This window comes from Martes martes, assembly GCF_963455335.1.
Source record: "Martes martes genome assembly, chromosome: 14".
NCBI classification, from domain to species: domain Eukaryota; kingdom Metazoa; phylum Chordata; class Mammalia; order Carnivora; family Mustelidae; genus Martes; species Martes martes.
In genome coordinates this window covers 12,636,792-12,708,880 of record NC_137902.1, presented here as the reverse complement: position 1 = coordinate 12,708,880, position 72,089 = coordinate 12,636,792, and the positions used below count along the sequence as shown (strand labels likewise).

Genomic DNA, 72,089 nt, shown 5'->3' with positions numbered 1-72,089 from the left:
TTCACTGCCTTTGATGAGTTTTTTGGCTTCATTGGAAAGCAACCAAAGTAATTGCTTTATGGTACCATCTGGAATAAGATGTCTTTGGAGTGATTTTTCAAAATGGGATATTCCCTAGGAAGGTATGGAGCCAAGTCAAACCCTACTGTCAGTTCAAACCACACCTTTTCCCCTTCTCCGTACTGGGAATAGTCAGGTGAGACTCAGCTGCAACAGGAAATGAAGAATGACTTTGAGTAGGGGCTCCCAGGAGGCTCAGAAGGTTGAGTGTCTGCCTTCAGCTCAGGTCATGATCTTGGGGTCCTGGGATCAAGCCCTAAGTCAGGCTTCCTGCTCAGCAGGGAGTCTGCTTCTCCCTCTCCTTCTCTGCCTGCTCATGCTCTCTCTCTCTGTCTTAAATGAATAAATTAAATCTTTTACCTTTTATTTATTTTTTTTCTTCTTTTTTTCCCAGGACCCTGGGATCATGATCTGAGCTGAAGGCAGAAGCTTAACCCACTGAGCCACCCAGGCGTCCCTAAACACCCCCCCCTTTTTTAAAGCATAACTGAGTAACAAAGATAGTTACCAACCTGGCGATTCACAGACCTGTACTCCTGGGGATAAAAATACATTATATGTTTATTAAAAATAATAATAATAAATAAATAAATTTTTTAAAAAAGGTAGTTACCAGGGCAACCTAGGGATCAAATGTAGGGTGTGATCTCCTTTTCTCTGAATGGCTGCCTTCTTGAATCTCCACCAATCATTATGAATCTCCCTTAATCCTACCCAAAGCATTGACTGAAAAGATGTGTCAAACTCTCATCTGCTCTAGGACCTTTGCACAAGCTGTTCCATCTGCCTCTCTCCCATCACTGGACTGAGTCTTCCTGTCTATAGGACTACACATAAAGGTCACCACCACAGGGAAGCCATCTAGACTCCTAGTCTGGAGTAGATTCCCCAACTTTACTGACTCACAGAAGTCCATTCTTTTCCTTCTCAAGCTTAAAACTTGCAATCATGTACTATGTTGTGTGTGTGCTCAACGTCAACCCCCAAATCCCCGGACCTGGAAATCCCACGAGATCAAGGATGGCGTCCTCATCCTCACCAGCAGACTCGCAGAGGCCAGCGGTATGCCTGGTACACATGGTGGGCCTGGCGCTCTTTATCGTATTTATTGATTATTTTTAAATATTCAGAAATAAAACTAGAACATTAGAGATGGCTATAGTCCTGCTGCCCCCCATCTCTTCCCCAGCCCTGCTCTCCTTTGTCCTTCTCAAAAGGCTGTGCCTTATATATTCATAAAAGATACACTGGGTTGTTTTGCATATTCTTTTCAGTAATCATAAATATTCCTTTCAATGGTCATAAATGCTACTATACTATACATTTTATTTTCGAGATGTATTTAATTGACTATTACCTGAGAAAAAAATGTGAAACAATGCAACCTGGGAATTCTCCTAAACTTTCACTTTTTATTCACATGCCCCATCTCAACAGAGATCATTTCTAAATCCCTGTTTCCTTAATTCCCCTCCCCCACTTCTACCCTTGGCTTGAGTGATCACATTCAGTCCCACAACTTCACCCACCACACTCTGGGCAATGACGCCCCACTGGTTATCCTCCAACCTTGACCTCTCCCTGGATGCCCATACTTGCATCACTCTGGTGCTTTGACTCCATCACCCGGTTGTCCAACAATCACGAAGCATCTCACGCCGGAAAGGGAGATTTGTGAATTTCCCCCCAAGCCTGATCCTCGCCCGGGTGTTGCCCATTTCAGCAAAAGGCCCAAATTGGCTAAGTCACTTTACCCAACATTTTAGGAGTTACCCCTGTTCCTCCCTTTCCTTCACTTGGCCTGGGGTAACAAACCTCTGAGACATGGTAGGAGGGGGAGGGAGGGCAGCTGACATCTTCCGGCAGCCCCGTGTCACAGCCTAGGTGGGAGGTAGAACAGAAGTGGTCTGGTTTAGCACACAACACAAAGACAAGCCACCCTCGCCTTCTGTCAGGGATGGGGTGGGCGAGGACGGGGGGGGGCCGATGGGGACGCAGCATTCTTGTTCGGATGGGGCCCTTTCAGGGCACATCTGGGGATTGATGCCATCAACCCAAGCTCGCTAGGTCTTCTAAGAGGAGCTGAAGACCTGCATTTTAAATGTTGCCTATTAATCAAAACCATTTTTATATGCTGCAAGAGCCAAACAAGATATAGCATCTCTATGTACTGATTTGGTCCATGTGTCACCTCCTGGCAATCCCGTGTGTGTGTGTGTGTGTGTGTGTGTGTGGTGTGCATGTGCGCATGTGTGTGTGTGTGTGTGTGTGTGGTGTGCATGTGCATGTGTGTGTGTGTGTGTGTGTGTACGTGCATGCATGTGTATGTACTGTATCTGGGAGAGAGACAGTTCTTGAAGTGTAGAGATACAGGTTCATCAGACTCAGTTCATAGTACGTCATTATTCCATGCACTATTATTCCATGCATAGTCCTCTTTTCTGTATTTTTAATTACATTATTTATTTATTCCTCATGCCCTACTCCCATCACCCATCTCCACTACATGCAACCAGTCTAATGGACTAGTGTCTTTTGTTTGTATGTGTTCTTGCAAAATGCATACTGTTTTCTGTATGCAAGGCAAGTATTGCTGATTTACATAAACGGAGCTGTCATATAGATCTCATTCTGGATCTTGGTGGTTTTTGGGGGGGGAGTGGGGTCAGGACTACGTTTTTTCCAGGCAGTTGTCTTGCTCTGTAGATATCTGTTCTGTTACTTGGAATTACTAGGCAGCGTCTATGAGATATCCCACGATGTGTTACCTGCCCACACTCTCCAGTCCTTTCCAGGATCCCCTATGAAAGATAATACTGCAAGGAAACCATCCTCTACCAGTCCTGTAGGAACCTGGATGAGCATCTGCTTGGGATGTACCTTGAAGGGCAGACTTGCTGAATGATACGGTACATGGGCTCACCTGCACGGCACCCCCAGCAGTGTAGGAATACACTCACATCCCTGCAAACCCACTAACCTCCTTCCCAGCCTCATGGAAAGTGATACCTCATTGCTTGATGGTTCCAAAGAGTATTTCTAGAACTAACACAGCCTTTCTTTCTTTCTTTTACTTTCCCCCTTTTCTTCCCCTTTCTTTCCTTCTTTCTTTTTTTTTTTTGGGGGGGGGGGTTGGGGAACTCAAAAGACTTAAAAAACTCTTCGTGTTCAGGCTCTTGGGTGGCTCAGTTGGTTAGGTGACTGCCTTCGGCTCAGGTCATGATGCTGGGGTCCTGCCTCAGGCTCCCTGATCAGCAGGGAGTCTGCTTCTCTCTCTTTGACCCTCCCCTCTCTCATGCTCTGTCTCTCTCAACTAAATAAATAAAATCTCAAAAAACAAAACAAAACAAAAAAAACCTCTTTGTGTTCATCCTCAAACCTGGAAGGTAGGTGATTCTCCCCCCTTGACGTTGATCCAAGTATGCACCAAAACACTTAGAGCTCATAAATTCTAGCTTCCACCTTGTGGCCAGGAAGGAGGGATGAGTATTGCTTCTCCTGTCATGGATCCCTCCACTGATTCCGCTCTGTATGCTAATCACTCGCATATACTTCTTGGGTGGAAACAATAACACCTACTTCTGAGTAGGATGTTTTGTCAATTGAAAAAAAAAAAATGAATGGTACTTAAAAGAAATCCAAAGCCTAGACTCTTCTTCTAGAAGAAGTCACAGTCCCCATGCGAAATGAAGTGTGCTCTTGATACAGAGAAGCTGCTGTACTTTAAGAACAGGACAATAGGATGATCTGGTCCAGAGTCTTGACTGATGTTGCCTTGTCAGTTCAGAAATTATTTTCTTCTTTCTCTTATGGCATAATGTAATCCCCCAATACTTAGGTGCTTAAAAAATGTTTCCCCTAAAGCTGCAGGAGTGATTATCATGAATGATAAGTAAATTTGTCAGCATTAGCGCACCAAAGTAGCTCCCATCAGTCTACTCGGAGACATGCCCCGAGGCTGGCAGGGCGCTGTGGGCGCCGGCGGTGGCTCCGATAGGGGCTGTTGGGCGCGAGCTGTGTTTTGTTTTTCATTCTGACATCGCAAGAATATTATAAGTAATTTAATGTTTGCTAAAATATTGAAAATCCTTTTAATTGAATAAATTTACTGAAAAGCTTCATAGATTTAAATGGTCTTACGAGTCATTTACTAGAAAAGATTGATTTCTTTAAGAGGATCCAGCTGTAACTTGCCTGGAGCGTTGTACAAATTCTTTAGGGGGAACGGATGCCTCTTTTTTCTTGTCAGTCTCGTTGAAAATGATACTCAATAGTTCTATTTATCAGTGGGGAAAACTTGTTTAAACACATTCAGAATGCTGCTCCTGTTTTTCTCGAATCTAATCCTTCTGTTTCCCTTGTTAAGAAGGTTTAAATATAAACACAATCAAATTTGTTCTGTGTGAGCTGTTAAAACCCAACAGTAATACAAAGAGGACCAAAATAACTCTGCCATAATTCATATTGGAAACATAATGCTGTTTATTTATAGGACAGAATGATAACACCCAAAGAGATCAAAAGAAGAGTGAGGGAGAACACTGTTCACAATTAAAAGTAATAAAATTGAATTTCATCATCCTAGACCGCAGGTTGCTCAGGACAAGGACAAAGCCTTAGCCTTTTTTATAGACTCGGTTCATGGGAATGAGCCTGACTCCTTGTGGGTAAGTGTTCCTTGACTTACTGGAGTTGCAGGGGCCGGAATAAAGAACACTCCTTTCTTCCTACCCTGAGACAGAGGAGGAATGAGACAACAGAGTCAAAAATATGCAGTGTTAAAAAATAAAATTAAAGGCATCGTGCATCCAGAACGGGCTTCTTAATCCTTCATTCTGAGGTTGATAAAATTGGCCACTGGATCACAGTCAGCTCTGGCTAACTAAAGGTTCCCCTGCAGATGGGGGTCTCCCCCAGGAGCTCACAGTTTGGCTGAGATGCTCGAGAATGCATGCCTCCTGGGGGCAGCCCGCCTCAGCGTCAAAGGTGCTCCCCTCCCTTCCCCACGCCCACCGACCAGGTAAGCCACGCCCCTACCTGGCACAGAGAAGCTGAAAGTGTTTCAGATGCTGTTCCTTTCTGGAAGCAGAGCCGGGACTGCTGCTTCTCTATGGAGTCCTACAGCCATGGAAGCGAATGTTTATTAAAATGAGGGGGGGGGGGTCAAATGGTAGGGGTCAAATGGTAGATTTTATTATTCTCTATGGGCTTCACGATGGCTAGAATTCTCAACTTGAGAATTCTAGTTGCGTAACCAGGGTGGTGGTAATCAGGGTATAATTCTTGGCAAACACAGGTGTCTCCCCCTTTTCCAAACTTCACATTTTGCCCCTTTGCTTTTCTGAAAGACCAACATGAGTACCTGTCTTCGCTCACCGAAGTGGGATTTTCACTTTTGCAAAAAGAAAGGGGTGTGGGGAGCGAAAATGGCATCCCTCGCTGTTTGCTGGGGGGACGGGAGGGAGGAGGGGGGAGGCGGTGCGACCCGAGCAGCCGCAGTGGCGCCGCCCAGCTCCTTCCCTGGGAGCGACACGGGGCGTCGCAGCGTCAAGCCCCACAGTCTGGACTGTCCGTGAGCACCTGTGCTTTATCTTGATTTGTTTGGGGCCTCCGATAGCAAGATGTGTCCTAAGGTACCAGAAAAATTTAGGCTGGGTTATTTTGCGGTCTGGAAATACTCAAAAATTTTTTCATATAAATTAATGGCAATTGTTTCTTCTTTTATGCCTTTTCAGCTTATGAAAGTTTTCAGAGGAGCACTCTGCTTTTGGATAGGGGGGAACCTGTGTTCATGTCGTTGCTTAGAGCCACATTTTAGATCTGCCTTCCACTGAGATTAAACTGTGTTGTTGTCAAAGGAATTGCTTGATCATACTTTCATTTCTACGTGTGTATTTTCCCTATGTTCCCTGACATGGTTTGGTGTGCTCTTTCTGTAACTTGTTGCTGGGGAAACTCACTAATTCTAAGCTTGGGCAACTATTTGAATCAGGACGCTGTTCTTTAATGACCTTAATTGGCTGGAAAGAAAAATCCTTGTTATAGTGCTTTCTATTCTGTTTGGGGTTTTAGAATTTCCGGATGTGTGACAAATATTAAACAAACGATCACTTTGATTTGGGGTTTCAGGCTCAGATCAAAGTTACCATCATCAAACACTTGGGGCGAGGTGATGAATCCAGGCACGGCTGGGGGGTGTAGAGTTAACACGGGCAGGCGCGGGCATCCAGTGGTGTTCGCAGAAAGGCTCCTCTGGGACTTGGATCAATGAGGGAGATACCCCGGTGACCATTCACTGCCCTGTCTGCCCCATGCTCCGGTCTCTGCTTGTCACCCAGTTCGTTTGATACCATCCTCACCCTGGGTTCTGATCAGGTTTGGCTGCTCAAAACGGATCTATCAGTATTATGAAATATACAAAGGCCCCTGAGTGTTTAAAAGGCATCTTCTAGAAACTATCTGGGAAGAAAGTAAAACCCCAGACCAACCTCATGGGGTTATGGGGCTTTAGGGCTGGAGGAGGCCATACAGGTCATCAAATCTATTAGCCCTTTGCCCCACTTCCTCAGTTTACAAAAAGGGGGAACAGATGCATAGGAATTTGTTAACTTGAACAAAATTACAAAGCTCATCGCTGACTCAGTAAGGTCAGCATTCACTTTTTCAGATGCTCCAACTATCTTTATCAGTCTCCTTTCTCAAATGTTGGAAATTTGGAGGAAGAATACCCAGAGTCAAGAGAAGGAGGCAGTGTCAATGCTGCCGGGCTACCTGTATTTTGTGTCTAGCGCTGATTTGTTGGAGTAGTTAAGGTTAAATCTACACTGTAGATAGCATGTTCTAGCCTGAAGCATGACTGTCCCTTGGTTCCCACAATTTTCCTGTTCTCATTTCTCTTCTCTGTAGATTTTCATACTATAATCACTGTTCTAATAATCTGACCAATTGGACAGATCACAGCTCAGATCTGGGAAATCCAGGTAAGAAATTATCCATGACTTCTTTCCTTGCTTGGGTTCCATGATTTATCCATGACTTATTTCCATACCCAGTATGAAAATCATTAAATTGGCCTCAACTGTTTAAGATTTATTTGCTTTTGGCATTATTTGGGAGGTCTCAGGGATTCCAGGAGAACGATAGGAAAGGTTTTGGCATTAAGTTTCAAAGTGTGAAAATTAAAAGGTCAAACAAGGGCGAGAAGGGGTGGGAGGGCCCCCAGGAAGAAGCAATGGAAAGTTTCTCACCACACAGGCTACTGGCAAGTGGGAACACGAACCCAGACAGGCCCTAGCTGGATAAAACAGATGCTGATGGTTGAGAACACCTACCGGGGCACCCGTGTTGGGAACCTGTGTCCCGAAAGGCATGGGGCGGTCTCAACTGGGCCTTCCTGGTTTTGGAAATGGCCAACAGCAATTTACATCACAGCTATGAACGGGACACCTGGGGATGCCACAGCCCCAGCAAAGGGGAAGGGAGGGCAGGAAAGGCCAGTGATGCTGACAAGAAATTCATGACAGCCCCAGAGGGGAAAAAGGAAAAAAAGAAAAACCATCCGAAGAGGCCCAGGAAGGAAGACTTTGCCAGGTGACACCACTTCAGTTTAATTAGACAAAGGCTTAAGGGGTGGGGTGAGGTCTGAAAGCAGAGACACCTGGGAGTGAGACAGAAGGCGGGCGGTCAGGGCAAAGGTTGAGAAAAACAGCCACCTGGGACCCTGATGGAAACAGTCCCTCCGGGTGATGTAAGGAGGCAAGTCAAGGAGGCTGGCCGGAATGGAGGCCGCATAGAGGGCACGTGCTGCCCGTGAGCTGGCCTGCTGTTAGTCAAAAGAGGTCAAATGGACCAGGAAGAACGGACAATGCTGATAGGGACCTTACCAAGAGAATGGCCTGCCCTCAGAGGAACCGGGGTATCTGTCAAAGCAGGAGACAGAAAGTAAAGGAGTCTAACCTAAAAACTCTTTGTTCTTTTTTATTATTTTATTTTCATTACTATTTGCTACTACTAGAATTAAATGCTATGATTGCTATTTAATGCCACTTAATACTTCTAAAATAGTAATTTTATTACAATTCAACTACCATAATATTGTTATTTTGGCTGTATTTTTTTATTAATAGTATGATCTTATGAGTCAAATCAGATTTTTTTCCTTTCCATGTTTTCATTTGAAAATTTTAAACTTTCTTGAAAGAGTTGAAAGAAATATACGCTCTCCGCCCATCTAGCCTTCCCCTCCATTTACAAATTGTTGCCGTTTTGCTACATTTGCTTTAGCTTTCTGACTGTACACTTTTTCCTGAGCCTTTTTAAAATAAATTGCAAACACCAAAATGCTTCCATCCTAAACACTTTAGCAAGCCCCTTATCTAATAAGAAGGTCATTCTGTTACATAACCATCCAACATACCTGAGAAAATTAACACTAAGTTTACTTACTTAATAAGAGTTCATATTCAAATTTAAGAGTTCATATTCAATTTTCTCAATTGCCCCCTAAATTTCTTTTCTTCTTTCCTTTTTTGTTTCTAATCCGGATCCATTATTTGAGCAATACATTTGGTGACGTCTCATTAGACTATTTTACTTTGGAGCAACCCATGTTTGTTTATTGTTTTTCATGACATTGAAGATTTAACAGACAACTGAGTAGAATGTAGTACTTCTGGATTTGTCTGATTAATTTCTCATAATTAGATTAAAATTAAATATCTTTGGCAAGAATACTGCATAGGAGGCAACTGTTTTTTTCCTAGAAGGAGAGCATGCCTTAATCACATCTCACCTAGAGGACAGAAAAGGTTCTCATCAGAGTGACAGTAAGCCTGATCATTTCTTTACAGTTTACTCTGCTGGCATGGTTTCCCCCATAAAAATTTACAGTAAGTGTCTTGGTCCCAGACCAGATCCGTAAATAGTCATTAAGCATCCAGTTATGTACTGAATTCTGAATTTGGGGCTAGGATTCCATGCAAAAAAAAAAAAAAAAAAAAAAAAAAAAGGCAGCATTCTGGTAAAGAAGCTGAATTTGAGAACTTCATGGTTTTAAAAAGAAATTCCTGGACTGATTTCTGCTGGAAATTTATCCTAAGAAACATAATGGGCAGCACCTTCCCTATGGTTCTCCAGCAGAGAAGCATCAGTCCTCATGAACAGCCTGGGTCCCAGGGATTTTGTGCTCTAAGGAGAAGGGCCCCACGTGTTCTGGATGCCAGATGTGACAGTGGGAAAGCTGACAGTTTTGAATATGGTGGAGCCTGACTCCTATTCTTGGCCAGATGGTGAACCCTTCACCTTAGCGGGGCAGTGGTTTAACTGAGGTTCTCTGGGTGTTATTTTCCAAATACCCCCAAATTAAATAAAGAGTGGCTTACATCTATCATCAGATAATAGTCAAATATCCCTGAAATGGAGCAAAAGATGTATCTTATTTCATTCTGAAAATGGCACATGGATATGATGAAAAATTAAAACAGGTCAAAAAGGGCTTATGAAAAATTCATCTGTCTCCTATGCATGTACCCAGTCTTATCCTTCATAAATCACCACCATCTCATATATTCTTCCAGGAATGTTCCTGCAAGTACACATAGCTGTACCACACATAGTTTAACAAAAAAATTATTGGGGCTCTGTATTTTTCTGTTGCCTTTTCCTTCTCCCTCTACAACGTACCTTGGATATTTTGCTGTATCAGCTTATAGACAGATGCCCTGCTTTTTAATTGCTGCATAGTACTCCATTAGAGACCAAAAATGTTTGGCTAGTGGCCCATTTCCAGTTTTTCGTTTTCATCAACAATGTTACAGTCAGTATCCTGGCAAGCACATGTTTGTATATGTTCCAGAATATTTGTAAGATAAATTCTTAGAAAAAAAATCTCTGGATCAGTAAGAGATGCATTGAAGATATTAATGGGTCTTGTGAAATTGCCCTTAATAGGTCTTGTGAAATTGCCTTCCAAAGAGCCTGCCTCTAGTTACACTGCAAATGACCTGAGCACCCACATCCCCTTCTCCTGGTCAGCCGGTGTGTTGATACGGCCGAGCAGTCTGCTAGGGGAAACGTGGCATCTTCTTTGTCTTTTCTATTTGTAGGTGTTTATAAGGATCTTGGGGTTTCTTCCGCCTGTTCATCTACTGAATATTTTCCTGCTGGTTTGCCTTTCTCTTACAGGTGTGTGGTGGCAAAAGTGAGACCATGTTTGTCACGTGTGGGGTTGTCTTTCGCCATTTTACCATTTGCCTTTTGACTTTATGGTACTTTGTTGTTCAAATGCTTCAAAAGGTTTATGTAGTCAAATATATCTATGTTTTCCTTCATAGAATTTAGGTTTTGTGACTTGAACAGAAAGGTCTTTTCTGCTCTCACATTATTAAGAAACAAGACAAAAGCAGAACAGAGATTCCCATGCTTTTTTGGTGCTTCTCCTATTGTATGTTCAAATTTTTAAAACAGATAGAATTTATTTTGGTATAAAGAGTGGGGTTTGGATTTGAATTTCTATTTTTTCCAGATGGCATTCAGTTGCCATAAATCTATTTATTGATTGGCCCATCTTTTTCCCATTGCTTTGATGTTCGGTTTTCATCTTTTGAAGGTAATTATTCTCAATAAAAAGACTAAATCAGACATCATTAGATCCTGGGTATGAAAATTTTTCAGTTAGTTCATTCAGTTTAGAAGCTACTGAAAAAAATTCCTTTTATATACAACTCTTAATCCATTCAGCAGTTTGATTCTTATTTTTCTCCAAACCAAATGTGTCCTAAATGTTGATGAAGTTTTTTTCTCTTCTTTTCTTTCTCCTTTCCTTTTCTTTTCTTTTCCTTTCTTCTTTCTTTCTTTTTTTAAGAGAGAGAGAGAGAGAGCATGGGGTGGGAGACAGGGAGGGACAGAGTGAGACAGAGAGAGAATCTTAAGCAGGTTCCTCACCCAGTGTGGAGCCTGATGCAGGGCTGGACCTCACAACCCTGAGATCATGACCTGAGCCAAAATTGAGATTTGGACGCTTAACCAACTGAGCCACCTAGGCAACCATTAATGAAGTTTTCTCAAATAAAATATACTTTCTTCATCTTTTATTTCTAAATGATAGGGTCATAGGAGAATGAGTTTTCTGCAGTGCAGAAAAGGTAACACTTGGGACGCCTGGGTGGCTCTGTCAGTTAAGGATCCGGGTCTTGATTTTGGCTCAGGTCATGGTCTCAGGGTGATGGGATTGAGGCCCACATGGTGCTCTGCACTCAATGGGGAGTCTACTTGTGGACTGTCTTTCTCCCTCTGCCCCTCTCAACGCCTCCCCTGCTCTCTCTCTCTCTCTCAAACAAATAAACACATTTAAAAAAAAAAATGAAACAAAAGGCTCACGAAAGTCCATTTACATCATTACCCTTAATCATTCAAGAATTGTCTCTATACTGGAGACATTTCAGTGTTTCCATTTTCTCTTCAGTCTTATTTGGAAACATCTCTCAGGTTTCAACTAAGTTTCATCAAAATTAAACTTAAGAATTAACTAAGAGAGTCATGGAAGAATTGCATGTGAGCTCATCATTACTTTTTTGTCATCCTGGATACATCTGTCATTAGCTGTTGGCTAGTCCCAGGATCACCAGATGACATAAATGTCTACACTCATAAGAAGATAACACTTAACTGGTAACTCCAACTCGAGTAGACCTTAAAAGACTCAAAAAAAAAAAAAGAATGTCTCTTAAAACATAGGGTGGGGAAGAGAGATCATGAACTTCCTGAGCCCTTGATAGACATCACTGATTCTTATGGCTCTATTTTTATTCGTCCGTCTTGTTCAACTCTGTATCATTCGTGTTTAAGACAGTACTTCACACACAGCAGGTATTTAATTTGTTGAGTGGAAGGAAGGACGGGCGGGGGGCCCTCTGGGGTCCAATCAGTGGTTGGGTGGGAGGCTTTGCCCATATCCACGACATAGCAGTAACTGTTTATTGATCAGTTAACACGGGAGGGGAAATCTATTTATCTTGTTGCACTGAGGTTTTATTCTCGACTTGTTTTTCCTGACTATGCAATGAAAGATAGGTGCATTAAATAAAGCACTTCCGTCAAAAATGCCCACCTAGCTTAGTGTCCTCATCCAGATGACCTGTTTTTGCATCATGATGTAATTATAAATAAACTGTTTTTATATCTAGAATCTCCATAAGACTCCTAAGCAAAAGTGGATCGAAGTACTCTGCGTTTCAGTTAGGGACCACTCAAGGTTTCTTTCTTTCTCATTAATTACAAATAGAAACCATATTAGAATGGGAGCTCCTCCCTTCATCAAGGACAAGGAGTGTCTTTCTAATAACCATGGTTGCAATATTTTAAAGTGCAGATAATTAAAATCTCAGCATGCTGCCATCCAAACCACGTACAATACAAAAAGTAAGACCTTATATCGTATTTCAAAGAACAAGCTACAGAACTCCTCCCTCCCCCTCCTTTCTGCAGCGTGCATCCAGTGAGGGCCTGGAGCGCGATGCGTGGCCCACGAGTGGTGGAGAAGCAAAGGTGAGAAGCTCTTCCATTCTGTTGGGCTTGTGCACAGATGCGCAGAACATGCAGACAAGTGAACAAACACCTACAGCGGGACACGGCAAGCCCTCACTAAAATATGGAGTGAAGAAGTTGATTAAGCGTGCTTATTAAATTTTGATAGGCTGCCTATAATTTGAGATGAATTTATTTCTGCCTGCTCCCGGGTTCCCCTAAGCAATGTTTCGGTAGCTGTCACTCCTCCTCTAGACCCAATTCCAACCACCTATCCCACACCCTTATTCTCATTCATTTCAAAGAGGGCTCCCTTATAAGACAAAATCCCTCTTTATAATACATATTAGTAATAACAATATGGATCTTGGTAAAAATAATTTGATCACTCGTTCAACAAATATTTATTGAGTCCAGCCTATATACAAGGCACTGTGCTCGCTGTCAATGCCGGGGCTCCGGTGACTAGAGGCTCAACTCCTCACCGGGAACTCTTGGTGTATTTTTATAATATTTAAAAAAATAACTACTAGACTCAAAGACAAGGACAAATAAATGTGTAGGTTGGGGGTTTGCTGGAGGTTGGGAGAGATCAGATGTGACAATTTGTGTGGAGAGAAACCAGAGGTATTGGAAGAAATGTACTCAAATGACGTAAATGTGTTCATGATAATTCATTCCATAGAAGAGCTGAGGGGATTTGCAAAGATAACGTACGATTCAAAAATGATGAAACAAACTGAGTTGGGACAAAGAAATAAGGATATAAAAATAATAAAGATTGGAGTAAGTTTACCATTTAAAAATGCATACTGAAATTCATGTAGTTACTAGGAAATGCCAAACACTAGTGATTGCCAATCTGAAGGGTAACTTTGGGGAAGTCTGTTCAACTTGACGATTCCCTACAGATATAAGAAGAACTCAGTGGGGAGATAATGGAGAGGCCTGTATAAAGTGGCTCGTTTGTGGGAACCAACAGACGAGAGAATCCCAAACTATTTTAGGTGCCTAATAATAAATACCTAGGGAGTCTGTAAAAACGTTGAGAGAGTAAGGATCAGACAGAAGATTGAAGCATTCTGCTGGTATCCTAAAACAGAGAGCTATTTGCAATAGCGAATCGGAAATTGCCGTGTGGTCCATTGCTGTGGTCTTAGTCCGGCTTTTGACAGGAGACATGTTTTGGGAGTCTGAGGGATACCCGTGAGTGAGGTCACTCCTGTCGTTGTGAGGCCACTAAATAATAGGCACTAAAAATAGGTTTAATTCCAAGGGAGTCTGGTTTCAGCCACAAAACACAAGAGTCGAACGCAGTCAGAGAAGGCACCGCCGGCAGGTGAATCCCAGGTTGAAGACTTACTACCATTAGCTGGACATTCCCTAGGTCTGGTTGGGGCTAAATTTTGTCTCATGTATATACTATTCTGGCACATTCTTAGAAGGCACATTCTGGCACATTCCTGATAGGTGTCTCTGCCCTAGCTCCTCTAGAGGTGTGACCCCAAAGTCACGAAGAGCCTCCCAGGAATGGGCAAGTCCCCTTTGGAATCCCTTCTGGCTAAAAGGAAAGGTGGGGGGTGTAAGAGGCCAGGGCTCCATGCAGCTGCGTGATATAGGACACCTCTGTTTTCAGTCTTTCACACGAGGTCCCTTGCTCTGCACCCCCGCACCATGGTGCCAACCTGACCCTGCCCAACCCTGTCCTCCGCCATCCAGAGAAAAGAAATAAAGAAAGAGCCTCAACCTGCAACGGGACCAAAGGATCCTACACGACCTAGGGCACCACCTTGCCAGCCCTGTGTTTCCAAGCCCACCCAATTAAACCCAATGCTCCCCGCAAACCCTTCGTCCAGGCACTGGTCCTGCTCCTGGCCCGGCTGCACAAAGCAGTGCGCTTACCACAGATCCCTCCTCTTTCTGCGAGCCCTCCTTGCACCTAATGAAGAGCGCATATAAGCGCCATTCCAATTAGTATGAATTCCAATGTTTTCATTTAAAATCTATTCGCTTAAAGTCAAAATGACATCTTAATGCCACTCAGCAGAGCAATTTGCCCAGAATAAGAAGAGAGCTGCATTTTTGGAAAGACTTACTGCTAGATTTCAGTCCACTTTTTTTTTTTTAATTAAAATACACGGATTGTCTTCACACACTCTTCCTGAATATTTCATGTGTTTTGTGCCTTACTAGCTGCACAGATCTTCACAGCACGCGTATTATTCAAATATTCCCAACAGATGGTTGCAAGTGCTACATATTATATAGCATTAAGTGAATAGCTCGGTAAACAAATGAGTCAAGGATTAAAATATTTTACAGCTTATAAATCATGAAAGATGTTCAATAACAGTACATTAATAAAAAAAATCTTTAAATGTAAACATAAAAACATTAAATACCGCTCTTGGATCAGTCAACTGTTTATGACAAATGAATTTTTTCTTAGAACAGGTGGTCGTCTTGTACGGTCTGAGATCAGAACCTAAATTAATCTGAGGCTGGCAGCGAGCTCACCTGCAGGCCTGGTCTCACCCTCGCCTCCTGCACCCACCTTCCGCGATTTCCTCTGCCATCTTCCCCTCATTAATACCTCCCTCATAACTAGGAAAGGAAAGGAAATGCATGAGCCAATTCTGGTAGTCTTTGGACGAACTTGAGCCGAGTTTTGCTGAAAGAGGTTCAAACTACAAGTTCAAGCTGAGGATTCTGAACTGGCTGTGACTTTCATGCCCTGAGCTCTTGGTTCCGCATCCACAATTGGCTAAGCAGGTGTTTGGCACTGATGTCTCCACGGAGAAAACAAACAAAAACAAAAATTAAAAAAAAAAAAAAAAACAACTCCAACCCTACAACTTTTGCCAGTGTTCAGATGGCTCTGAACCATTTTACGTAGTTACTCCTCCAGCCCTTATTCCACTGAGGAATTAAAAACCAATAAAATGCTCTCCTGCTGGATTCTCTCTGTCCTGCCACCCTTATTTTCGATGATGTTACGTAAACCTAAGGCATCATGGCCTTTTCTAACTCGTTGGCATTTCTGGTAACTGATGCAGGATTTTGTAAGACTTTTAAATTTCATTCTAGATTTCCCTGGAAATGAGAACTCAACCCAGTTTTGACTGTGAAAACAATACAAGCTTTCGTAACTATGGGTGCCTGTTAAATAGATCTTCTCACCTACAGCCATAAGCTGCCTGCATTTGTCCTATTAAGGTGCATTACCTGATTTCATATTACAGAGTCAGACTTGATTCTACTACATTCCATAATGCTGCTGTATTCTCTAGTTCTTTTCTATCTCGTATCTTTGACCTCAGATAAAGGCCTCTGTGAGGAGGAGAATGTTGCCCTCCTTAACCAAACGTGGAATAGCCACGTCACCACAAAAGACAGACACTCTGGCATTTTTGCAGGGAGGCCCGTAGTCTCAATCAGAATCCCAAATCTTACTGCACAAACCAAAATATGGCATCAATAAATTCATGGTATTTATTATGTATCTACCTTGCATAATGCACTATGCTTATCTTACGACATTCTATTATATGACATTTCATTGTACTTGAAGTTTAAAATTCAAAATGTTCATTTCACCAAAAAAAACCCACAAAAAAACAAAAACAAAAACAAGCCAGAAACCAAACTAATAAAAACAAACAAATAAAGAAGAAAACTCTCCCTGATTCATAAATTCAGGACTGGCAAGGAAAGTTACGTTAACTTTAAAAAAAAAAAAAGGGGGGGATTCACTGTGATAAGTTACCCAAAAAAGGCAGGGGCTTTAGCTCAATGGTTCTCAAATTTGAAAGCCCATTTGGGATACCTGGAGGGCTTATTAAAAGAACAGTCTAGTCCTACCCCCAGACTCTGTTTAGTCTGGTCTGGAAAAGGGCCTGAGGACATGCGTTCTAACAAATTCCCAGGTGACAGTGACATTGCAGCTCTAGGGACAACACTGTAAGAACCAGGGATCCATACTATTCACCTTTCCTCATCTGGCCGGAGTAAAATATGGTAGAATTTTTTATTTTATTATTCTTTTTTATTATAGTAGAGATTTAAAAGACTAATGTATAAAATCAAGCAAACTATGGAACTGACAGCCCTTATATTTTCACTGAAATATGTATGTATTTTAGATCCTAAAAAAAACACATGAAAACACATCAACTCAATACAAACTAAGTACTACTGGCAATTGTCATATGCCTTATGACCTTCACACAGCACAATACTAGGTGCGTAACTGATCTTTGGGACAGTGAGCTTTTTGGTTTCTGGGTTTTGTTTGTTTTTCTGGGGGTTGTTGGTTGATTTTTGAAGATAATTTTAAATGCCATATAGTTTTGCTATATTTTTTTAAAGATTTTGTTTATTTGACACAGAGAGAGAGAATATAGTGAGAACGGCAGGTAGAGGGAGAAGCAGGCTCCCAGCTGAGCAAAGCCTAACACGAGGCTCGATCCTAGGACCTTGGGAACATGACCTGAGCTGAAGGCAGATGCCTAACCAACTGAGCCACCCAGGTGTCCCATGTTTTTGTTTTTTTTTTTTTAAAGATTTTTAAAAATTTATTTGAAAGAGAGAGAGAGAGAGAGAGCATGAATAGGGAGAGGGCCAGAGGGAGAGAGAGAAGCAGACTCCCCACTGAGCAGGGTGCCTGACACAGCTTGATCCCAGGACCTTGAGATCAGGAGCTGAGCCAAAGTCGGACATTTAAGTGACTGAGCCACCCCACAGCCCTGTTTTTTGGGGGACACTAAGGGTTTTAATACAATTTTGCCAAAAGCAAGACCATCATATATATTGAAAAATCATCATTGCCACAAGAAGGGCAGAAGATCCTGAGCTAGCGTTCTAAAATGCTCTGAACATAAGAGCAGAGGCCCTTCTACTGTAACTTGGATTTACCTGCACCATTTTCCTTCTTAAAAGCAATGGCAGGTGAGGCTCAGGGACAGGCTAATCAGGGAAAGTCTTTGTTCTTTTGCGTAGTAAGAAAATGTAATGAGACCCAGCCTCTTAACTTTTTAAGTGTACAAAACAGTGCTGTTAGCGACAGACACCAGTTTGTACAGCAAAGCTCTAGAATGTAGTCATCTAGCAGAAGGGAAACTTCTTACCCATTGATTCCTTCTCAACCCCTGCCAGGGTCCTGAGCTGGGACTCTTACATCCCACATAGCCCACACACCCCTTGGCCAACACCGTTTATGATTAAACTGGGATTCATTATTGGGGGAACTAAAACATTAATTGCCAACATTTGGAAATCGTATTTCATATAGAAATCTGTATTTTCATTTTCTCTAGGAAGATCAGGTTTAGCAACTCTGGACTTATCTTCATTTCCATGCGGCCGCACGAGCCTGAGCTGAACAGCTGCTGTCCCCTTTTAGAGGAAGAATTGGGCTCTCCAGATCGCCAGCCCACCCTCCTCCCTGCCCGCATTAAGTCCTACTCTGCTATACCTGGCCTGCCTGGTTATCCATCGTACTTACCTGGCTCTGTTGACTCTGCAGTTTGCAATCCCTGCACTAAGGCTGTTGCACAAATAAGGAGGTTGGCTGGGAACTGCAAAGGACCTGTAGACTTGGTCTCCTGCACTCCCCGTCCCTTGCCAGAGCCTAACACGATGCAAGTAATGCTGTAATGGTGAAATCTTGATTCTGTTCTAATTCGTTAGGAAAAAAAAAAAACTCATTTGTAAACTTCGGTACAAATGTTAGTAACAAACTGGACCACAGCTTCGGTTGGCCACAACACATTATCCCTGAAAACCTCTGATAGAGAAATTTGAGTGTGTGTTTCCCAGCATCAATTCTGGCTTTGGGTATGCCTACCAAATGATGAGACCACTGAATGTCGAACAAATTTTAGGGTGTGAAGAGTAAAATAATAGAATCAAGACTTTCTAGTTCATGTAATTACGAATGTTTCTAAAAATGTTGCTTCTAGGGGCGCCTGGGTGGCTCAGTGGGTTTAAAGCCTCTGCCTTCAGCTCAGGTCATGATCCCAGGGTCCTGGGATCGAGCCCCGCATCGGGCTCTCTGCTCAGCGGGGAGCCTCCTTCCCTCTCTCTCTGCCTGCCTGTCTGCCTACTTGTGATCTCTGTCTGTAAAATAAATAAATAAAATCTTAAAAAAAATGTTGCTTCTAAGTAAAAATGTGAAAGCATGACATTTGCGTTACCATGTAAAATTATCTGGGGAAAAAAATGCAGAATGCTAGGCATCCAGGTCACAAGGCCATTACCCTGAAAACCTGACATTTCTGAGACAGGCATTGCATTACAACAAATCCTACAGGAGAAACGGCCACTTTAATATGCCTCTATTCTCAAATTACCCCAAATATCTTTGTCTCAGTAGACTAAGGAATTACAAACCTGGGGAGAGGCAGAACGGGGAACAACCTAGAGATACACTGGGGGAAGTACAGGGATGTGTTGAATAGGCCAAAACGGAGAGCAGTTCAAAACAGGAAGACGTTCTGGCCTGCTGAGAAAGCCCTTGCTCCAAATGTGTATGATTTGTGTCCAAAAACCTACTGCATCCGGATCGCGTCTCCCAGTCTGCGGTAACACTGCGGCCTGAGACACTGCCGTCCGTGCACAGCCACACCGCCGCGCTCCTGGCCCCTTCCGTGCCTGCCTCCCGCAGCCAACATGGGACGGACAGGTGCGCCCCTGGACTGCTGAGCTGGGAGGGTGGAAGGGGTGTTCGACGAGTCACTTCTGCGTGAACTGGACAATGAGAAGCGGTGAGAAATACTATGGGTTTGCCAACTTGATTCTTGAGTTTCACCAACAGATTTTTCATTTGTTGTCTTACATTTCCTCTGAACCCCTAAATGGTCCTTAGCTTAAAGGGTTGTTGCAAGGAATAAAGGAAATAGTGCATAAATAGGAAGCATTTGGGCTCGGCATTTGGCCTCCCGTCGAAATACTCAAATGTCATTTTCTACCCAAACCACAAGCTCCAGCCCTCTGAAGGAGGGCATCCACGCCTGCAGAGGAATGTCCAGTCTCGGGTGCTTGGAAACCACTCTCTGACTTTCCAGAACTACTTTCACAGTGAAGTGAGTTTGTAGCTCTTACAATACTTTTGCTGATACACCAACCAAGAGGCATCCTAAGTATTTTTCAAAGACAAGCAGGACTCATGTACAAATGCGTGCATTGTACAGTCTTCTCTGCATTAAGAACGTACAACAACTGAATTAAGATTAACACTTTAATCAACTATAATAAATTGATAATTATATATTATATAAAAATTCTGATTCATGCATCCGATTACATAAATTATACAACTGTCACATTATGCAATGCTTACAGACTTTTGGGTTTGTACCTGTAAAAATGTATACAAGTTACCAGAGCATTTTACTTAATAGGACGTAATACTCTTCAGTTATAAATAATGCTTGTGTCTTTCAAGTACCTGCTAAATACATACATTTCTAGATCTGCAGCATTTTTTTTTTTGTACCTCAAAATACAAACCGCCTGGAAGCTTCAAAGATTAATAGGTCCAACGTATCGTTTTTTACAGACCTCAACTCCGTTGTAAGAGTGGAAATTTTCGACACAGAAAATAAATGAAATAAAACGTCAACTCTAGTTTAATGCTTGAAAGCTTCTACGCTTCTTATTAAATACATCAGAAAACCCTTCATATGCAGATTAATTAGTTAAGGTGCTACCTATTGCATATTAAATACTTCCAATGATTGCATCTGGATTATTAAAGTTATAAATCTGTGAAAATGGGGGCTTTCGATGCATGCTGACAGACCCTTACATCTCCGTGAACCAGCGGCACTGTGGTCCTTTACCTCTTACTTCAAAGAGATCGAGTGAATGAACATGCTTTATACTTCACTTACACACACACACACACACACACACACACACACACGACACCCACCATATCTATAAGACATATGAGTACGTGGACATCAAAAAGTTGCAGCTTGAATTACAAATCCAAAGTAGGTTGCTTCTCCTAAAAAGCTACAGGGGAAAATAAAAGCTCTAGTGTAACAACTACTAGATACATTAAAGACAGCAGTTTTTTAAGATTCTCCTTGCTAAAGAATAAGCACCCTTATGGGGGTGGAAGGTTGGGGGGAAGGGGGGTGCGAGGATGGAGAAGTAGGTGAAGGAAGGATGTGAGGAAAGCAAGTCTGTCACTAATGAGCTGAGTTTTACTTAGGTTTCCATTCATGAAATCCTTTTAAATACAAGGCAACATTTTCACAGCTGGAAAATTACAACAAAATCTTCATTTACTGCCAAAAGCAATAGATGTAGTTATGCATAATCTATGGATACTACTATGTTCATGGGGGGCGGGTGGCAAAACGAGGTTCTATGCACAATGTAGCAGCAAAAAGCAATACTTGAACGTTTTTCATGAATGGGTGACACGTCACTTTATGTACAATTCTAAGCTATAACCTTGGGATTCGGTAAATGCAGTTTGAAGCCTAAGTGGTAAGACAGCAGGTTCAATACTGTCAAAGCCAAATTTGAGAACTGGAAGGGGAATTGGTTGGAAAACAATACTGCTTTGAAAATAACAGCAGAAATACTTTAGTCAGTAACAGAAATATGTTAGCTCAAGATAGGTTTAGGACAAATATCGGTTCTGTGATTTAAAAAAAATTCTCTTACGGTGGGAATATTCTTCAGCATGCATTGTTTACGCCTAAAAGCAAAATCTGCCTGTAAGTCTACTGTGCTGTGCATTATTTAACGAGTGCGTATCTTTTATCTCTATGTCTAAACTACTAACAAAATATACCATTAGAATACTTAAAAGTTACATTTTGGAGAAATTAACTGAAGGTGAACTTCTTGGCCTTTTTTCTCCACAATACTAGAAACTAAAACTACTCTGTTTGCTCTTCTGCCCAAACACAGGAAACACTGACATGTTTGCTTGGGAATTCATTTTTACTTTTTTAGTGTTTCATATTGACCAAATTATGAAAACACATAATAAGTCTGACTCCAGGTCACGAGCGGAAGTTCATAAACATTGGGACAGCACATTTTCAGGCAGTGACAAGTGCGGATTCGTTTTCAGCACAATTCTTGTGTCAGGTTGAAAGATAAAAATATTGATTCGGTTATAACCAGATCATTCACGTCTGGTAAGTTTAATCCTAAACAGTTCCATCCTGGCAGAGAACCTCTCCTTAGAAATGAACTTCCTCATAAAAAGAATAGTAGTATTTGAACAATACTTTTTAACGAATTCTATTTACATAAAACAAATCCCCAATACAAAACTGGCATCTTGGTTCATTTTACAAAGAATAAATTTGGCCAAAGCATATTAAAATATCTGCAGATAATCTGGCATAATACTGAAAACGCATGGATTTTAGTATTTTAAAAAGTGTAAGAAGAGGTTCAGTTACACTAACAGAAAAAATGCTAAAAATTTTGTAATATTGAATAAAATGCTAACTAAAAATGGCACTGTGTTAAAAAATAATAAGTACTAAGACCTCAATGAGAAAATAGAATTCTAAACCAGATTTTGAGGTTTAGTACAGAAATTCAGAAGTGGAAAAAAAAAAGTTGGTAAAAGCTACTTTTCCTTCTCCATTTCTCCATTTTAAAAAATTATTTAATTTTTTTGTGTTTAGGAAAACTTCCTAGAATTTCAAAACGTATGTTCCCATAGGAAAACTAAGGAAACTCAGAAAATACAAATGAGCAATTTTAGCTCACAAATATATACTTGGCCAAGATATCTGACTTAGAATATTAAAAGAAGCAAAACTATTCTACCTGCTTTGTACCGAATTTTCAATAAAGTCTTTGTGGAGAGAAATATTCGACAACAGTGCAGTTCATTAAAAGCTTGGAGAATATAGGTCTCCACATATAGGTGAAGTTTTTTCTTTTAAAACCAGAAACACGGATTCAGTGTTTCTTAGTAAATGTATTTCAGATTTTTAAGGGAAAAAATAAGCAGATGACTGGTAATATTTTCATACCATTGTTTTCCACTTTACATTTCAGGCTTATTTTGTACAAATCTATGAAGATAATTCACAGAAGTAATCGATATTTTGGGGGAGAGACTTAAAAGAGCTGATATAGAATTTTGCAATAAACCAATTCTTAAGGGTCCATGTAGAACAGTGTGTACGGTGCCATGCTAGTGAAGGGCGGTTCCAACAACTCACTCCTCCTTTAGTGACTCTTATTTTGGTTCAAGACCCAAATGCAACCATCTGTTCTATTATTTACGTAACTTGAAACCACACAGAATTCTTCATTCCTAGAATTTGCCCATTGCTCTGGGTCATCAGGCATCAGACGATCACCTACTTTTTCCCCCCTCAGAATTCTTTTCAGATCTAACTTCCTAATAATGTCTTTGCTAGTGATTTAAAGGCATTCAGAATCTCAACAGAACAGACTACATTAGCTCCCCTTCTACTTGAACGAAACGCAAATGTTAAAAGATTAACTCAAGAAATTTGTACTATTATGATGTTAGTAAATTTTCCTTAAATATGTCATGCTTAAAAAAAAAACAAAAAAACTTGGAATCATCCTTTTTAGAAAAAGAGCAAACATCTGATGCTGGAATAATATATAGGAGCGGCTCTCACTGTGAAACCAAGATTTGCAAAGTCAAGAGTGATCTGAAGCAGCTTCCCTACAACAAACTACTAGTAGCAATGATGACTTGGTTTTGCATCGATAGAGCACACACGGATTTCCAAATTAAGAAACTGGTATCCTAATTTTAGAGGCAATCAGCTGTTTTTAAATGTTCTAAAAACACATGTATATGTGAGGTATATGCATGTATTTTATATACAAAGATATATGAACATATCTTCATGTACATATATATGCATATAAAATGTGAACTTTTTTTAGTGTTTATAATGAACACTATTCCTGCAGCTAAGTCAGTCTACAAATTGACTTCTAAGAAACCAGCCCCAGCATCGATTCTGCATTATGAGCTCTAGTCCTGAGGAATAAGAAGTCGCCTACTTCTGAAGCGATCCCTAGGCCTACGGCAGGTTAGGAGGCCGGCGCCGGCACCTCGATGAAAATCCTAAGGAACTGCTTATTCATTGAGAATCTGGCCCATTTCACTTTAAATGTTTAAATTACTTAGCTCACTTCAAAGGTCACTCTTGATGGTCCCTGCTAATATTTACAGGTAAAGTAATTTTTCGCAACGAAGTAGAGTATATAATGAAGCCTGATAATGTAGTTGCTTGCAATACCAAGATTTTCTTCTTTTTCTCTTTCTTCTTTCCTTTTTTGCCCCAATCACAAATGCAGCACTCCTGGCTGATTAACTGTTGGCGAATTTGCCAGCTTTCCGGGACGGTTCGTACGGCACTCTGAGGATACTGGGTGTCTCCTCCATGACCCTCACGAGGAGGTTGTCGATGTAGTCCTCGAGTTCCCGGATGTGGGTGTCTTTCCTCCGAAGGAGCTCTTTGTGCTTCACTAGCTCCTGGAGGACCTCCTCGTAGGTCAGACCACGATACCCTGCAGTGGCGTCAAAAGGGTTGCTGTCCTGGAACAGAAAAGATGGATCACTTTAGGAGACAGAACATGGGGGGCAAATTCAGAATTATTTTGAACGACTTTTTTGATTTTTCAAACCCTGATCAAGTTTTTTCTGTGTCCGTGGTTAGAACCAATGCGACCGTTCATACTGCAGCTCCTGAGTCCTGAGGCAAGAACTAGGGCAGATACACCAAACTGTAATTCTAAATCCTGCTAGAACCATTTTTTTAAAACACTGTGGACAATGTCCTAATATATGGAATTGACCATATAATTTAGGATTAAGAGATAAAATGTTCTATACCACATGTAACTAAAATAAATTAAAACTAAAGCTCTCTAAGAGTTTACTTGGAAAAACTCTTAAGAAGTTACTGAGAACTGTTCCTTTGGACAATGGCTTTGTCCTCTTGGAATTGCTTCCAACAAACTGTGGTTTAATGTTATGACTTCGGCTTTTTATTGAAGAGGGCTTCAAGGAGCAGCAGTATCAAGTGTGCTTCTCCGCTTTGCTACGAACTGTTCAAGGCCTCCAGCATTAAATCAATGAGCAGCCTTGGGAGAAGCCCCATGGGGGTAACTTCTGTTTTAATGTAGAGGCAAACGAAGCTTTTTCCCCCTGAGGAACCGTCTATTTCCTCCTCCTAGTGCTAATACCCACATAACTTATTTCCCTTTTTGCCTTGGTTATTGGGAAACTCAGAATTCAACTACAATCATGTGAAGGAACCCTGAGGATCAGTGTATCTGCGTCCCTGCCTTTCACTTACTTATTTTGCAAACCTTATTGCTAACCTATATAACCTTATATATAAAAAGGTATCCCTTTTAATACAAAAATAATATAAACAAACAGAAAAAGATGCTGATTTAATTCATTTTTACTACAAGGCACTCTAATAGTAAAAGAAAAATATTTGCCAGAAATTTCATCAAAACAGCACTGGAACATCATCGACAGTGTCTAGGATTTAGATTTCTTGTCATATAAACACCCAAATACAAAGCAGCCACCTTTATGCCTTTTTATACATAGTTCTAGCCTTAAAACTCAACAGCTTAGAAATGGTTTTTATCACTTTTTTCCAAAACAATTCCATTCAGCTTGAAGGAAAATAAAGTTAACACTGTGGAAACAGGCCTGCTCTTGAGGACTACCTGTTTCTGATCTATTCTGTGGAGGATGGAGAACAGCGACTGGAAGGTAAATGCGAAAAGGCCTTTCTCCCTTTTTTTACTTCACTGGGTTAAATTTGTCTTTACTCATTTTCAGGATCTACTTTAATTTGATGTATGCCTCGTGCTCATTAGGAAAGTAAAAAAGTGTAACTTTTAGCCTCTCCTCCTCCAGACACCCCGACTCCGCCATCCAGAGAAACACCTGAAGAGCAGGTGCCAGTTGGATGCTTCTGTTCCCGAAGTCACTCCCTTCTCAAGCAAAAAGGGAAAAATTCAAAACTGCTCCAACCTCATGGAATCTGTCGCGTTTTATAGAGAAGAGAGAGCTCACGCCAGGCCTTCAGAGACTCGGCCAAGCAGAAATGGTAACAGGAAAGCAGTGGGCTCTGCTTGTTTAAAGGAGGAAACCAGGTTGAAGGCACAGTGGGCTGGACAACAGGTGATCGGGGAGGACGGGCGCCGGAAAACAAGGTTCAGGGCAGGGCATGGAGAGGCTGAGATGGGAGGTTCCGACAGACTGTCAAGGATGCTGCATTCTTGCAATGGAAAACGGGAAGCCACTGAAGGTTTCTCAACAGGGGCAGGATATGACTGAAGCAAAGTTCTAGGAAAATTAAAATGGCAGCAGTGGGGAGGATCATTTGGAGGGGCTGAGATTCACTGTAAAGCCGCTGAAATGTTCAAGACAAGTTAGGAAGAGCCTCCACTAGATTAACAGAATGAACAGAGGGGATGCCAATGGAAAGTGAGCTTCAATTCTATAAGACTGTATTTAAAACAACTTACTTTAGCATTAGAAACTGGGGACAGATAGAACTTTTGCAGCTATATTACCTTTGTCCCTAAAAGACATTTAAAAATATTGCTTTACCACAATTCTGGAAACAAGTGTCGGTTTACTTTTCTTCTCTCTTTCAATCTTTTGTAATAATAAGAGTATACACATGACATACACACACACACACACACACACACTCATGTATTTACTAATTTTTTTAATTGGTCATGAGTTTAGAGATATCAACCTTACAATTTCTTAACCACACTCTTACTAAACATTTATTATATTCAGCAGATTTCTATAGAAAACATAAGACACAGTATTGAGGTAAGTATATATTTTTTTAATTTATTAAAAAATAAACTAACTTTCTTACTGTAATCTAAGTAATTCTGCCTAGATTTGAGAGCGATACCGGCCTAGGCCTCATTTCCCTTATCTGATAAATGAGATGTTCTCCACGGTTCCTTTCAACTCTAAAATTTCCTAGTCTACAGAGTAATTTGTTTTCTGAGCTGCATTTTAGAAAAGTAATAACATCCAACTAATGTGATTTCATTTATCTAATAAAACATATACTGAAAAATAGGTGTTCTTGTGCAAATTGCATGGGTTAATGAAAGCGACTAAATGGGTTTCATTACTGACTAGCTGACTGTTTTATATGTTTTCTTGGTTTAACAAAATAACAGCGTCTCTCTAATCTTAATCAAATTACACATATATGAACTCATTTCTCCAAACTAATTAAGTGATGATATTCAGTTAGAAAATCATTTATATTATTATATTTAACCACATCAGCCTACCAGATAATGTGATTAGAAGTTTTTTTAAACATTTCTCTAAAGACAATGATGAAAGACACGTTGGAAAATTCTCATTCTGACATACATAGTTTACATTAATGCCATGATATGAATCAATCTAACCATTTAATCTCTCAAAATAATGAATCATCATCCCAAGATAACTGTTCAATGCTTTAAAGTCATAATCTAGAGTAGAAAAGCCATTATTTGGCTTATCCCTACCCCCACCATGACCATCTAATACTTATGTACAGACAGATTTCCTGGAAATACATTTCTGACTTTTTTAATATATTTTCCATTTATCCTTTTATGTGAAAATTTTCTCCCAAATTTCTGCATCAAGTTTCTAGGCAGGAAAACATCTTAGAAACACATGTACTATAAACTATATTCTGGAAAAGAATATAAAATAATTAAAAACAGTTTTGTGCTTAGTTCCAGGTTTTATCCCATATTTGAAAAGCATTTAACCCTTCTAATTTTAGGCATAAGATTCTCAAACTGACTGATATACTCAATACATATGTATAGATCTGCGTCTCCTTTTGTTGTTGACATAGTTCCCCCCAAAATAATAAGGATTAATATTAATCCATATAATAGGATATTAAATAATTTTCTGGTCACAAAAATTATTTTGCTTGAAGAGGAAAACTCTCAGGCAAATACAAAAATTGCTTGTTTTTCCAAAAGATAGTTCTAAGACTGTCCTCGGAAAAACTTCTAAAATTGAGAAACCTCCAAACTGGTAGAGACTCAAGTAACCCACAGTGGGACTCCGAACTACTTAATATTTACTCCCGGGGCTCCACACAGATAGCACATGTGTTCTTAAGATGTCTTCTTATATTGCAATTTAATGTAAATTTGTCTTTTCTCTTCCCCTTTCACAACCAATCCTTTTGTCATTCCCACCCAACCTCTGTTCAAAATTTCCATATGCAGATATCAGCAAATAGGGAGTGGGTGAGAGATCAGCAGAATTATTACACGAAGTTTCCCGATCGGAATTTTAAATAGCAGACTTGTACAAAAGACTTCAGAGAATTCCTAGTGATCTATTTTTACTTCACAGAGAGCCTCGCCTTTTAAACTAGGAAATGTATATTTTTTGCAATATTTAAATTTCAACAAAAGCAAATTATCAGGACTCAAAATAACTGGAGATTTAAAGAAAGGTTGTCCTGGTAACCAAATATTGGTGGGGCACTAACTGACATCCAAGGCAGCTCGAGGAGAGAGAGAGAGATAAGAGGAAGGCTTGGCATTCTCTGATCATCTCATTATTGTTCTAATGAGGAACTTTGCTCTGGGAATATCATCTCAGCTACTTTCACATCTTTTGTCCTACTGCCTTCATCTCCCTTTCAGTTCTTAATTAGGCCTTAAAGAGCTCGCACTGCCCTTTCAACTGGCTACTGGTCCTGTTTAAACACTGCGCTTTCACAGACAGGTGTTGGCAACAGCATGGAAGACATACAAACTTAATTACAAAATACTACGTCCAGAAGGGGGAAAAAATAACTTGGTGGATGGCTATTATCGGAGAACTTAATGTAAATTACTTCAAACATCTTATAATCTTCAACACAAAAATCGTTCAAATACTTTCCCTCAAGAACGCTCGCTAGAAGGATGAGCTGTCTCCTCTTAATTGTATCCTGCAGTAAATTAACAACACCTAGTAATCCTTTCACTGTCATTTAGAATAGTTAGTATTCCGGAGAAAAATAATCACACATCAAGGATTCTTTTATCACCTTTAAATCCTTTAACTAAAACAATTTTCACATTTTATTTCTTTAAAGAATTCTAAGGATGCTTTTACAGCAATAAATTACAAGATTGGGAAAAGTACATTTACAAGCACAGAGAAATTGTAATTAAGGTTACTTAATAAACAATAGCTGCACATTCGATCGATTTTTTGATGTTGCATTTTGTTTGAGATTAAGTAACTGCCTGATAGAATTCATTTTACTATCTGATCAAAGGCTGGCTTCATATATTCTGACATTTCTCACCAGACTGCCATATTCTAAAGACTTGAGTATTTATGAAACATCAAAACTTATAAATCATTTACATAAAACAGCAAAAACGCAGTACAAAGTCCTCGGCTTCTACAATGTTTTCTACATTCTAAGTACAAATGACTACATTTAGAATGGTTTATACACTACGCCACACTGTCTTCTAGGCATATCACATCACAGAAAATTGTGATATGTTACTGCTTTAAAAAATTCTTATTATACATCTGGATCACACACATTAAGGACAGATGGTTCAAACAGCAACCACCAGCCTTTTGGAATAAAGACTCTATTTCTGTTATTCAGTGAGAATTCAGTTTTCTACCAAGAACATGTGCCCATATTTTTGTAAAGTAACTTACTCTCTAGGTCTGATGCATTTAGAATTAATTGACTGAAGATGCAGTGGAACTCAGAACAGAGAGTCAAATCTGGACTTCAAATAATAACAAAATGAAGTTAAGATATCTGAACGGTCCTTGCAAAATCTGTGAGTTAATCCGGCTGGTCGCTTCCAAGCCTGTTAATATATTTGGTTTTGTTTGGACTAAGAAAGTAAGTGTCCTAAAGGTCCCTTCAAAGCCTCTCCCAGTTAACTAGACCTCTTGCCAGGATGCTTTCCTTATTGTTAATAAGGCAGTTTTATTCTTTCTTTGATTTTTGCCACAACAACAACAACAAAACTTGTTCATTTTCTCCACGTGCTCTTATTTCCTAACCATAAGGTTGACCTTGACATACAGCCTTCACGTCCATTTTAAAACAATCTGTAAACAAAATATGTGGATTCTAAATTGGCTTCAATGAGAACGATCATATTTGCTTGAATTTCTACAGATCATAAAGTCATACCCTAATCGTATATTAAAGACAAAGCTAGAATTTTGCCTTTCTTCTTTCGCTCCAGATCGCCACATTAAACTATAATCCAAAGGTAACTGGGGGATTGGGGATGAAGGTCTTTTTAAAAATGTGTACCAGACAGGAGGCAGGCTTGTGGCTTCTCTTCCCGTAATGCACTAACCCCTCTATAACTTACCGGGATTTTCCTGAGCTCCTCATTACTTGTCGGATTCATATGAAAACTAAGGAACAAAAGACAAACACAAATGTTAAAAGTGTATTGCACAGTCCACGTGGTTGAGGAAACATAAAACAGAACCTTTCTAACCAACACTGCAACATCCTCAATGATGTGGATGAATGAAACTTAACCCAGGATGCAGAAGAAAAACAGTATTTACTCAACACTGGAAAGCAGCTACAATTTTAAACCTTAAAGGAAAACCCTTCAGTTATTATCAGAACTGAAGAACTGTACCTCTAAATGTATAATTTCTAAAAATCTTTAAACTTGAGTGATTTTATCACTTACTATTCACTTTATACACACACACTCACCTGAGGCGCTTCTGATATAAACTGTGGAGAATTCAATAAATTTTAGTCGGAAAGACTGTAGAATGCCAGAGTTAAAGCCATCTTTAAAAAAAATTATATAGGCATTAGAAATATTAACTTTTAAACATTATCCTATCAATGAGAATGAGTTCAGAGTTGTATGAACTATTTCTGCCATTAATGTGATTTCTAAGTAAATGGTCTTCAAAATTTCAATACCCAAATGGACCAAAACAAGATGGATTTCTTCCAGGTGGAGAGTAAGAGAACATCACAGCTGAATGCTGTAATCACTTTCTTCTTTGAAACGTGTCCATTAGGAAGGGACTGCAACCAAAAAGAGGCTAAACTTCAAAGCCATCTGATGAGTAAATATTTCATCATTGCTATTCAAGTTTAACTTTTACCCAGCACTTAAGAGTATTGGACATTAGAGCCTCTACAAAGCCTTACTGTCCTAGGAACCTTTTTATCCCCCTCCTCCCTCCAAAAATACTTAACTGTAAAATAGACATTTTTTTTCATTATCTGTGTTTTATCAGCCAAATAATTGGGATCCTCTGAAGAAATTCACTCCAACTTCTGGTGGTACACACGGAAAGTCTGAACACTGGCTATAACAGCTGGACAAACTCTATTCCTACAGGCACATGTCCCAAGCTATAAACCCATGGGGCACACTTGTGTTTCTGGCATGAGAGAAGGCCTCATATATCCAACATTTCATTTGTATGACTAAGATTCATAGTATGAGCTTCCCCAACTGATGACTGACCTTTTCTAGCAGAACTCCTGTGGATAAGTTTGAGTACTTCAGTAGAGCTGGGTGACATGGTGGAGAAGATTAAAACGTATTTTAATTACCCACAAATGAACACCCCAGCAACAGGCTAATGCAGCTGATCCACCTTCTCATCCACAGTCTTTATGGTGTTCTGGATGGTTCCAGACGAGCGTCAGTGGACCAGCAAAACCCTCAAGAGCCTGACCAAAGAGTGGCTTAAAAGAAATTAACAAAAATAAAATCCAAAAGCCATGATCATATGGCACACACAGGCCTGGAGAGCTGCGGGAGCGCCTGCTAACACATGGGGTGCCCGTCCTCCCTGCTTTGCAGTCCAAGGCAGTCAATGTCAGGTTAGTCTTGGAGGGCTAAGTCAGAGAAAGGCCGAAGTCAAGGAAAAAGGAGGATTTAAAATTACACAGGTTTGGCAGAGAGAGAGAAAGCAAGCATGCGTGCTCTGCAGATAGATGTGTGGCCTGGGGCTGCGAGACAGCAGGGCCATTGCAGGACATGGAAGAGACCAGAACACAAGGCTGTGCAGAAGCAGCAGCTCTGAGGGCTCTTGATGTAAAAAATGGGGCTCTTGGACCTGATCCCTTAGAGCAGCGGGCAAGTTTTTGACAATTTCAATCTCTCATAAATGCTATTTAGACAGTTCGTGTCCGGTAGCATAACCCATAGCGTTACGGTTGACAACAACGATGACTGTATGAATATCACGAGCAATATTATGAGTGTACAAATATCATCCTGTGTCTCAGGAAGAAAGCATTGAACTGAGAAACGGAACTGCCGGCATTATATTTATTGTAATAAAGGTTTTTTTTTTCAAAAACAGACATGGAGGACACAGATTTTACCCGAATCACAAAACTATCAGTATGTAATATCCAGGAACTTTGGCCTGTGGAGCCAAAGCGAGACTCAGTGGTGGCCGGGAAAATGTCTGCGATTCTTATACATGCTGAAATCACAAAGGTCGCCTCCGGGACGGGGCAAGGGCGTCGTGCGCAGCCAGCCCAGCTGCCCCCCCATGGCTGCCAGCAGTGTGCAGAGCAGAGCCGGGGGACAGGGCCCTCGCCCGGGGCATTGTCTGCAATCCAAAGGCACGGCCCCTCCCTTGTGGTCGGCTTTATTTTCACACACTGACGTGTCAAGCACATGACACACTCAGTCATTCATGGCTGCCTTTTTTGATCTGTCCTTAAGGGGGGGAAAAAGAGTTAACTGAACTGGACTGAATTAGCTTGGTGAAAAATAAAATGTCTCTATTTATCGAAGTGTGGCACCAATTTGTGTTATCTTTCTCTTTGGACTGCGGTCCTCCTGTCAGACAAGATACTGAACAATGCGGTCTGACTGCTCAATGAGTTGCTCGCAGGTTAAGGGAAATGGCGTTTTTAATCAGGTGTGAGAGAGACAGTGCTCCTACCGAAGAAGTCTATACAAATTTCAACTTCATGATTAAAGAAAATTAATTTTCAAAGTCAAAACCGGAAGGAGTTTGGGGGTGACAAAGAACTTCAAAGCAAATTTTAAGCTGACGAAAATATTTTAAATTTGTATTTTCCAAAATATTTTAAGCTAAGAAGGTGTTTTACCTGAACATCTGAAGTTTTTATGTCAAAGTTTATTTTTTACTTCCTGATTATCTCCCAAATTTTAAAGACTTTCCCAAGTAAACTCTATTTTACAAGTTTAAATGAATACTGTTCAAATATATTTCAAGAAATCATTAGGTCTCTTTTATAATGTCACTTATCAGTTTATTGTGAAGTTAAAATACCGAGTAAGGAAATAATTGGTGAGAACTTGAAACTGTCCTAAAATAGCTGCTATGGACCAGCCTTCCACAGAGAGGCCACAAAGGCCAACCAACCTTTACAAAGTGATAAAACTAACCACTACACGAATCACTAAGGCAGCTGGCTGCATTCGTTTTCTTCTTTGTCCTTCCTTTTCTCTACCAAATATATTCTTTGAGAGCAAGAGTACCTAAGAAAGAGTAGAGACTATTGAGAGTGAAAACGTATAAAGTCCTTGTCAAGGAAAAAACCCAAAAGCCCCACCAAAGAACAAAGCTGAGTAACGGTCTTGTTAGCATCAGACAATGCAAACTGTGCAAATTCCTGGCTCTAGGACCTTCGATCTTTCAGCGAGAAGTCACTTAACCACACTTGAAGCTCTTCTGAAGGCATTTAAAAACAAGTGTTATTACATCTTCCATAATATCTCTTTCCAAGCCCCATTATTGCTGAAATTATAAAGCTAAATGCATTTTTTGGCCTATACCTTGGCCCATTTTGTGTTTAATAAGGGAATTCAAGCTATTCACAAAATCCAGGTGACCCGCCTGGCTGAAAGGGGGCGGAGAAGGAAGGGAGGTGTAGCACAGAAGTAACTTTTTCAGACACAATTCAATTCCTTATTGTGTACAGGAAATTAGTATAACTTTGAACTATCACAGAAGAACTTCTAAGATCATCTGCAAAGGACACTATCCTACTGCTCTTGTTTAACTGTGAGAGTAGACACTAGAGACCCAGGGCTTCCTCTGGTGATAAATGTAGTTGGGAGCGGAGAACTCTAATGTAACGGAAAACTTTTAAAGAATCGGAAAAAAGGAAAAGGAAAAACACCGCAGTGACAGTGAAGCAGGGGCAAAGACCGACAGTAAGCCTTGCGACGACTGGTACTTTATTGACTGTAACTGTGCTGACAGACCCCCTTTCAGAGCACCTCACATGCTAACTCACTTAATCCTTGTAACGTGCAGTTTTTGTTTCCATTTATGGCAGCAGAAAGAGGCACAGAGAAGTTAAGAAGCTTACTCAAGGTAACACAGTTATCAAGGGGCAGAGTCAGGATGCCAAGAAACGCAGCCGGATTCCACAGTCCAAGCTCCTTAGCCAGGGGCTGGGCTTCTTGCCCTCACGTGTTCTAAACCCTCAGTCCTGCCCTGAGCTCAGAGAAGGTTTGCTTCGGGGAGCACAGGATCATTTCCTGAGGTTTCTCCCAATCAGAAGTGACTAAAAAAACTCCAAGACGATCTTAAAAGAGGTAGAACACGGGCTGCAAAGCAGCAGGTTTGGAAAGAACTGTGCCCGCCGTCTTCTGTGTGCCCTTGCTGCACCGTCTCTGCCCCTGCCTGTACCCCAGAAGGCTGACGTCCGTCACTGCAGAGTGCAGTCCTCTGGGCCACCTTCCCCAGTGGCTTCCAGTTACTCTCTGGCCCTGGGTGGCACCTGCAAGGCAGTGGAGACAGCAATGGGGGGCAGGGGGCAGGGCATGTATTACCCCCAACGCCCCGTCCAGCCCCCGCCCACTGCTGCCTCAGGCCCTCCCCGCTGTGCTACAGTTTTAAGCGGTAGCTTAGGTCCCTTCGCACCTAACACAGCAGTCCCTTCTAGACACTGCTGGCTCCTGGGGCTATACTTCCCATCCTCTTTCCCTTAATCCCAGGCACCCCTCTGTAAATGGCCTCTTACTAAACGTTCTTGAGTTATCCATTTTGAGTATGTCCTCTGGTTCCGGCTGGGACTCTGTAACTGATACAGGAATATGCAATAAATACCATAAACTATTAACTTCGTAATAAAAAGCAGTTAAGGCCAAAGGTCTGTCCTATTTATCTACTGAAAAGAAAGAAGAGAGGGCCAAAGAAAAACAATATCCCACAATTATTCGTATGAATTACCTACACTTCCCTTCCCCTTCAACTTCAGGCTTTTGCTCTCCAACTGCTTATTTTAACACTCTTTTCCTTCTTTCCAGGGTATACACCATCTTCTACCTTGTAAATGATAATTCACATTTACGTGCTGGCCACAAAAAAGTTCCCAGCCTTCATTTAACAACACTTCCCACATTCACAGAGCCAGAGCACTTTATATTCAGAATTATTTTCGATTTCAAATTACATTATTCAAGACTGCTCTTGCGGTTTTGAAATGGCGTAATTGCTTAAAGTGACTTGAATTTGAATAATACCACCTCATATTTATATACTACTGTACAATTTGTAACACATTTCCCCAAACTGAATTTCTCTAGACACATTTCCAAAGGAAAAGTAACCAAGGTGGGAAAACGGCTAATCATGGTCAGGTCCATTCAATCAAAATCGCTTTTGATCCATTTCGTCTTCTGATTCCCCCACTCGCTCCCTCTGAGGGACCTCCTTTGTGGACCCACTACCATCCCAATTGTTCCCTCATCCACTGTGTTTACACACTTCTCCCCCCAGAGCATGCTGACAACCTGTTACCCCTCCTACGCTGCCCCATTTTTTATTTTGCCAATTTCTAATCCCTCCTGAGTAACCCCTGCTGACTTTGTTACTCACGCACCTTCTGTAATCTGCAACGCACCCCCCACCACCAACACTCACTGCTGCTTTTATAAAGGTCACCAACCAACTATTTTTATCAAAGGCAACAGCCTCATTCTCTTTAATCTCTCAGCTCCATCTGATTCCAATGACTCTCTATCCCTTTTTGAGACTCTCTTCTGTGATATCTGGTAGCTGAGATTTTCTCCTACGTTTCCAATTACTCCTTTTCCTTGTCATCTTTGTCTTCTCACCCCTGCAGGAGAGACACTGGGTGTTTCTTAAGGTTCTGCTTTCAGACCCCTTTGTACTCTACCTTGGTCATTTCATATTCTTCCCCCCACTTCCCCTGCCAAAGCGATATGGACCAGTGACTGCTCAATCTTCTGTTTTCCCCTACAGTTGGGGGATACCTTTGAATACCACCTTTACAAATTGTTTAAAGTCTCAGACTGGATATCCTACCTGTACCTCAAAGTTAGCATGTCCCAGACTACCATCACCTTGACTTTGGTAACAGTTTGGTCTGATTTTCCAATTTCTGGCATAACCAAGTCTCCTGGTCACCCAAGGCAAAGCCTTCAGGGATGTACTGGACTCCAGCCTTCATTCAGCTTGAAAGCTTTTGTCTCATCAGTAAGCTGCCGGATTCTCCCCATTCAGCTTCTGGACAAGGATCTCTCACGTTTCCTTGCTACTCAGGGTCACTACCACTTTTCTGATCACAAGACCACATCACCCGCAGCCCAGACTACTGCCAACGGCTTCTTACCAGTCTCTGCCAGTCCTTCCTTGTCCAATCCAGCCTAAGCAAAAGAGCTGGGCAGGACACTATGAAGCTCAAGTCTAACCTTGCATTCATCTGTCAAAAAACTCTGGCCTTCAACTTCCTCCTGAATAACAAATTTCTTAGCCTGGCTTTCAAAGCCTATTGGCTTTGACTCAAATGATCTCTCCAAACTTATTGCTCATTACCTAGTACCCAGGTAAAACCTACTTGTTCCAAATTTTAAATTTTTAATGAGGAAATAAGAGATGCCACCTATTTCAAAAAATTAGGATTGAAAGAAGGGTAAAAGAAATGAATATGAAATGCTTTTTATGACAAAGTGCTATTCTAATGTAAAGTAAGTAAACCTAGACACAGACCTTACTTCTATCCTTCATAAAAATTAACTCAAGATTGACTACAGGCTTAAAGGTAAAACATAAAGCATGAAACTCCTAGAAGATAACACAGGAGGAACTGCAGATGACCTTGGGGATGGTTATAACTTTGCAGATAGAAAACCAAAGGCATGATCCATGAGAGAACAAACTGATAAGCTTAACTTCATGAAAAATTTCTGCTCTGTGAAAGGCATTAAGAGAATGAAAAACAAGTCACAGACTGGGAGACAATGTTTATGAAAGCCATCTGATAATGGACTGTTATCCAAAATATACAAACAACTCTTAAAACTCAACAATAAGAAAACAAGCAACCCCATAGAAAAATGGGCCCCAAATCTCAACAGACAACTTCACAAAGGAAGTGATATAGATGACAATAAACATGGGAAGAGATGCTCCACATCATATGTCGTCAGGGAAATGCAAATTAAAACAACAACAAGGTACCATTACACACCTATTAAAATGGCCAAAATCCGGAACACTGACAACACCAAATGCCGAAGACGATGTGGAGCTCTGACTCACTGCTGGTGGAACTGGAAAATGGTACGGCCACTTTGGAAGGTAGTTTGCAGTTTCTTACATACCTAACCTACTTTTTTTTTAAAGATTTATTTATTTGTTTGTTTGAAAGAGAGAGTGTGTGTGCAAAGGGAGAGGGAGAGAGGAAGAAAGAGAGTGTCTTAAGCAGACTCCATGCTGAGTGAGGAGCCCGATGTGGGGCTCAATTTCGACCTCGAGATCATGACCTGAGCCAAAACCAAGAGTCGGACACTTAACTGACTGTGCCACCCACGCTCCCCACTAAACATATACTCTTAGAATAAAATTCATGCACAATGACAACGGCGCTCCATAGTATTTACCCAAAGGTTTTGAAAATTATGTCCACACAAAAACCTACACAGAGCTTTATTCCTAATTGCCAAAACTTGGAAGCAACCAAGACGTTCTTCAGCAGGTGAATGGATAAATTGTAGTACATACCAACAAAGGAATGTCAGTCAGTGCTGAAGAGATGAGCTATAAAGACAAGGAGGAACTTCCGATACTTATTACTATGTGAAAGAAGCCAATCTCATAACACAGGCTGATGAGTCCAACTATATGACGTTCTGGAAAAGGCAGAAACTATGGAGACAGTAAAAAGATCAGTGGTTTTCAGGGTCTGGGGGAAGGGAATGATCAACAGGCAGTGCACATGTGACTTTGAGGGCAGTAAAAATACTCTGTATGATACTGTACAGGTGGACACATGTCATTATACATTTGTCCAAACCCAGAGAATAATGTAAACCATGGACTTTGTATAATTATGATGTGTCATTATAAGTCCATCAACTGTTAGAAATGTGCCACCCTTGTGGGAGTGTTGATAATGGCAGAGGCTATGCACGTGTTGGCGGTGGGACACTTATAGGAACTCTCTGTACTTTCTACTCAATTTGCTATGATGTAAAATGGCTCTAAAAATAAATTTTATTTAAAGTTTGCCTTTTGTGCCTCTATCTTCGTTCCTGGGTTCCCCACTCTTTCTGCTATAAATTACTTGAAGAAAAGAATGGTATTTCATTAATCTTTTCAGTCCCGGCATCTGACCTAAGTATGGCAGATGCTTAACAAATATATATTGAATGAGTCAATAGCCAGTGCTTAATAAAAATCTCTAAGAACTGGGCTAATAGTTGACTTGAGCAAATCGATGGTAGGTCAATATAAGTTTTAACAACAAGATATCACGTCCTCAAAGAGCAGAGGAAATTGTTTTCGCTGAGTAACAAAGATTAATTATATCTAGACCAGATAGTATATTAATGGAATGTTTTTCAGTTCTTTTTAAGATAGGAAGAATTATTCTGATACTTACAACTGCTAATACGAATTGAAGTAAGTTTCAAACTGCTGACCTACAATAAAATCAATTCAACTGGCCAGTTCATTCACTTTACCAACCAGGTCTACCAGTTTAGGGATTTCACCACAATACAGATGAATTTTGAGATTTTTCCGGTAAATCCTGAAAACATTTATTCCACAAAAGCTCAATGGGAAAGGAGTTTAAAGAAATGTCCTTTAATGATCCTCTTTCTAAAAGCCCTTAAAAATAAGGTGTCCAAAGAGAGATCCCACTAACAAACACAACCCATAACATATTTCAGTTTTATTACACATGCAAAAGGGCTTAAGAGTCAAGGTACAACTCAATATTGCTTCTTCCTTCTTTTTAGGGAAAGAAAAAAAGTTAGCACAAATCAAATTAATGATATTATAGATTAAAATATTACATTATCTCTCCTGGGACTGGGCACACACACTGAATACCTGAATAGAAAAACAAAACCTAATACATAAATGTCTATGGGGATTAACTGTAATTTACTTATTAATATTCTCACAGGATGTCTTTCATGAGATCTCATAGGCAAGACAATTAAAAATTGTGGTCAGTGACACGAGAGATCATGGACAGCAAATTCAGAGCAAGCTGCTTTTCAATCATGAATAGTAATGAATATGTCACTAAAGAAGTCCTAAAACTTGATGACTTAAAGAGATCTATGAAGCTAAGACATATTTCATCAAGAGTATCATATTCAATCCAGTTTAAGTTACCATTTTCTCCTGGTGAAGAAATGAAATAATTACTTTAAATACATTTCTAAGTTTCCAAACATAAGCCCTATGGCTTGTGTGATCAAGGCCAACCCAAGTACCCTGATCAGCCCTTTCCTGTAAAAAGCTGAGGGCTGAGGACAACCTGGGCACAGGGAACTCCTCCATGAGGGGTGGGCAAGGCAAGTTGGCCCTGGGTCCCTTTGGCCAAGGTGAAGAAGGCCGGAGAGCCCACAACATCCTGGACCAAGGGCACTCCAAGCTGGAACCTGGGACAAAGCCAAGTTCTGGAGATGAAGCCATAGTGTCCTCTCACCACCAGGAAGGCCTCCAATGTTCCAGAGCAGCCTGCAACAAGGCCGCTGGCCGGAAAGCAGCCACTTCCCCAGCCTGTCATCTCTGCTGAGTCTTCAATGAGGGGCTTCCAAGGCAGCCAGACCAACCGGGGCCCCTCTGTTAGGTGACACGAACCCCAGACTCCCAGGCATACTCCTTGGAGGCAGAGCTGCTGGGGTGACTGGGAGATTTCTGGCCACTCAACACCCTCATCTGAGAACCCCAGCCTTAAAAACCATTCTTGGTGATCAAGAGCTGGTTTCATGGAGCTAAGAAATTATAAAATTTTCCTGGAAAAGAATATATTGTTTCGCATAAAAATACACCCTCTAACGCCTCCAGAAGTTGATGAATATAATTTTATTGGAAATTACACATTATACTGTATGCCTCAGCCAGCTTTTTCTGAATGGTTCTTTATTTAAAAAAAAAAAAACCAAAAACTAAGAACACTTTAAACACGGGCACCCACTGATTTTTTGAGTGTACCTTGTCACATTTGCAAATTTCTGCTGCCACAATAACTTCCCCATTGTCCTGTTCCTACAAGCTATGTAAATAAAATTACTTTTCACTGCAAACAGTTTTTATTCTGAATCTAAAAATCATACTTAGAAACAAGGTCTCACTGGCATCTTTCTTTGATTTCTTGAGTGTCTCTTCCTATTCAGGGCCCATATTATATATGTATTACTCATATCACTATTCTCTGGGTGTCCCCAAAATTGGTTTTCCATCACACCACTCATAGGCCAAACTATCTTTACACTTACTATAGAATTAGGTGCAAATTCTTCATTCTGATGTGCTACATTCCCCTTAACAAGGTAGTTTCCACTGCTACCTCCGACCTTAACAATTTCAGGTAGGCTGGGTCCCTGATAGCCACTTAAAACACACATTTCTAACGCACTGCCTAATCTCATTATAATCTCCATTCATAAAAGCACTTTCCTCTCTGTCTTCATAGGTCCATCTTTTGAGACTCTGCCAATTCTACCTTTTCCGTGATGCCTAGACTGCCTGACCTTGCCCATTTAATCTCCTGTCATTTGTAGCTCTCTGAGCATTTACTAACTGCATCACCAATTAGGACAATTAATTACATATTTTGTATCTACCTGTCTGTGATCTAAAGACAGATACATCGCCTGATGCATCTCTGTTAACAATTCTTATACAAGACAGGAGAGCAATGTCCATACCTTATTATTAAGTTCTAAAACTAATATCATTTTTTAGAATGTTACCCTAATACATATTGCCAACTTGTAAAGGTAAAAGGCACAAAAGGTGACATTTTAAGACCCTACCCATCCCTATTATTCCATAAAAGAAATTGATGGCAATACAAAAATATCTTACATTTAAATCCTGGTTATAAGTATATTTTCTCTTAAGTGAGGAATATTTTTTAAAACAGGAATGACAGAATATTAAAAATGAAATTAATATTATTTCGGGCATATTAAAGAACCTTGAGTTCAGAATTACCTCAAGCAGGATCTTATATTCTTAGTGAAAACCTTAGAGAAAAGAAGGCACTCTCCCTAACAAAGAAAGACCCTACCTTCAAATCTTGGTTAGAAGGATACACTGGTGCCTGTGTGAATTTCCTAAGGCAGAGACCCTTTTCCCAAAGATGACTCTGGAATGTTCTTAAGGAGTCTTCCATAAGTAGCATTTATCCTTCTTATGATGAAAGTTTGAACTGTCTTCTTAAAACAATTTAATCTAAGCTCAGCCATGTGAGTTTAGAAAAATTTCATCATGACTTAAGGAAAAGCCAAATCTTAGCTGTCTAGCCTGCATTGTCCTTACTAGCACTAGGCAAGAATTTCTTAACACAGGATTTTATAGAAATATTGATTAAAATACCTTTCCCTTGTAAAGCAATGAAACAAATTTTCTACTTAATACAGGGAATATTTTACTTAATCTCAATGTGTTTAGTTTATCAAAGATTATTACTGAGCATACATCTTGAAAGAAACTAGAAAAACTACCAGGTTTATTACTTTCTGCCAAATATATATGTCCTCTACCGGTCAGTGAGAAACATGAGCTCCTAAATTCTACTTCAAGTTGAAAATACATTATTACTTGGAAATAATTTAGCTTATTTAAAGCAATTATTACATATTCTGGAGACACAGTGCAATTAAGATCAGAGAGAGAGCTACCATTTCCGGCTCACCCTGTGGCAAACCACCCTCAGTGCTCTATGTGCATGACACTATTTACTCCCTCCTAGAACATCAAGGTTACCAAGGTCACCAAGGTTGTTATCCCATTTTACAGCTGAAATAAAAAAAAAAAAACCCGAGGCTTAGAAAGGTTAAATAAGGTCATACAGCTGGCTATTCAGACTCAAATCCAGACCCGAGTCCAAAATTTGAACTCAGTACCTATCCTATACTTCCTTTAGAACATTCTACTATTACTATATTTACATTTTCACATTATATTATAACATCTCTGAGGGGAAGAAGGTAATCAAATATATTTTCTGAATCAAGTATTAAATTATGTTCAGTATGATTCTCATTTTTCATTTATTTGGAGCATTTAATTTTTTGAAAATGAAAAGATCTGTATGAAACAAAATATACTGTAGACCTCCAGTCAACAAAATATGTGATGAACCTGAACACCCCCAATCCCACTCCAGGATTCTAACAAAGAGGTCATTATACCCAAGGCAGAGGCCCACTGCAGGGCGCTCGCTAATTGGCTCCTTGGTAGCCTAAAGCAGCAAACACACTTCCTCAGGAACCTACCAGGCACGGAGTACAGCTCCACGACTCCAACTAAGAAAGAAATGGTAGAATTACCAAATAGTGAGTGAAGAGCTAATGATACTAGAGTACTTAGTCATTATTTATAAAATATTCCTTCAAAATGCATCTTGCCATGTTTTTAAACAAGCTTTCTGGTTATTCACTGAAATAACTGTCTATCCACCCATTCTCCAACTTACATCTTTGATGGTCAAGAACAAGCTCAAAGGCCTCTTCCTTGAAGAAGCATTTCTGAATTTCTAGCAAAGTGTTCCTTTACCTTTTCTACAGTAAATTCTGTCTGACACAATTCCTTCTGCCTGGAATATGGGTCACTGCTTACACGTTCCTGTCCCTCTCTTGTGTAGTTACTAGGACTTTGGTCCTCTATGAATTCTGTCTTCAAGCCACCACCCCCAAGCCCTGGCAGGGCTCCACATACATGTCTGTTAAAACAATTTTTAAAAACTGGCAACTTGAATTAAGCTTTACTTTAGGCTGAGCTGATTCATGTAACTGCTATTTAAGTGGTATTAGCACTTTTGTCAAAGAGATTTCTAAGGTTAAAACAAATACATAAAAAACATACATTGTTACCTGACATAAGATGATACATTATGTTTAATATAATACATATTTATAGATCACATTTTAATATTATATTACAGTTATGTCATATATTAATACTAGAATATATCTAACACATTGAATGAAAGAGCAATAATTTATCCTTAAAATACAAGTTCGAGGAGACAAATGTCAAACGCCTGCATCCCAGTATTCTTAGAAACTAGCTAAATGTGTCAAAAGAAAATCATTTCATAATCAAATCAGTTGCTTTATTTTCTATCGCCACTGCTATTTAGAAAACCCCTTCCACAGGTACCACTACTACCACTGATTAAAATATAGAAACAGTACATGTATTTCAAAAGTTAAAGCTTTATTGTTATGGCAAAAAGTAACCGCAGGTGATGTGGTCACAGTGGCCCAAAAGGAAGGGTTCTGAACACTGAAGCAGGGCCTGGAAAAGTAGAGTTCACAGAAGTAGGGCTAAATATAAAAGAAACAGAAGTTATTCTCTTGTGAGAAACTAACAAAAGGGGTCCAACAGGGACAAGATTTAGTAAAGCCAAAACTGCTGGAGAGAAATACATGTAGTAATTACAGTTCTAAGGTGAGCACACTTTAAATGCATTAAATCCATAAGCAATTACTGAAATTTGCACTGTTGTGTTCAAAGAAGCCAAGTGTGTTTCAGTATTTAAAAACAAACGCTCAAGAACTGTACTTAGTGTGCTGATTCTAACTTGCTTGTCTTCAACAACTCAAAATACATAATTTCTATCTGTAAAACAAAGTTCTAAAATAAACAAGACAGGACCTCTTAAAAAAAAAAAGAAAAGAAAAACTCAAACCTCTCCCATCAAGATGAAAATGCCAACTTTGATTCAGAGACAACAGACTTGACATTGTTGCTAATATGGATCTTCTCTGACTCACAATGGGGGTTACATCTCAATAAACCCACTGTAAACTGAAAATACTGTAAAATGAAAATGCATTTAATACCTCTAATCTACCAAACATCATTGCTAACCCAGCCTATTTTAAATGTGCTCAGAACACTTACATTAGGCTACAATTGGGCAAAATCACCTAACGCAAAGCCTATTTTATAATAAAGTGGTGGATATCTCATGTAGTTCATCGATACTGTACTGAAAGTGGAAAACAAGATGGCTGGATGAGTGGAGAGTAGTTTTAAGTTGTCTGCCCTCTCGATCTCGGGGCTGACTGCAAGCTGCGGTTGCTACGGCTGCCCAGTCTCACCAGGGAGAATCCTATGGCATATCCCAGGCCTGGGAAAAGATCAAAATTCAAAATTCTGAAGTATGGTTTCTACTGAATGCATATCACTTTATCACCATCGTAAAACTGAAAATTTGTTAAGTTGAATCATTGTAAGTGGGGGGACTGTCTGTCCATTTACAATGTGATTTCATCAACTTTAAGACACTGATTAAAGACACATCGGAATACTCATTGTTTCTTCTCCTTTACCCATCCCCCACCATTCCGACCTCCACATACAAAAGAAACACATGTCCAAGATGTTCCCTTCTTTTCCATCCTCACTGCCAAGTAACCTCCATCAACTCTCACCTTCACAGCCCTGCTAACTTTCTAACTAGCTTTCCTGCCCCAAGTCCTCCCCCTTCCCATTCCTGTCCCCACCAGACTCTCCCATGCTACAGGGCTATCTAAGATGTTACTCCGATCATATCACAGCCTAACTTAAAAATCTTCATGGCTCCCCACTGCCTCTACAACGTCCAGTCCTCAGCATGGAATGGAGACCTAATATTTACATGCCCGTTTCTATGAAGTCTAAGAGCAGGAATTTATATTCTACTAACCTCTGATCTTCTTATATAGTAAATAATCCAAAAATAACACAAATGAAAGTGTCATTTGATTATCAGACCTGAAATTCAGAAAAAAATCATCTAGAAGGACTGGAGTAGTCACATGGAGGAGGCAAAGGAATGAATCAGGAGACCTGCACGGGCTTTCTTTTAGTTCTTAATCTTCAAAATATAACGTATTTATGATACTAAAGGTCTACTGACTGTTGGAGTTTTCTGAAACAAAACTTGATTCATACCCAACAATTTCAAATTTATGGAGGAAATAACTATGCCAAATGTCTGAAATTGGGAATATCAAGTCTCAACTAGAGAGTACCATAAGGGCAGGACAGGAGCTGTGCATATCACGTAAAACTATGCTGGTGAAGAAGAGCCTCCTCTCTGGCCTAGATCCCAACAACTTTAAAGGGGATAAGGAAAGTAAGGCCGGTTTAGAATAGATAGTTTTAGCCAACAGGCCACCAGTGAAAAAGAAGCAGAACAACAGATATCTAAAATAATTTGGAATCATATAATCTTATGTCTTTCCAGTGTATTATTCTCAAAATACACATGTTCATTCATGGCAATTAATGAAGATTATTAACCTACATGTAACAAGCTTGTTGGTTTGACAAAGAAATAATCCTCTCAAATTCTACCTTAAAAGTTAAAATCTACATATTGATTTGCACTGGGGTCACCAGAATATAATCTTAATACTTTCCTATCAGAAACCTCAGGAGGACTTACATACTATATCTTGTATTTGATCATATCATAACAACCTGTTCTCTTTAACTATTGGACTCGTTGTGTTATCCTGTGTCCAGTGCCTAAGAGCTCGTTAATTACCTAAACTATATCTCCATAGGTCTTGTTAATTACCCGTCTCCTGTCTCAGAGGACCTTGTTAATAACTTGTACAGTCTCTCTAAAGAGGTCCTAACAACACATTAAAATTAAAGATGCTTTTCTTTTAGCACCTGTCAAGTGCTGTAAATTGAGAAATTTTCACATCAGTTTATTAGCCTACAGTAGTTTTTGTGGATTTTTTTGGCTGGTTTTCTTCTTTCACAAAATCTCTGTATATCTCAATCTCTCAACTCAAAATAATAATAATAATAACTCAGCAAAGTTTTGTCTTTTTTTGTTACAGAGCTTTTTTTGTTTTCAATTTTGAAGTCTATAAATATCAATTTGCATTAGTGAGTTAGCAAAAGGATGGCATGGTTGGTATCTGCAAATTAACCCATTGGGAGATGTACCAATTAATGAGAGCTATTATAATGAGTATTAGGATGACAAAGGGTAAAAAAGTTTCAAGTAGTATCTGGGGAGTTTAGCATAAAAGTTCTAGTTAGTGTTAAGGGAACTAATCATATTGCATATTTCATGTTCCTAGTCACTGTTTCATTGGATACATTCTGCAAATCCCTGGACACTAATGGATTAATGGCTTTAAAAATCATCACAAAAGTTTTTGTTTTCTGTCTTGTAAATGAGGCCACAAATTTTCAGCTGTGTAAAAGATTTATGGCCTGTCATGAATGAGAGGCAAAATTATCTTTACTATTAGACAAATATGAACAAAAAATAAATACTGTTATTAAAATAAACCTTATACATGTTAAGGTTTATTATATTTATTATACCAGAGACTGAGCTTTAAACTCACACAGGGAAAAAAAAGAAAAGGCCCATAAGGACCACTATAAAAATGAAAGTTTTGAAACTATGAATAGGATCATTTCTTTTGGAACATTTGTTTACTTTTTAATTTGTTTTACTTTTTAAAATCAAAATGTAGGCCTACAGTAAACAGTCTGTTTTTTTCATGGACATGTTATATAACTTCATAATAATGACTACATGCTTATATGGTAACTGATTTTTTTGTAGTTTCTAAGAAAGGTACGATACAACCATAGACAGGAATTGATGAGTTAAGGAAAGAAAGAAAAGGACGAAGGGAAAAAGAGAAGTAGGTCAACCTGATCCCAAAAGTAAAAGGCATACTGTCATGCAAAACTATAAAATATTAATGATAGACAGGAGTTCTTGATCTTAGACACTATTTCTGTACTGTCCTAAAAAATAACTGTTTCATCAGCTAAGCAACAGCAGGTTTTTTCCACAGTAAATACTATAAATGTAAATATATGCATATATGCCCTAATAAAATCAATAACACCAGGAATAATATTATAAGACATACCATTAAGTTAACATAGAACAACTAGGAGTTTGCTACAATGTATTCACAACAATAAGACAGGAAATAATGAAAGGAAAGCATGTTCTTTGTATGAGTCACATACAGAATATTCACCAATCAAAATTCTCTGGTAAAAATACCTCCCATAAGTTCTTGCTCTCCAGTGAGCTTCTTTTCTAAAATCAAATATCAGCTCTTCATACAGAGCACGCTTATATTTTTGAAAAAATAAAAACTGTATATATATACGTATATATATACACAATTTTTTTTAAACATTTCAGAATGAGGGACGCCTGGGTGGCTCAGTTGGTTAAGCAGCTGCCTTCGGCTCAGGTCATGATCCCAGCGTCCTGGGATCAAGTCCCACATCGGGCTCCTTGCTTGGCGGGGAGCCTGCTTCTCCCTCTGCCTCTGCCTACCACTCTGTCTGCCTGTGCTTGCTCACTCTCTAACAAATAAATAAATTAAAAAAAAAAAAAAACATTTCAGAATGAGACATACACAATGAATTCTCTTGACTGGGGGCAGTTCTTCAATCCTAAACCTTCTCACGGAGCCTCGGAAGAACACATCACAGATCTTCTTTTCAAGTTATGATAGGGAGCGTATAAACACAAGCATATTTTCTAAGTGTTGTTCATCACTACCGATGTCTAGGTTTTACCTGAACTCTGAGAAACTATTCATCCACAGATGCCACAAGTATTAAACACTCAGACATTTCTGCCTGGTCTTCAATGCCTACCATAATTTACATGTTTCTTAGCCATTCAGCCAAATCTCATACTCCTCTCCATATCCCTGTTTTAGTCTGGCTGACCTCCACCTTACTTAGGGCCCAGTGACTAAGTCATCTATTCAACCATGAGTTCACCAAAACAACTCCAGATTTCTATTCATCCGTTAGAACTTACTGAAGTCTTATGAAATAAAGGATATAAGTTAGATCAGTAATTTTTAAACCTGACTGAGAATCAGTGGGAAGTTTTAGAAATGTTGACTTTCATTCCAGGGCCCATTCATCCTAAAGATTCTAATTTAGTCTGAGATAGGATCCAACAAATTGTAGGTGAAGAGAAATCCCCAGGAGCCGCTGACGATCAGCACAAACGAGGACAGGCACTCATAAAGGTGGTATGGGGCACCCACAAAAGAAGATTCAGCATAGCTATAAGAAGCTTAGATAGCTTAGTAAGGAAGACTAAGACCCAGACACAATAGATATCCTAGAGCAGTTATGTTCTGTATCAGCAGAAATCCAAAAGGAAACACCATGTTATTAACCGAGTTTGAATTAAAGAGTTCTTAGCCTAAAGGACAGGTTGAGCACACTCGGATGAGTTAAGAGGACATTCCAGGACTGAGCCAAGGAATGGGCACAGCAAGGCGTACAAGGGCCTCAGTGGAGAGAGGTAAGGAAATTAACTTACCTAGAACAGAGAGATAAGGAACAGTAAAAGAAAAGTTGGTGAATCAAGAAAAGCCTAAAATACAGTAAGTCTTGAAAGTTAGAAGAGTTTGGATTTGGTGTTACAAATCAGTGGTTCTTAAACTTTCTTGGACTAGGCTTTTCCAACAGACTAAAGTTACCATGGCTCCCGTGCCCTTAATACTAAGTACTAATAATGCTAAGTGTTGTGATAAATAAAATGCAAAAACTGCAGTTCACTTAATACTCTCAGAATGTCTCATTCAGATAAGGTTTAATCAGTTATGCTAGGTGAGGTGGCTTTCCACATTCAGGGACCCAGGCTACCCGTGCCTTATGGCTCTGCCTTTTATGAACATCTCCATTCAGTCAGCCTGGGGCTCAGCAAACTATTTCAGTAAACTTTGCAGGCCACACAGTCTCTGTTACAAGGACTCAACTCCACTGCTATGGCACAAAAGTAGACAAACCAGTGGCTGGGCTGTGCGATGCTGAAGCGTTATTTACAAAAATATGGTTTGCCAACACCTGGCCTAAGGTACTGAGAAAGACAGGCAATAGAGACGACTGCACAGGACATTTTCACAGACCAGACCTGGACGTGGTAGATTTCTCTCTCACTCGCTCCAGTAAGCCAGAACTTAGTCACCTGTCCCCAGCTAAGGCTCTAGCTGTGTCTCTGTTTTTTTTTAAAAAAAGGACATCCTGTTTGCTGAACATAGACACCGTGTCCACTTTCCACTGGAAGACCGGCCTGGTGTTAAATTAGACATGGCCGTGAACAAATGATTAAAAATGGTATAACACACACTCGGGTTTTTTTGTTCTTGGAATATTATCTAACTGCCGATGCAAGCAAGCATTACTTTACAAATTGTGGGGTTAGCCACCTAACGCCATAGTTGATCCTGATGACGGCAAACTACCTGCGATTATAATTAAAGAGTAGCTGCCATTTGAAAACACAAACTCCGTACCAGTCATAAACTGATGAAACATCTTCCTGAAAATGCCAAGAATTCCAACTACACTTTGCAGCGCATGTGCAGTACGGGTCGCGCGGCATGCCCAGTGTTAGACAGCATCCAGACTTCTCAGAACCGCGCAGACCACACACACAATGCGGAGCCCTCACCGCACCCAACTCAGCGTCTTCTGGGTCCACGGCGGAACGGAACCGGCTTTCCTCACTGGCTGCCCTGGGGTTGGGACATGACGGACTCTAGCCAAGGGGACATCTGTAGAGGTGATGCACACGGCGGCCAGGCCTGACACAGAGACATGCCACACGGGACCCTCGGCTCTTCAACCCTGCTGCACGACCCTCCCGGCTGGGTGGTAAATGGTGGCACCATAAGAAGGAAGGAGCCTGGCTCCTGAATAACACTGTGCAGCTGAATGACTGCAGGAGCAAAACACCACTTCCCTCCTCCCCGCCATCATGAATCAGGTGGTGACAGCGAGTGACACGCTTTGACTGTGATCAGCCACCGAGATCTGGGGTTGTTTATGACAGCTGATAACCTACTTAACACAGAGTTCTTAAGAAACTCCAGAAACGTGCTACGTTGGGTCTGAATATTAAATTTCAAGAGCCCTTTGACACTCACTGAGATGCTGAATAATGCTTAGTTTTACATAAAAATGCACCTATTTGCCTTTGTGGGTCTGTTTTCGGTGGGCCAGAAGGTCTTCCCAGCCCACCCCGGGCTGTAAGAGGAGCCTAAAGGAATAAAAACACATTTTAGGAAAGGAGTCTGCTATCCTGTGTTCATTGATTCAAAAATGATTTGCTCTAACCCCTACTACCTACCAAGCATCAGGCTGGAGATTAAGGGCAGAAAGATGAATGAAACGCCCTCAAGCTGTTCCTGGTGGTGGAAGGGAGACCAGAGACTGGTCCATTCGTGAACAATGGGATGCCCATAAAAAGTAAGACTTACATAAGGAAAGGCTGTCCCACAAGGATCAACCACCTCTTCCTATGAGAGCAGGCAAGGCTTCAAAGAAGAGGGGCAGGTAAGGGGAAAGAAGCTGTGAACTAGTAAACACAGGGCAGCAAAGGGTTTCAAAGAACCCCGTTTTCCCATTCCTTGTTGGAGTAACCTTACAAAGAACTGATTTCATTTCTTCTACTGGTTTTACGCAAGATTATTATCATACCTATTCCAAGAACGGAAGCACAAGGTGGTATTTTTTGCGGTTTACAAGGTGATTTCGTCAGATGGATTTTACTTTTTCTTTACCGACAAATAATAACTCTGACTTCTAAGAAAGCGTTCCTCAGTGCTTTCAAGTTTTCTGGAATAAAGAAAATTCTCCAGGTTCAATCACACCCTGTGCACTCACAGGGCAGCAGCACGGTTCCCCTGCACCTGCGATCGCAGGTGAGCTGCTCACTCAGAGAATGCCCCCCCCTCCCCGCCCCGGGTCCCCAGCCTCGTGGTCCACCTTCACTCTGGTCAGCGCTCTCCCAGACGTCAGTCACAAGAGTCCAGGAGACTCTAAACAGCACTACTGGAAAAAATAATCTGCAGCCCATGTCCTAGTGATGGCAGTCTGTAGCTTCCAAAGCGCATGTGGTTGAGATGTGAACCTGGGAAATCTAAAATGTCTCCTCTCACTGAGGGCTGATGTCAGCAGGAGAAACAGGAACACACGGTCACGGTCACGGACAGACGAAACTCCCTCGACTGTATCCTCCCAAATTCCACTCAAGATTAAGCTGCTTTCCAGAACTTTGAACTGCACTCTCTTCCTTGATCTACTTAAGAGTCAATCCTTCTTTTTTTTACACTGTAAATTAGAGCGACCCTTTAATTGCAAATGTATTTACCACGAACATGGTTTGCAACACACAGGGAAAGAGTACAATGTTGTCCTCATACCTGGCATCCCAAAGAACACGAAGAAGAGAAAGACTTCATATTTAAAAATCTTGCTTTTTACACATTTGCAAGCATTTTATGCATTTATCAAGAAATAGCTCTAATTTTCAAAGAATCAGCATTTGTCCTGAAGTCACCTGAACAAAGCCTAAATCTGGCAAGATGCCACACTCACTTTTAAAGCCCGCAGCAATCCACGTGAACAGCCCAAGGAGAGGCAAATTAAAGATTTGAGAATACTTATTTTTCCACATGCCTCCATGATGTAAAAACATTATTTTCTTACCAGTTCCCATTCTTCTTGCTTTTCTTTGACTTTAAAATTATTTAACTTACCCAATCTCCAAGTTATCGCACAGTTATTTTTAATTATTTTCTTCAAAAAAAAAAGTTTAGCAAAGGGAGAAAAATACATTTCTATTTACCTCTGTAATTTAGGACTTAAGACAATATGTAGACTACGCTATATGAAACACCAACAGAAAATATGTGAGTAGCATAACAAAACTATGGACTCTTCAATTAAAACATTAATACCACACGATAAAAATGCATTTTTTGGAGTACAGTTTATAAAGAAAACTGAACAATACTTTTTAAAGCCACAGCAAATATTTACTGCTAAAAGAAAATGAAAGAAATACACGTTTCCCTTGAAAATGTTAAATGCATACTTTAACCCATCTTTAGAAAGTCAGAAGACAGGCGGGAGAGCACCGTCTAACAGGATGCTTGTTAATACTATATTCTTTTGTGAATGACTGGACAAAACAAGGCACTGTTTTTGAATAAAAGATGACATGACAGTATATAAAACACAGTAACAGCCACCATTCACTGGCTTTATACCATGTACTTGATTTATAATTTATCATCACCCAATCCTACCACGCAGGTATTCCTTTCCTTGTTTCAAAGATGGAGACGATGAGGTTCACAGAGGTCCCAGAGCTACTGAGCCAGGATTCCCACTCAGATCAGTATCCTATACAGTACTGCCTTGGGGAAAAACGTCTACACTCAACGGCAAACACTCTATCCTGCTTAGGACTCCAATAAATTCATCTTATTCTTTGATTAGGTTTTCTTTAATCAGCTATTCCACCGTTCACCTCTGCAAAATCCATAATCTCATTCAAAGATCTACAGTTCCAACTTGCACTAAGGAAGAAGAAAAGTACCGTTATACGTGTAACTGCGAACTATGATTTTGAAAATCGAATCTTTATCATGATAGTGATTATTGCTATGACCACAAGTCATCATATAGAAAGCTCTTTGATATATTTATAGTACCCACGGGGTCACAAAATTCCAGTAAACATTCACAAACAAAAGCTACTTCTAAATAGACATTTGATAAAGGTAGTTAACACCTACGACGAAAATCATTAATACTTAACCTAAGCCAGTATTTCTTAAAGAACAGCCCATGGGCTGCTATTGGTCCACTAATCCTCTCCAGAGAGCCCCTGAACTAATCCCTGGAAAACAATATCTAGAAACATAACATATCACCTAATTTCTGGCCTGAATTAACACCCAGTGGTGATTCACTCTCACCATGTGTCACCAAAAGCTACGCACGGTTCTCTTCGTAAGTTTCAGTACGTTTCTGGCTCACTTAAGTAGAGACAGACTAGGGTGGGGATTAAGAATCTTTTATCCTTCTAAGATAAAAAGTTCAATTCCAAAGATGTATGCAATGTTGCCTGGTTCCTTAATTAATTATAAAAATAAGATAAGAATTTTGTTCAAATAAAAGGAATTTTAAACATTCAAGTATTTAAAAGGGATATTTGATACTTTCAAGTACAGTATTTTTCAAAATAGCACAACTTCCCCCATGTTAGGCTTACCTTGAAGATGGCATTATATTTGAAGCCCTGAATTTTGTTGTAAACGGATTAGTTGACTCATAATCAAAATAGTCCTGACGATTTTCACTAAATGCAATAGGTGATTTCAAGTCACAAGGGCTATCAGATCCCCCATTGCTAAGTTTATCAGATCTTCGGCTATCTTTTTTTCCAGTCACTCTCTCAAACAGGCTAACTTTCTCCCTTCTCTCTCTTTTATTTTCTTTTCTTACTTCAACTGATTTTGAAAATAAATTCATGCCGCTGTCCCATGATTCACTGCTTTCTTCAAATGGATTTTTCTTCCTTGGCAGTGTTGCAAATTTTTGGGGTAATGAAGCAGTCACATTTGTAAATGGGTCATTTTGTCTTCCGAAAGACGATTCACCTTCATCCACACTGCTGTCAGGTTGGTTCATTTTAGAAGTATCAAAGCTTAATGTTCTTCTGTGTGGAGATTTGAGACTTCCTGCAAAACAATTTTGTAGTTAGTACATAATCAGTGACACATTACATCACACTAGTTGACACATTCTGTGTGCACACTGCTGCTTTTAGAATGAGAGCAATTAGCTATTTAAAGATATTAACCTTTAAAATAATCAAGGAAAACAATCTTAAAATGGTAAAGCATAGCAGTCTCAAGTATGTAGGCTAATAATAATTAGCATATTGCTAGACAATCAGGAATTGACTCAGCTCAGAAAAAAACAATCACATACACAAACTATAATGTCAAAATTAGAGGTTCTGGTGGGCACAATGGTGCTATAAATTTCCAAAGACTTTTTTCATCATTAGCATTAAACATACTTTGCTACTTTTGAACATACAATATTTTTTTTATAGGAACTTTCTGATTAAATGGAATATTTATTTATGCTTCAGGCTTTCAAGACCAAAGAAACAGCAGTTAAAAAAAGACGCCAGGCCATGAAAAGCAACTGGGACTCATTTTTGTTATCATTTAATAATATAAACACAATGCTGAATACAGACAAATTCTGCCTTTAATAAACTTACCAATTTTGAGTGTACCCGGCACTCAATAAAGAGTTGACAACTAAACTTAGAAACTACCAAGAAATTGCCATTTTCATTTTCTAACTTCGTAAGTTTGACTTTAAAAATAAAAATGGTAGTTCGGATCACTAAGGATACAATTAGATAGCGTCACTTACCACTTTCTGGAACCGCTCCAAAGGCATCTATCTGCCGCCCGAGAAGATGCGTCTGACCAATGGTGCCGGACTTCAGTTTCTCAGAAGATACGTGGGTCCCAGTTAAATCAGACATTGAATGTGCTGAAGAGAGTCGCTGAGGACCCAAAAGGAAAGGCTTTTTTGGTTTGGATTTCATCTGTATTTCACCACTTGAAAATTCAGTACTGGCATCGGGTATGTGAGAACTTGGAATGATTGCAGAAGACGTATCCGAAAATGTCCCATCATTTTTTCTACCTTTCATTTTATCTTTTAATTTTGCAAAAGGAGATCTTGTTTTGTCCTTCATTGATAAGTCAAACATACTTGCTGTCATATTGTTCCTCATGAATTGAATATTGACTTTGATCTCACCCCTGTTTTTGGCTCTTTTTCCTTGTTTGGATTCTAATCTAAACCACCTTAAAGAGAAGGAAAAAAAAAACTGGGTTGTAACACGTAAGGAAGAAAGGATATGAGCTTGGTATATACAAAGAGCTTTTTAGGTTAAGCTATTCCACATCAAGGCAAACTAAGCACGAGAGCTATTATGTATCCATCTGACATAAGTGTTGCTAGTGGCCTAAGAACATTTGTTCAGGTTAAAAGACACTGAAGTAAAGGCCAGGAAAGAATTCATCAACACTCTACTCTCAAGCATTATACAATAATGACCACATTTTTAATAATTAAATATTTAGCCCGTTTTTCTTCTTGTAAAATCTATTGAAAGAATCTTGTTAACATCGGAGACCACTGCATTATAGTTTGCTAACTGTGAAAATTACATAAGATGTAATTTAGATTCATATAAAGTGGGTCAAAGCCTTCTCCTGAATAAAATATGAAAAATGAGTAAAATGTAGGAAGTGACAAATAGTCACAAACCCTGTGAAGTTTTTGAAAAAGCAAGCTTAAATGCTTCCTGTTAGAATCTATTTGCTTCGTTTACTATTGCTACTGTAACACCACCAAAGAAAAATTATTTTAATTGGAGCCAAATCTTGTGCTTTCATTCAGTTCGCTGAATCACACTGCCCATTGTCAATGATCTTACAGTAGTCCCCCCTTATCCACGGTTTCGCTTTCCCTGGCTTCAGTTACCAGCGGTCAACCGTGTTCTGGAAGAAGAAGATCCTCGGTCTGACATACCCTCAGAAGGTCAGTAGTAGCCTAAAGCTACGTCCCAAAGCCTACGTTATTCACCCCACTTCGTCTCAATACAGAGGCATTTTATCAGCTCACATCACCACACGGTGAGTAGAGGACAATAAGGTAGAGAGACCACATCTGCATTATTTTTATTACAGTATATAACTGTTCTATTGTACTACCGATCTCTTGTTGTGCCTAACTTAAAAATTAAACTTTATCATAGGTATGTACGTACAGGGAAAAACACAGTATATTTAGGATTGGGTGCTAGCCACGGCTTCTGCCCCCACGGGGGTCTTGGGACGTATCCCTGTGGGTATAAGGGGGCTACTATATAAGCCAAATTTATTTTGGTTTTGTTCATAGTATTTTTATCCATGAGAAAGCCTCTGGTGGGGTCAGTGTTACAAGTGGTTATTCCACAGGGAAACAGCCAAGGGAAAAAAAAAAAAAAGGCAAAATCAAGCCTAGGAAAGAGTTTCTATAGTGTTTTCACATTACTTAACAATGAAGCATAACCTGCAGACAGGTTATTACTTAAATATGGCTCTAATCGAGTGTAACAAATTTTCTTAGCTACAAAGGAACTCTGATCTAATTTTACATTAGTACTTTCTCTCCTTGTTACCAGGAAGATATGCCAGAAGCTTATGTTTACTATCCATCAGGTGGAAGACTAGTTCATGGGCCTTTCCAGGCAGGAGAGAAAACTGGCACACAACATCCATACCAGTTCCATCTCGGCAAGTAACACACAAGAGAAATATTTTCCTCATTAGTTTGAAGCAATTAAGATCTAGGTGCATCAAAACAAGCAGTTTTTTAAACATAAACTATTTTCTAGTAGGAAGCATTATCCCAAGACCCTAACTAGAGAAAAGCCCTTGAAGCAAACGGTGAAATCTGAAGACACGGGGACTAGAAATGAGAAATGACAGCAATAAACTCTGTGGAGTAGAGAACTTTGAACAAGATAAATTTAGCACTTGAAAAGCAAGGTTATACCCCCAGTTATTAATTCCCAGTTCTGGAAAATAAAGCCATTTTCAATGGGAGAAAATGCTTCTGATGGATGGTACATGGGTAATACTCTGTAACATCTAGGCTTTACACAAAATAATGACTACACTGTGGAAGAAGTGTACCAAAAACAAAAAAAACCCAAGTATGTCCTCTTCCATGTATATAACAAATCAAAGCAAATCTGAGAAAAAAAATAAACCAATAACCCAATAGATGGAAGGAGGAGTAATCAAAACTCATTGAATTTCAGAAATAAGACCAAATCACTCATGTACTTTTAACATCCATTTTTCACAGATGAGGGACTTGAGGCACAAAGGCTAAGGAACATCCCCATGTCAGATTAAAGTCAATAAGGAAAATTTCCAAGTTGATGAATAACATCTGCATGAAAATAGAAGTTCTTTACTATTTGATGAACCACATATGTTAATAAGGTTAAAGGCAGGGCTGGCCATGTGTTACAGGACTCTGTGTTCAATCAGGAGGCAGTGACAACCAAGGAGGAAGGCAATGCAGGTTTTCTACTGCCAAAGGGTAAGCTCACTGAAGGCACTTTGCCTTGCGCTCGATAAATATTTCTTGAATATTTTTTGCTAAAACTATACTCTTAACACAACCAGGCTACAATTCTGTGTGTGTGTTGTGTCGTTTTGTTTTATGGTAGGGAACACAACTCAAGTAAGCTTTAAAGAATCAAGCAAGTCAGTCTTTGAATACAAACTCTAAATACAGTGTCTTTTCCATCCTCCCCCACACTTCAAGACAAAGAACAAAACAAAACAAAAAAACACACACACACACACACACAAACCTGCAAAGAACTTTTAACAAATAAATAAAACTTAAAATTTAGGCATGACAAACTACTTTAGCTGCTTTGTTTTGAAAGTGGTATGATGGGGAAGTCTCAATGAGGCCGTCAAAAACCGTCCCGGAGATAGCACTTGTTTTCCCAGGCTTCAAAAGATAGAATGAAGACACAGCATTTGGGGCTTAGGGGATTAATGCTGATTTTTTTCACCTCTGGAGTGCTGTTTTTAAACTGTATATGGCCTCTGTTCAATTTTTAGTGGGCACAGGTCCATGTTCAAAAACCACCACACATGTGGGAACTATTCCCAAGCAATTGGTGCTGTGTGGTCAGGAACGGGACAAGATTGGCAGGAAGGGTGCCAGAGGCCAGGACACAGGTGCACTGCAGAGACTCACACAAAAGTCCCAAAATCTGCATGTGTTTGAGTCATACCTAACTCTAGGGACTCTGATTGTTATTAGTTTTCATGAGCATAAAAAAAAAAAAAAAAAAACCAACCCCAAAACACATCACCCATTCCTGTTGTAAAAAAAAAAATCAATAGATATTACATAACAGCATGAACAATTTTACCATTCTATTATTAAACATTGTATTATTTCCTTAAATCTCATGCCAGAACCAACCCAGACACTCATAAAAGTGGGAGATACAGAAGTTCTCTTTCCATGCCCCATTCAAAATGTTCTGGCTCAGGCCCTTCCCCTTGCCTTTAAAAAAAAAAAAAAAAAAAGAAAGAAAGGCATTTAATTTCAAATTATAAAAATAAGTAAAGTAATAGTTTTAGCCATCACACTTCTTTGCCTATCATGACACAATTGGAAGACAAGCTGTAAATACTTGTCTTCAGTGTCAAGAGTATAAAGTGTCACACCCAGCAGTTTCATGGGACTTCTAAATCAGCTGGTAGCCTTCATCACTCATACCAGTTTTCTAAAAAGCACTTGGGGATATGCCGACAAGGCTCAGCACTGTGCAGAATATTAAATATCTTTCTTGCAATACACCGGTGGCTCAAGTTCATCTCGTACTGTGCCACATGCACAGCTGTGCTGGAAAAGGAAGCTATTAAATATATTAAAAAACTAGAAATATTACCAATAAAGACATCTCATCAAATATGTGGTCCTCATTTATCCACAACGAAAATGGGATTTGGTAACATCTGAAAATCACTTTGCATGCAATAACATCACAAGCCCTGTTGAGAACATTTTAAAGCATTTTCCCCCTGAAAGTTCTAATCAATTTTATATAGTAACCAATAGAGATTTTCTTTAGGGAGACCACGACAGGAGAATTGCTTACGGCCAAATATACTGTTATTTGGACGCTGCCAAAGATAAGGAGCAAAACAAGACCAAATTTTAAAAGCTCATTTCATCCTCTGAATCTCTGAATTCACAGTTGGGCCTATTTTCACTCGGAAAATTTAGATTTTAGAAAAGGCCTGTAATAAGTCATTTATTAACATAAAAAGTATCAAAAAACGCAGATAAAATTTGCAATCACAATATACTTAAAAGTTTACATTCAAAGCACTTTAAATATTAGAGAGTCAGTGTCATCCAAAATTGGTGATTTGAAGCAAATTATTTAGTGATTATCCACTTTTCAGCTTCAATTTGATGAAAAACTCCTCAGAGGAAACAATGCCATTTGGGAGGTAACAAACAGTTATCAAAAATCATCGGAATACATTTAACTTTACATTTTTTGAAACTTTTCTCTCCTTTTTCTTAAAATATTGTTATCTCCTAATTAAATATTTACCATTTTCCCTCCTGCATTCCTAGTACTTATCTCTCTACCCTTTTACCCTTCATGTATTAAATCTTACATGAGGTCCTGATTTTTTAAAAAAATCTACTAAAAACTCTAATGAAAGGAAGGTGTACAGAAAATATTAAGTGACACTTGTTCTAAAATATAAGAAGTTAACATGAACTTCAAGAAAGTTACCATTATCAAAAGTTTTTAAAGGCCAAATAAATTTCAATTATGATTGAAAGAAACACCAAAGCTGCCTTGGAAACTTCATGTCCTCTTATAAACTCAACCTGTATTTTTCTCTCATTAATTCCGTTAATCTTAAGGTTCTCTCAGATCAGAATAATTATAGGTTTAAGGAAGGGTGAGTATACCAATCTCTAAAAACATATTATTTTTCAACTTAAGACATAATATCTAAGTGCTAATTTATATTATCGTTTTTTAAATGAGAATATATCTATCCTAAGCTTTAAAGTCGTAGGTTAAAGGTCATGTTTGCAGTGAAGATGTCATTAAAATCACTTCATCACAAGAACTGAATCACTGTCTCCAATCTGAGAGCACTGAACAGTCTAAACACGCCGGCTTTACAAAACTAATTCTGCATACACTAACTCCAATACGTTGTAAATTCACAGAAAAATGTTATTCAAGGTTGAGAATGTTTGTACACACTTTAAAATTTTTCTTTTAACAGCATTAGACTCCATCAAGATGTACTGACCCTGAAAGATGGTTGAGCTAAAATAAAGGCCAACTTGTGTTTATAAAGCTGCAATGAAATACTGAGCTCCAAATTTGGTAATTTATCTTTTGACAGTTTCAGAGTTCAATATGAGACCTTATACTGGTAGATTTAATTTTCTGATGTTCCATTTCCTGGAACATTGTAATTTTAATGATCACAACAATCTGAACACATGTTAAGTTTTGGTTGATCAACAATGTGATCCAGTCCTCTTATAAGTAGTGAAACAATGTCAGTTTACAGTGCAAAATATTCAATTATTTAAGATGTTTACCTTAAACAAAAATAAGAGAGTAATGGATCATTAACGCCTCCATTTAAAAAATATTTCTTCACAAGGGCTATTTTCACTTCAGATTCGTGCAGATAGGGTGCTTAAAACTAGGTCATATTTCAAAGCAAAAACCAATGCCCCAGCTATACAAATAATTTCCAAGAACACAATATCCATAAATAAGAGTTAATCTTCCCCAATTCAAAATAAATTACATAACTTACTCTGTTTTCCTTCTTTGTTTGTCCTCAAAGATGTCATTGAGATTGATTGCCACCTGTCCTAAAAACTTATCCAGACCCACCAGGGACCTGTGCATAACTATGAGGAAAAGAATGTATTTCTCTGGATTCCCCTGCATTAGCAAACCAGGTAGCTCAAAAGAGGCCTCCTCCTTCCACACTGGCTCCAGGGTTTTCTCGGCTACAGAGGTGGAGTACTTTTCCTTGCCCAGCTGAATTATAGTGTATGTGTCATTGGTGCCACTTTTGCCTTTTGGCTTAAGATCTTTGGCTTGGAGCACTGTGACCTGCACGTGGGTAGGAAACCACTTTTGGGCTTGCTCGGACAGCATCATTCTGTCCTTTTTCTCTGCACGGAGTTCTCAAGCGCAGGCAGTGCCCCTCCCGGAGGGAGAGCCTAATTCCTTAATCACTGCATCCTAAGGGCACTTAACGGCGACAGGCAAACTCACGGCTGCCCAACTTCCCCAGGGTTCACTGTCAAGCGCCTCGCTGGGGCAGCCCGGGGGCACGGCCGTTCTGGGGGGTGCCCTCTCCGCTGCAGAAGCCCAGGGGCCCACCATCCCCTGGCCACGCCGCCCAGGCCTCCGCGCGGACCCCCGCGCCTGGCGTCCGCACCTTCACGCGCCGCCGGCCGCGGGGACGGGCCCTGGGCGGCGGCGGGCGGCTCCTGGGCCTGCGGACAGGTGAGGCCTGGCCGCCAGAGCCCCGCGGAGGGCTGCGGGGGAGGGAGGGCGCCCCCCGCCCCGCCGCCTAGAGCTCTCCCGCCCAAACCCGCAGCCCCCCGGCCCCACGCCTGTCTCCTCGCGGCCGGGCCGCCCCGCCTCCTCCGCGCCTCCCGCCCGCCCGCGCCCGTCGGCGGGCCCGGCCCGGCTCCTCCTTCCGACCCCGGTAATACGAACCGCCGGCGGCTCGCGCGGCCTGGCTCCCTCTCGCAAACCTCTCCCTCTCCCTCCTCCTCCTCCTCCCCCTCCTCCCCCTCGCCTCGGCTCCTCCTCTCGGGCGGGGGCGGGGGTGGGTCGCCTGGCCGTGGAGCGGGACAGGGGGCAGGGGACACGGCCGCCCCAGCGCCGGCGGGCCGCGGGCTGCAGGGCGGCGGGCACGGGGCTCGGCCTCGCCGGCCCGTTGCTCCTAACACCCGGCGGGCAGCGGCGGCGGCGGCACTTCCGGGTTGGCCTTCTCCATGTTGATCTCGGGAACGCGACGGGGCGGGGCCGGGCGGGGCCGCAGGGTCAGGGGTCAGCGCCTCCCTGGTTGCCGTGACGACCGGGGGCGCGCTGCGCGAGCTCCGCTTCCAGGGCTGGGTGCCCCTCCTAGGTTTCGCGGGCGCGGCTGGGCCCTGGCACGGCGCTGGGCCCCGGGGACGTGGGGCCTGCACAGGCCAGCCGGGGGGCTCCAGGGGGAGCGGCGGAGTGCTCCTGAGTGGTGGCAAGCAAGGCCCGGGCCTGCCCGGTCTAGGGAGAGACCCGATTTCAGTCTTTGGAAACAAACACGGTTTGGCTGTACCCTGATGCCTGGAGCCTGGTACGGAGCGGGCGTTAGATAAATGGTGGCGGGGTGCGTCAGTCTTCTTCCCGGACCGAAAACACGCTTTTCCCCAACTCCTTACCCACTGTTCGCTAATTCGCTGGAAACACATCCCCCACCCGCAATGGAAGAAGAAAGGCAAGCAGATAAAAGAGCCCTCCCCCCCAAAACCACAGGAATTTAAAAAGATCGGGAGAGACGCTGGGCTAGAATCAAAAGACCTGGTTCCTACCCCATGTCTGCCGCCATCCTCAGTCTGTGTGACTTTGGACACGTCATTTCCCTTCCCGACACTCAGTTTCTTCAAGGCCGAGAAGACTGTGTCGAGGACACCCTCTGAGCGCTCACTGTCCACTGGGCTCCTGGGCCTCTGGTAGACCATCCCCCTTCCGAAGCCAAACCCAGACACGATTCTCCTTCACCAAGGGCTACAGCCTGTTGCCTTACCTGCACCTGAGGGCACAACCTGATGGACACCAGTGCTGTTGGAAAGGAGGGGGTTTTTTAAGAGAAGGAAATGGTGATGTGTTAATCCCGAGCTTTTCCTGTACTAACCAGATCTAGTGGGGAAAGTACGGGTAATAGCTGATGAGTCAGGAGACTTGCTGGGGTGTCCTGCCTCTGCTGGAAATTGAGTATGTAGCCTGTGATGGGCACTTCGCTTCCTGAGGCAAGAAATTGAGATTCTGGAAACCTCCATCTCTTGTCCATGCATTGTAGATAAAATGGCTATTGGACTGTAGATAGCTTTTTATTTTATTTTATTGTGACTAAGATAGCTTGGAGGAGTATTCTGGGGTAATGCACATTTCCTAGCATCGTGTGGCACTGAGTCTCCTTTTGCCCCTCTGTTTCTCAATTACAAGAGACATTTATATGACTACTTTTTTTAAATTTATTTCTGCTCATGTCTTATCTTCCCAAGGAAATTCTAAATCCTTTGGACTGCCTTGTGTTTCTTGGATCATCCCTTCACAGTGCCTAGCGGTCAGTAGGTACTCAGCTTATTGAATGACTTAATGCCTCTTCTCCCTTTATAGGATGAACTTGGAGAGTAAAACAATTTGATAGATATGCATATACTTTTCCAACTAACAATGCCCATAAAAATAAGGTAGGGTGTTTATTATTTTTAGGCAAGTTTCAAAACTTTTCCATTTGAAGACATTATGTTCTCCATGTTCCTCAGTGTCCCATGCTTAAAAGGTACTAGCTGCAGCCCTTAAAACTGACAAATAAGGGCCTATTCATTAAAAAATTTTTGAGTGGAGGTATGCGAGTCCCCAGTATATTTGTGTCAGAAGATCAGTCATTGAAGAACCTCAGTGGGGGAGGGGATGACCGTCTATATTATTTTAGTCTTCTGGAAGGAAAGTACTTTACTAACACTAAATGGCAACAAACAAACCTCAAAGAGCACCCAGATTCTAGCATATTCTTTCAGGGACCCACTGATACTTGCTAGTGTCTATAGGTTTCCTTTCATGTTGGAAACTCCTAGTTTTGTAGTGCTGCTTGCACACGGTGGCTGGTGTGAGTTCTGCATGAAGTAGGTGCTCCCAAAAGAGACACTGGACTAGTTTACCACCAGAATCTTCAGGGAAACGAACTACAGATAAATCATAAATAATCCATCTAGAATGAAAAGACCTGATTTTAGGTCAATCTAGGAAGAGCATACTATCAAAATTAGAAAAAAAAAAAAAAAGAAGCAGAATTTTCCATCTCTGAGACACAGTGCATGAAAAGGCCATGTGTGGAAAATAAAACAAAACCATCATCATACTGTGAATATAGCATCTGGATCCCAGAGTGGGCAGTTGTCAACTTTAAAGAAAAATATTCTTAGGGATTTTTAAAGAGTGTACTGAGTGGTAAATGGTGGAAATTCAACCAGCATCTCCAGAGAGAAATGATTTGACACCTGAAACTTACAAAAACAAAATAAATATCATGAAAACAAATTTCAGTTTAGAATTTTCACAAATTGCATTTTTAAAAGTGTTCCTGTCTCTATTAAAGGTTGTAATTCAATAAATAATACACAATTAATTATAATAGTGGATGTGTATTTCTAAAGAACTTAAATTGTTTGGTAAGCTTTATTAATGATTATAAACTTGTTTGCAAGTATCATTTCACTCATCTCTGAAATATAGTTATCTCTAGGGTGGGAGTTGGCAGCAACAGTCTACAGCAACACAATAACATACTCCTCCAACACAATTCAGGGAGTACTCTAAAGGCAAGAGCTAAACAACTAGAATTAATAACATCTCCTGTAGCACCTACATTTCTTTTGAGTTTTCCCTGAAACCTAGCTGGAGCCAAAATTCTTTAGATTTACTCTCTGGCAAGATCAGAAGTTATGACCTAATGTTTGTAAGCCAGAATAAGAAAATAGCATATTTTTGCCTCAGGGAAGAAAATAAACAACAGCAACAAAAATGAGCTAAATAGAAGCCAGAATTACATTGTAAAAGTGAAGTCGTTTCCTATAAGAACGTGTTTTTTTTTTCTTTTTTGATTGTTTATTAAGAGTAAAAACATGTCAGGTGCATGAAATATGTGGTTGGCTCAGAGAGAGAAACAATCGCAGTTATATCAGGTCTGGGATGAAAGTGGTTCTGCAAAATGTTTATTGTCTAACAGTTTTAAAAATCCTACTTACTAATTTTAAGATACACAGGGACAGTAGTTTAAAAGGGGGAGAAGGATTGCATACATAAAGGCAACATACCGGAGTTAAAGAGAGTCACTTATTTTAACCTGCCCATAGCCTATGCCTAATGACACACACAGAGATGTTTGGTATTGGGAAACCAAATACCAGGGCTTGGGAAGATAACACATCTTAAAGGAGTAAAATACTGAAATTTCTAATTTTAGACTCTTACAATGCCTGTTGCAATGAGTAAGAACAATTTGACCAGAAAGTAAAAATAGTCAACATTTATTCTCCAATAGTGGAAGATTTCACCAGTTGAAAATATTTACTAAGTGATGCACCTTTAAGTCAAGTCCCATAAGGAGACTTGTTCCAAGCACTGTGAAAGATTTCTCCCTTTGGGCATCAGCATCTCTAAAATTGTACCTTGTGAATCGATTGTAGGACAATTATAGTGTTCTTAGTGTTTAAATAACCCACTAAGTCACTCCCATGTACATTACATAACAGATACTAATTATTTTCCAGTTGGAGGTTCAGAGACATAAGAGCAACAAGAAGCTTTCCCGAAATATCATCATGATCTTCAGACTTCAATTACACACACACACACACACACACACACACACACACATTTCAACCCAAATATATACAAAACTTACATACCGATGGCAAAACTCCAGAGTTATGTTAAAGATACATAAACAGATAGATTAATCTTCACATAACCAGTCAAAAAAAAATAAGGGTATTTGGCATGTTGATTTGAAACTACAATCACAATAAGCTAGTAATTGGGGGGGTTTGATGATCATTTTGCTTTCATCAATGAATTGATTGATTTGTCTTCTGGGATCGTGCAATGTATGGACACAGTTTGTGGTGCATGAGAAACAGTGTGGTGTATAATATAAAGAACTCCAGTCAGCAACCTGGGTCTTAATCCCAAGTCTGCCTATAACTAGCTACATCTCTTTAGGGAAGTAATTTTCCTCCCTTAGACCTTGTTTCTTCACTGTAAAATAAGAGACTACAATAAGAACCACTAAAGCATTCTATAATATTTAATAATTCTAAGTAGTACATCTACAACATGAAGAAGAAAATGGCATTTTAATTTAATTGAATTTGGTCAATATACTAAAGCAGTTTCCCTTTCTATGTAACTTATTAATAAAGGATCTTCTAATTCAAGAGAAAAAATCTTCCAAATGTCTTGAGAGTTCTCTCTCCCAAGTGAAAATGATCATCACAGAAAGGAAGTAAATATAACTTTGATTAATGGGCTTTGCATGAGGAAATTGACACTAACAGCTCAAGATTTGGAAGAAATTACACATAAGTATAAGTGGTTTTGGAAAGACTTAAACTTTTCACTTGTAATAAACATAATTGCTATTCATATTAGTTGTAGCCTTTTCAAGCTATGAAGACATGCTAACTGAGGAGGGTAGAAATTTATGGAAGAGAATAGGTATTTGCACATCAGAATATTTTGTGTGGCTGCCTTTTAATTTCCTCTTCATGCTCTCATACTATCATGTTGTGCAATTTTTGTGCCCTCAAAAAAATTTATGTTAATGCACAGAGCATGAATTGATTTACTTTAACTGTTCCATGGTATTGGACCAGAGGAATAAGCCCCATTTGCTCTTTTACTTTCCAAAGGATGTTTAAATTGTCTGCAATTTTTCACTATCATAAAGAATGCTTCAGAGATACCTGTACGTGTCTCCTATGCACATGTGCAGGGATTTTTTTTTCATAATCCTGCCTTTTTTTTGACAACTGGCAGTGAAATTATTAGGAATCTGTGAATGGTAGGTAGTGGGAAACCCACGGGTCTGAGCATCAGATCTATACTCTATTCCTGGGTCTGCAACTGAGCAGTTGTAATCCTGACAAGTCATCATCTTTCTGTGCCACTGGGTTCCCTTCTATCTTCAGAATTCTCAAAGTCCTTTATATCTATTATATATATTTGTCTATTATATAATGTATATTATTGCATATATGTAAATATGTACTATTTATATATAATGTGTATGACATCTAATATGTATTATGTAATAGATATGACATACAATGTAATATGTATTATAAATTATGCATTTTATATATGCCATATAATATCCATTAACTCATAACAACATATATACTATTTGCTATCTCTTTATACTATATGCACTATTAACATATGTATAATTTACAATATATTTTTAAGTATATCTCATAGGTATTAATTTATATAGTTATATTTATATATAAAATCAAATAAATTTACGTATATACGAAAGTACTGAAGAGCAAAGATTATCGTTATGGAAGAAAATTTTGTGCAACTTAGATATTTCACATTTCAGTTGTCTCATCATGATGAGCCTTTCTGAAATCTCCTAGAACTTTGCAACCTGTATAGGCAGACATATGTAGAGGTTAACAGAGATGGGGTAATTCTGAATAATGTTCCATTATTCAGAATATATATGTAAGTAATATAATATGTAAGTAATGTTTACCACAGTTATGTAAATTTACCACCTTTATACTTTGTAAACACGCTAGCATTTTTTCATTTTCAGTTAAAATCCAAGATGAAGGATTTTTAAACAAATAATAAGGGATTAGAATTGTAGTATTTCTGGAACTAATATATATGTTCATTTGGAGCACATTAAACTAGTGGGCAGTTGGCAAAACATTTGGTGGTTATGTTTATTTTCCCCCTACATCGGATCTAATAATCTAGTAGTCTCTCCTTTTCTACTTGTTTAATCTATGCTAAACAAAGCAAAGGGCTTTAGAAGTATTTAAGATATCTATCTATCTATCTATCTATCTATCTATGGTGTGTGTGTGTGTGTGTATTACACAAAGCCTGGCTGGGTGGCATGGGGAATTGCATTGTGAGGGATAGATCCAACTCTTCTTGTTCAGAAGATTTTATACCATTTCTACCAAACAGTTTTCAACCAGCCAGAACAATGTTTTAGTTCATCTGAATATCTTTTTTTTTAAGTCATATTTTTTTTAAAGATTTTTATTTATTTGACACAGAGAGAGAAATCACAAGTAGGCAGAGAGTCAGGCAGAAAGAGAAGGGGGAACCAGGCACTCTGCTGAGCAGAGAGGCCGATGTGGGGCTCGATCCCAGGACCCTGAGACCATGACCTGAGCTGAAGGCAGAGGCTTTAACCCACTGAGCCACTCAGGCGCCCCAATTCATCTGAATATCTGATAATAAAGATAGTTTTGGCTTGGAACTGGGTGCTTATCTTTTACCCAGCCCAAATTAGGTCACCTTCAGAGCACTTACAGGTTAGGATATAGAGAAGGCCTGTTATAAGACTGTATTATAATCACTTTCTAATTATCGGAATCATCATTTATGATACAAAATTAAGTGTAGGACTTAGCTTGGCAATGCAGACCTAAAGAAACACCTGCTTCCAGGAAGTTAAGTAGTATAATGGAAGGAACATTGAACTGAGAGAAGTTGTTTGACTCAAACAGCTAATGGCTTATATGACCTTGAGCAACTTAAATTCTTCCTTAATAAAATTGTGGCTATAAATTTTTTTTATCACCAGACTTGGACCTCAGATTACCTAGAACATCTTCCAAATAGTCTGACATCCATGAGCCACTGTGTTTTATGGTGGTTGATTAGCAAGCTTATGCAGGAGGACGAAGTATTTACATTGTGTAATTTGTGCCTATAACTGTGCTCTTATAACCTGAGGTCTTAAAAAAATTGAAGTTTAAAAAAAAAAAAAGACCACTCCCATCCAAGTATGAAGTGCATCATGTGAATTTCTAAGTTAAAGTTTTGCCAAATCATCTTTGTAATTTTGAGGAGTTTTGTTTTCCTTTTCTATATGCACTTGGACATTAGAAAGGAACAGAGCAAACTGGCTTCATGACATCTCGTGCATTAGGCACTTCAAGAATCAAGGGCTGGCAACATTTTCTAAGACAAGATTTTTCTCCAAAGTTCCCTGGATACAGACATTCACTCAACTTTCCTTGAGTGCCTAGCCCAGGATAGGTGTCATCCCTTGGGCACTAACTACCTGTGTGACTTTGGGCAAATCATGTCAACTCTCTAAATTTAGGTTTGTTTGCCTACAAAATGGATTGTTGGGAGGATTAAATGAAGGGTTGGGTACAGCTCAGGGAGGGCCTGGTACAACATAGGAAGGGCTCAAAAGATGTTTGTTACTGTTGGGTTGGTTGATGGTACAACTCCACTTCTCTTTGCAACTGCTTTCCTCATTTCTGAAGGCAGAGACTGGACAGCACAGTTGTTCTGGGCTGTTCTTCACCATGTAATTAAGGATCCGGGGTTGCAGCAGGTGCTCAGAAGGCGATAGCAGTGAGGGGAGACCCTAAATTACTTTTGTCTTAAGCCAAACCCAATGTTGTTAGATATTTTTTCCAAACAAAAATAGAAATAACACCTTAATATTATCCAAACCTTCATTTGAAATTTAATAATGATTTGCTAAACTATCATTTGAACATCTTCATAGGAATTAATCTGATTTCTGAGTTAGAGAAAAACAAGGACTCCCTAAATCGCACAGCTTCCATCTCTGCAAGTACCTGAATTAGAAACTGAATAGATCATAGATCAGATAATATTTTAATGTACCAGATTTTCACGTTGAATTATGAAAACAATGAATTTTTTTAAAAAAGGTATGCCATCGTTTGCTACACTTAGTAACAAACGTTCGGCAACTAATCAGTGTTTTCTGACTCTCATGTACTCCCCTTATTTTAAGCACGTTCTCTCTTTTAATAAAAAACAATAGCTACATTCGCTGATTGCTCACCTTACGCTGAATTCTTTAACATCTCGACTTGTTTCATTTCCAAGAGGTAACACTACAGTCCACACAAACATTTCCACTGTGTTTTCCTAACCCCTCACGAAGAATGAAGGGAGTCTGTGTGGTGAATTCTCCTCTTGAGGCATTGCTCTCATCAGGACAAGGCAGGAAACTTGGGAACCAAATCCTTCATATCCTTTGAACAACTCTCGTACTTCAATTGGCTTTAAGCATTATCATAATATCCTTGACACAATCCCAGAGCCTAGCGCTGCTTTAGTGAAATCACAGACAAGCAAAAGACAATTGATCTATCTTGCAACTCAGATCATCTTCTGTCAAGCAGCAGCTGGACATCCAAATGAACTGCAGAGGTATTGAAATGTATTAGTGAACACATTGAGAAAAAAAATCACTGTTTACATTACCAAATTCTTGCACTTTAATAATCAAAAGACAAAATGCTAGTATGTAGTCTCTTGTGGACAAATACTGGGTTCTCATTCAGGAGTACAACACCCACACACCACCTCAACCTACCAATTACTTTTATTGGACATTTGCTGCTGAGTAAAACACAATACTGTATGTAAAAGCATTTCATTAAACTTTTTATAAATATAAGAATTTTATAAATACAAGATTTTATCATAAGAATTTTATACAGTTAAGATTTTTTAATAAATTGAGAATTTTATAAATATAAGATTTTATCATAATTTTAGGTGTATATTTATTAAATATATCTCTCTTAAGAGTCACACATTCTCCTAACACCAACAGTTGCTTAAAATGATTAAGACTTGAACAGATTTAAAAGCAAGAAAATTCTAGTTTGCCATCATTCAAACTATGTTAAATCCAATCAACTTTATAAGGCAATGAATAAATAAGAACTTGATAGCTGAGTGAATAAATATATGTGATAGATCAAAACTGGTTGACCATTGCAGAAAAGATAGATTACATTGTATTGACAGATTAAATTCAAATTTATTGTGAAATGAAAAGCCTAGTGCCTTCTTGGAAAAACACACTTTCACAAGCTCATGTGGCTGTAAGGCTGATAATATGTTGATAATAACTGATGTGTTTTTCATTCCCAGTAGTACTCAGTCCCCTTGTGACTTTCTTCCCAGTTTCAGGCAATATTAGGCAGAGCCAAACTCACTGCTGCTCCAGAACCCATTCTCAACTTTTCTATTTCAAAGTAGCCAGGAAGGGAAGAGGTATAAAAACCAAAGTTCATGCAGTAAATGAAGAATTTTGGAAGGAAGGCAATTGACGAAAAGCGTCACTGGTAGAGGAGGAGGGGGAAGGAGACTGGGAGAGAAGATCAAGTTTGTCGCATATTTTTTAGAATATCTCCAAGACTTTTCCCTTTTCCCCTTGTTGGCATGGAAGCTGGACAATTGTTGATAGAGCCTCCAGACCAATTTGAGCACACCAGAAGCTGTTAGTTGTATCTTGTTTTCTAGGAGGGTCTTAGAAGATGAGCAAGGTCCAAGAGCACACCCTCCCCACTGTCCCCAGGACCTTGCAGCGTGCTGACTTGGAGCAGTGACAGTGGTAGTAGATTAGCAGGGCAGTGAGACTCTAGGCAGAGAAGATTGGAGGCAACCCCTGAGCCCCTGTTTAAAATGAGGAACCAGAAAACATCTGAGAATTTTATCTTCCCCAGAAAGGTGTGAAAATGACTAAGAAACAACTGGTAGACCTCAATGATGCTCCAGGTCTGGATCTGGAAGATCTGAAGTATACTCCAGGATCAAGGACCAGGGACCAACCAGGATGGGACCTACACGTATGTCTGTACACAAGGATAGGCTAGTGGGAGTAGGTGCCTACAGCTATGGACTCACCCTGGCTTTCCCCTGGGACGTCCACTTCTGTTCAGCCCTAAGAATTTCAGTTCTGGGGCGCCTGGGTGGCTCAGTTATTAAGCGGCTACCTTCAGCTCAGGTCACGATCCCAGGGTCCTGAGATGGAGACCCACATGGGTCTCCCCGCTCACCAGGAAGCCTGCTTCTCTCTCTCCCACTCCCCCTGCTTGTGTTCCCTCTCTGTCTGTGTCTCTCTGTCAAATAAATAAATAAAATCTTAAAAAAAAAAAAAAAAAAAGAATTTCAGTTCTGCTCCAGGGAGGAAAATAGAGAAGCAGAAATTCTTACCTTACTGAGTGTAAAACCTAAAATGACTGAGCATATCCAGTCAGGATGTTTTCTGGATGAATTTTGACAGAAGCAGAAATGGGAGAATCCAGATAGAGATTAAGTTGAGTGACAGGGACGTGAAGTTACAGAGCTTGTCTATCACCTGAGTATGTGACCTGAAATCCTACACTTGCTAGAAGGTATAATACATTGGAAGAAAAGTGAGGGAATTGCCCATGGATATGAGGGGCCACTCCATGATGTTATGAGATGGTGTTGGATCTCCTTTTCTATCAGCTGTGGTTGTACATGAGGACTAAATATTAAAATGTATTAATATATATAAAACGTATTACAAATGTATTATCCTGAAGTGATATCTCTAATGAACTTGATCTTAAAAAAATCACCTGTGGATGGACTGGACAGTCTCTCAGCAGCATACAGGGTAAAGATGGAAGGTCACTGTCGATCCCAACAGCC

The 72,089-nt window shown here is 39.9% G+C and overlaps 1 protein-coding gene across 2 annotated transcripts; it reads right to left on the bottom strand.

Moving 5' to 3' along the window:
• Positions 1-22,245: 22,245 nt before the first annotated feature.
• Positions 22,246-61,369, bottom strand: RAB11FIP2 (RAB11 family interacting protein 2). Of its 2 annotated transcripts, none has more exons than XM_080822572.1 (5): positions 61,326-61,369; positions 54,371-54,813; positions 53,190-53,658; positions 30,001-30,046; positions 22,246-24,157 (listed from the first exon to the last, which is right to left on the bottom strand). In XM_080822572.1, the coding sequence occupies exons 2-5, from the start codon at positions 54,738-54,740 to the stop codon at positions 23,930-23,932; spliced, it is 1,113 nt and encodes a 370-aa protein (XP_080678698.1). In that variant the 5' UTR covers positions 54,741-54,813; positions 61,326-61,369; the 3' UTR covers positions 22,246-23,929. The 2 variants fall into 2 exon arrangements, with proteins under 2 accessions (XP_080678698.1, XP_080678697.1); XM_080822571.1 differs by lacking the exon at positions 61,326-61,369 and adding an exon at positions 60,406-61,031.
• Between the last annotated feature and the right edge of the window lie 10,720 nt (positions 61,370-72,089).

What these genes read in the sequence shown, in the direction of transcription:
- RAB11FIP2 (XM_080822571.1), bottom strand. Translation starts at nt 60,758, where the DNA reads ATGATGCTGTCCGAGCAAGCCCAAAAGTGGTTTCCTACCCACGTGCAG. An exon ending in AAACAAAGAAGGAAAACAGA is followed by an intron (nt 54,814 to 60,405) that starts GTAAGTTATGTA and finishes CTTCTCTTTAAG; the next exon opens with GTGGTTTAGATTAGAATCCA. An exon ending in AGGAGCTCAGGAAAATCCCG is followed by an intron (nt 24,158 to 30,000) that starts GTAAGTTATAGA and finishes TTTCTGTTCCAG; the next exon opens with GACAGCAACCCTTTTGACGC.